The 72,089-nt window shown below is 32.7% G+C and overlaps 1 protein-coding gene across 3 annotated transcripts; it reads left to right on the top strand.

Annotated features, from left to right (window-relative positions):
- The first annotated feature begins 30,382 nt into the window (after window positions 1-30,382).
- LOC123230077 lies at window positions 30,383-53,370 on the top strand. 3 transcript variants are annotated; one of them, XR_006505013.1, is made up of 8 exons: window positions 30,383-30,556; window positions 30,744-30,814; window positions 30,969-31,027; window positions 31,626-31,955; window positions 32,329-32,407; window positions 38,666-38,804; window positions 39,002-39,070; window positions 53,028-53,096. XR_006505013.1 is itself a non-coding variant. In XM_044656186.1 (7 exons), exons 1-7 carry the CDS (start codon window positions 30,448-30,450, stop codon window positions 53,133-53,135), a joined length of 825 nt encoding a protein of 274 aa, XP_044512121.1. In that variant the 5' UTR covers window positions 30,384-30,447; the 3' UTR covers window positions 53,136-53,370. The 3 variants fall into 3 exon arrangements, 2 of the variants coding, with proteins under 2 accessions (XP_044512122.1, XP_044512121.1); XM_044656186.1 differs by lacking the exon at window positions 38,666-38,804 and having other exon boundaries at window positions 30,384-30,556; window positions 53,028-53,370; XM_044656187.1 differs by lacking the exons at window positions 32,329-32,407; window positions 38,666-38,804 and having other exon boundaries at window positions 53,028-53,370.
- The last annotated feature ends 18,719 nt before the right edge of the window (window positions 53,371-72,089 follow it).

The raw sequence follows: 72,089 nt of genomic DNA, 5'->3' as shown, positions 1-72,089 counted from the left end.
GAAAGTCATTACCTAATACATGGCTAGGGTTTATATTTTGTAACACAATATGTGAATTGTGTGACAAGTATATGTATGTTAATATTCGACTCTCACTTAAATAAAAACTTGTGAGAAAGTAATGTGAACACATACACACACACACACACACACACACACACACACACACATATATATATATATATATATATATATATATATAATATTTTACTTCTATTTAAATTTTTGGCCCACTGGAATTATTAATTGGGCTTGGATTTATTCAATTGGATAAATTCAATCCAACTCTATACTTTTTTACATACAACTCTAACCATTCATACATATAGTTAGGCATCCCAAACTTACTTTGTGTCTTTATACATATAGTCGGGCACACTTATAATAGTTTCATCATTTATTGCCTTCGTTTAGACCTTAATAATGATTTTCCTCATACTCAACTTTTGTAAGGGTAAAATAGTCATTACCATAGTTATACATAAGCATCGCTAACTTTATCTAACCATAGTAGTTGGAGAAAGTTAGCAATGCTTATGTATTCGAGGTTATGTGCATAGACTATCAAAAGTTGAACAAAGTGATAGTGAAGAATAAGTATCCATTCTTGACGATTGATGATTTGTTTGGCCAATTTAATGGTACCTTAGTGCTTTCTAAGGTTGATCTAAGATCAGGGTATCATCAGGTTTGGATAACTGAGAGATACATTCCTAATATTGTTTTTACAATGAGATATAGACACTTGAATTTATGGTTATGCCTTTTAGGTTAATTAATGCCTTGATAGTTTTCATAAATCTTATGAACAAGGTGTTCTAAGATTGCCTTGATAGTTTTATAATAGCCATCATTTACAATATTCTAGTATACTTCAGAGCTTGTGAGAAGCATATGAACACCTAAGGATTGTGTTGTAGAGGTTAAAAGATAGACACCTTTATGCCAAATGTTTAAAGTGTGAGTTATAGTTAGATAAAATGACTTTCTTTGTGCACATAGTCTCAATAGATGGTATCCCAATGGACCTAAGTAAGATAGAGGTTATGTTAGAGTGACAAAAGCCTAAGACAGCTAAGAAGGTACAATGTTTCTTTGGGTTGGTAGGCTACTATAAGGGGTTTATTGAGGGTTTTACTAAGTTAGTTGGACCGTTAATAAAGTTTGCCCATAGAGATACTCTTTTTAGGTGGCATGACTCATGTGAGGAGACTTTCCAAGAGCTAAAGAGGAGATTAACATCTATTCCTATATTGACATTACTAATAAAGGGTAATGAGTATGATATTTATGCATATACATCTCATCGGGGTTTTGGACCAGTTTTGATGCAGAGAGATAAGGTGATAACAGATGTCTCTCATAAGTTAAAAAAGTATAAGACACAATACCTTACACACAACCTTAAGTTAGCAATGACTATATTTACTTTGAAGATTTAACGACATTATCTATATAGGGTCAAGAGTAATATCTGCATAGATCACAAGAGCCTCAAGTATTTTTTTTACCTATAAGGAGCTTAATATAAGGCTTTGAGTAGAATGGTCAAGACTATGATTGTGAGATCAGATTCCACCCAACTAAGAACAATATAGTAGTATATGTCTTGAGTAAATTAGTAGCCTTGAGTAGATGCCTTGAGTAGAATGACAACCTTAAGATTAGTTACAATAGAAATTGGTGAGAGAGTAGATTAAGGTGATTACAAGGCAGTTAGTAAGCTTATGGATTTAGTTAACCCTTTTAGATAAGATTGGTATAGCCTAGATAATTGATGATTGATGTATTTAGATGAGACAAAAAGTTGCTAAGGGTATTAAAGAAGAATTTAATGTATCAAAGAATAACTTAAGATTCAGAAGTCAGGTTTGTGTTCCTCAAGATGAGAGTTAAAAGAGCACGATCCTCACAAAGGCATATAATTACCTTTACACTGTCCACCTTGAAAGTGTAAAGATGTATCAAGATTTGAGAGAACATTTTGATGCTCAGGTATGAATAAAGATACAGTAGACTCTATGGCTAAGTGATTGGTGTGTCAGCAAGTTGAGGCTAAACATCATAGACCATTAGGTTTAATACAACCTCTCAATATTACCAAGAGGAAATGGGAACCTATCTCGATAGACTTTGTGATTAGTTCGCTGAAGGTCAAAAAAGGATATAATGCATTATAAGTGATAATTGACCAAGTCAACAAACCTCATTACAATTAAAGACACCATGAGTATGTAACACCTATAGGTACATCTCAAGATAAAATAGTCTTTTTACATGAGTTAGCATGAATTGAAAGTCAAAATATGGGTTCTAGGTAACACAAAATTGTGTATAGAAAGACCGTACCCATGTGTCATGCCATGTCAATTAGATAAGATTGATTTCATGTAAATTTCAAATTTAAATGACACACGACCATGTGCCTTATACACACCCATGTATGTGTGTGCTAAACGTATTTTTAGTTTATAAAAGACACATCACTACATTTTGGGAAGATTATTAAAGAATCCCTAAACACACAAAATCTCTTAAATTGGAGTGAATGAGAGAGTTTGACCATCTGAATTTTGTTTAGCTGCTCCGATGACATTCCTCAACATTTCAATCGTTGGCAATTCTAAAAAGAAGAGGGTCTGCTTATGCAATTGCTTTTCTATAGAGTGAAGGTAAGTAGGATCTATATTTTTCACTATGATTAATATTGGGGTCATTTAAGGCTTTACAAATTCTTTCAGTTATGATAATTAAACATAAAATTATGCTTGGTATGATGGTTTTGATGAGATTAGTGAATTGTTATGTTTCTACTATGATTGTACGATGAGTGGTCAACTAGGGCACAGGTACTTTTTGTTTATAGCCTTAGCATAACTATGTATAAGGGAGGGCATAATTAACAATAGTTTAGAAAAGAAAGTAAAATAATATCTAAAAGAGGTATACACCCATGTTAGGGAGGGCACACACTTGTGTGTTTGGAAAGATTAACACACAAAGAGATACCGTAGAGGGATAACCGTCTATGTGGATTAAAAGAGACATACCCCTGTGTGTCCATACACATACACCCATGTGTATAGAGTATAATAAATAAAAGAGAAAGAGAATTATATTAAGAACTTATAGGTCATTTTAAGAGATAATTCAAAGATCTCGAGTATGCATTGGTACCCATGTGCCTAAGAGTCAACTTATAATATGGCACTAGATTTATTATTGGGTGGAAGTGAGAGTGACCTAAGTTAAGTAAAGGCTCGAGATGCATGTTAGGGTAGGTGCCCTAAAGCCAATTGATTAACATTTGTAACTGTAATTTTACATTTCATTAATTAATAAAGGATCTAATTGTTATTCAATTCATATGTGTCATTTTATATGATTGTGTAAATAACATGCCCTTAGAATGGTAGAACTATGATGAGGGGATCAAATAACTAATCATGGGAAATTTATGCACACGTTAAATGTCCATTTTAAAAATGTCCATAATCCTAAACTTACAATAACAAGGGCATGTATAATGATGATGGGATTATCATAATGTTAACAACCCCACCAAAAGGTGGCAACAATTTTCATGTGTTGAAGTTGTTCATAGATAGTTTGGTACAACACTTGGGTATACATTGTAGACATGTTCATCGGATTAATCCCACCAAAAGATATCCATATGGATGGTTACTTTAGTTTCTATGGAACAAATCCTTTAAACACTATGGCTACATGTGATCCTATGACTTGAGGTCATAGGATCATCTCATGTAAGGATCGATATGGTTTGACTCTATCTAACATATCGCAATAATTGCGGTATTATAAAGGTAGTAAACGAACATATCCTTGAGATACATGGAAGCTATATTTAATCAATAAAAGATTCATCACTTTTGAGCATAAGAGAAGATATCTCATTTGAGAATACTAAATGACATTTATGACTATTTAAATTTGTGGTCATAGTAGGATAAGGTTATAATGTAATTCACGTAAGTCATTGATGTGTATCAGTTCAACTAAGGAACTATAGAGATAGACACATTTCTATGTCTCAGCCTCGAGAGATATTGGTTGATAAAGTGATTGAATTGCATTCAACTATAATGTTGTAAAAGCTTAAAAGATGTTCACTAACATTCTATTGTCTTGGTGGCCATGACACTTTGTTAGAAGACAATTTTGGTCTGTATCTGAATTTGACCTGAATTTAAATACTACTAGTTCAATAGAGAGCTTATGGGTTACATGTATATAAAGGTTGATATGAACCTAGAGGTGAGATTTTTTTGATGACATGCTACATTGTTTTCATATAATATAAAATAAGTGTCTATTGTAGAAGGAAGATTGTATGTATTCTAGATATGATGGATGATAAATCATAACCATATGCATTCTTGATTGGCTTTATGGAGAGCTAGAATCTATGAATAATTTGAAGATGTTGCAATCAAAGTCTCTATTTGATAGAGTGGTATGATATTGTTGTGTCATTATAAGTGGAAACATATTTCGTTTATGAACAAGCCTTATAGAGGTCAGAAAGACAAGGAGCATTTACATATCCAACCAATCTATGATTTTTAAGGGATTTAACAAAATATAATAATCTCAACTCTCTAGTTCCACATAGGTAACAGAGTATATGTTTGATTCTATTCCAATGGCAATAGGCTGGTGTAGAGCTAAATAAGGTAATAAATTGATGACGAAGGATATATTTGGTTTAGTGCATTGGGCCACATATAATAAAGTTTCAATGACGTTAAAATAAGGTACTTTAGGACCAAGTAATTTTTAATCTTCTTCTTTAAGACAAAATGGGTATTTTTTTTGGATCAAGAGATTGAACATTCATTGGGGTGCTCAAAGGATAAGCCTTATCCATATTAAAGCGTTTTAACAATTTTTCAATATACGCTGATTGATAGATAAGTATTTCATTTGAATTATACTCGATCTGCAGGTTGAGACAATATTTTGTTTTCCTTAAATCCTTCATCTTAAATTATTTTTTTAAATATTTAGCACTTTTTAAGAGCTCTTTAGAAGTCCCAATTAAATTCATGTCATCAACATAAATTGTTACAATGAAAAATCTCGATTATTGATAGTTTAATTAAGTACATGTCTCTTGAATTGACTTTTTTTGCTTCAGGCAATTTAAATCCTTCAAGAAGTATCATATAAATTTCGGTATTCAAGTTTCCATACAAATAAGTAGTAACTACGTCTATTAAACACATATCTAATCCTTCTAAGACTGTTAAGCTAATCAAATATTTGAATGTGATTATATACATAACAGGTGCATATGTTTCATCAAAATCTATGTCTAGCCTTTGGGAAAAACCTTGGGCTACAAATCTTACTTTATATCTAAAAATTTTATTTTTCTTATTTCTTTTTCCCACAAATACCTACTTAAATCCAACAATTGGATGTCTTTAAGTGTTAAAAATATAGGCCCAAATACTTAATGTTTTGCTAGAGAAGCTAATTATACTCGAAGCGCTTCTTCCCATTTGAGTTAATCATGTCTTTTTCTACACTCAGCCATAATATATGTTTCAAAATCATTATCATTCATAATTTCAATAGTTACTACAAATAAGAATACCTCATCAATGTTAAATGTTTCATGGTTCCATATCTCTCGTGTATAAACATAATTTAAAGATATTTTAGTATTCTAATTCAAGAGACACCTTTTTAAGGGCTCATGTCTCTTCAGGGACCATAACCTTTTCTGGAGAAATATCAATGAGTGTAGACTCTTTAATTGTTTTGGGATCATCGTGATTGATATTTGTTTGATTCTCTACCTTTCCTTTTTAAGGAATTGTATCCTTCGATCTAACAAGCCTACCACGTTTCTAACATGTAGTAAATTGATCATTTACAACTTTAATTGATTGTTCAACAGTCACATTAATTCTTGTAGATACGTTGGCAATTAATATGTGTGATCTCATCACTTTTTTTGTATCCACAAATACATCAGACATTTGGTTAGCAATAACTTGTAAACATATTATCCTTTACACTTCAATTTTACTTTGGGATATGTGAGGATCTAGATAAGATATGGTAGGTACATATCAAGTAAGTTCATGCCTAACTTTAGGAGGCATTTTCTTTCCCCCTAGAGGTAGGAATGTTGTCTCATCAAAGTGACAATCTGCAAATCATTTAATAAAAAGATCACCTGTTAATGGTTCCAAATATATAATAATGAATGGTGAATTATATCCAACATAAATTACTAAACTACACTGGGGACCCATTTTGTGTATTAAGGAGATGTAATAAGAATATACACTACACAAGCAAATATTCTCAAATGAGATATATTAGATTGGTGCCTAAGAACCAATTGTAAGAGAGAATATTAATGATAAGACGAAGGTTGTAAGCGAATTAATGTTGTAACATGTAATATAACATGTTCCCACATAGAAATTGGTAATTGAGTTCTTAGTAATAAAGTTCATGCAATTACCTAGAGTTGTTTAATAAAAGACTTAGCTAATATATTTTGAGTATGGACATGTGGGATTAGATGTTCAACATCAATCCCTATAGCAATAATAATCAAATGTCTTGGATCTAAATTAACTAGTTTTATCTAACCAGATAGACTTGATCAGATAATTTAAGAAATATGCCTTTAATTTGATAAATTTTGTTAACAGTTTAGTAAAACATTTCAAGTACGCAATAAATAAACATGAGACCATCAAACAGATACATCAATTAAAACCATAAAATAACGAAATGACCCATTTGGTGGATGAATGGGTCCATATATGTCCCTTTAAATCTTTTGTAAGGATAACAGAGATTCAACTCCAACTATTTGTCTTGTGAATAGGCGACATAGAATTTCACTGGATAATAAAACCTTATGATTATTTAATGTATATCTATGTGAATTTTCAACAACTCCACACATCATGGTAGATCTTGGGTGACCTAGATGGTTATGCCAAAACATAAATACTTTTGGATAGAAAAAACTTTTGGTTCGATACTGTATACGTTTTAATTGCCTTTATGATTATATAATACAATCTAAATAATAAAATAGGGCAATTTTCTTAGTACATGTCTTCTTTCGGAGGCATGATCAATTGTGCATAGATATTCTACACCATTTTCATTTATGGTTTCAATATGATAACCATTATTTCTTATATCTTTAAAACTAAGTAGATTTCATTTGGATTTACTTGAATATAATACATCATTGATACTTAATTTGGTCCATTTTTTCAGCAAAATCATGACTCTTCTAAAGCCTTCAATCAGATTTATTGATCCAGATATAATGTTTACTTTAGCCTCAATTGGTGATAAAGTTAAGTAGATTTTCTTTTCCTTCAATATTGTTTGCATTGTTGCACTATCCACTAGACACATATTTCCATCACTACCTTTTGAAGTTAACATTTCAATTTTGGAGTTTATATCCTTTCGTTTTAAAATTTACATTAGTTATTACAAAATTTGAAAGGAAGAAATACATAGTACTAATTACACAACATAATATACACAATTTCTTAATCTTGAAGAAATTCTGAAATATCAAAGTTTTGTAGATCAGTAGGATTTGGATTATCAAAACAATTTTATTCAATCTTCTTATCTGTATTTTTTATAGATACTTGGTATAAATCCACCAGATGTCTAGGCATACAACAAGTATGTGACTAATGTTCTTTAGAACCACATCTATAACATTAATAGCATTAATTTTCATGACTTTCTGGTTTACTCTATATCATATTTTGATTCATCTATGGTTTATTTATGGTGGAAAGATTTTCTATTATGACCATCTTTGGATCGAAACTTATTTTGTCCAAGATTTCGTCTGTGCCCACGATAACTACTACTGGTAATTGCATTCACTTTAGGGAACAACACAATGCCAACGAGGTGACTCTGATGGTTTTTCAATAACACTTCATTGTTTTGCTCACCTACCAATAAATAGGATATTAATTCCAAATATTTTCTAAAATTTCTTTTCCTATATTGCTACTGTAAGAACATATTTGAGGAATGAAATATGGTGAAAGTTTTCTCTAACATGTTTTCTTTGGTTATTTTTTCCCCACATAATCTTATCCGGGAGACTATTCTAAAGATTGTAGAGTTATATTCACTAATAATTTAAAATCTTGTTAGCGTAAATGAGTCCATTCATATTGTGTCATTGGTAGTGTCATTGAATTTTGATGATCAAATCTTTCTTTTAGTTTTCTCCATAATTCTAGTGGATCTATAATATTTACATATTATGCTCGTAATCTTTTGTGGATATGGTGACAAAAGAAAATAGTAGCCTTAGATTTATCCTACTGGGATGCATTATTTTCTTTTATTATTTCTCTAAGCTCATAGATTTTAAATAGAGAACCGTGCCCAAGGCCTATTCAATGTAATTTCCTCCATCCAATCGAAGGGCAATATATTGAAATTTTATGAGGTTTGCCATTTTCACCAACTACAAGTTGATAACAGTAATGAAAATTAGTGATATGATAAAGAAAAATTATGTTAGAACTTCATGTTCACATTTGTCTCATATTTATAAAACTTTTGGTTTTGTAATTAATATTCATAATATTAAAGTATGTTAAACTTAAATAATATTTCAGACTTTAATTTAATTCTTTTCATAACTTATGCAAACTTTAGGGTGCAAATGAAATATTTGGAATTTGATGAAACTTGGACTTCAGGTCTATATATATTCTCATGATTTTATAAACTACAAGTTACAAATCGGATATAATTACTATAATATAAATAAATACTCTAATGATATTTAGGACTTTAAGTTCACATTCATGATTTTACAAACTTCAGGTTACAAATATGATATAATTATAAATGAAAAATTAAATAAAAGAATAACAGAAATTAAAATGTCTATAAGTTGTATTTTGCAAACAGGCCAATATCATTATTGGGATATCCATATTTGTCATATACAAATAAAATAATAACATAATTGAAAGATTACTAATATTATGATTTACCTGAACAAATGGTACTGATATCGTGTTATAAATATAACTGGAATAATTTATAACTACAAATGACAAGATGAAAGATTTATGTAGTTGAGATTGTTTGATAATATAAGAAAAGATATAAAAGCTACAAATTAAGAGAAAGAGTGAGCTTTCTTATTAATAAGGGAAGGGGGTTCTATCCAAATGTGAGAGATGAGGGGGGCTATTTATATAAAAATTTTCACTAACTCCTCTAAGATATTTACACAATTAACTTAATCCCATAGAGAGCATTAAATGCTCTTTTTCATTTTTCCCTCCTTACCAAGATTTTCTTCATTTGTTTGAGGATATATTAATATGCTTTATCGATAAAAAAATGCCACAATAAATTACAAATATGACTTTTATCAATGAACTTGTATCATTATGGGGATTGGCTCTAAGACACTAACCTTAACAATTATTTATATATGCTAATTGATTTTGGTGTCACTCATAACTTTATTGCATGTGCTATTATTGAAAAGCTAGGATTAGAGCCTACATCCATTGACAATATATGCATTGAAATGCTTCATAAGGATAAAATTCTTAGTAATCAGATGTTATTAGATGAAACAGTGTCTCTGGAGGGTAAAGATATGAAAACTGACTTAATTATGTTTAAAATGCTCTATTTTGATGTAATTTTGGGTAAGAACATTTTGAGTCGGTATAGAGCCAAAATTGACTACAGGAAGAAGAAAATCTAGTTCCATCTAGATGACCACATGAAGGCCAACTTGTTCTCCTTCAAAGAGTTTGCAATCAAGCATCACACTTGACACCTCATATCATTCAACCCTTGCATGAGTGACATATAACTCTCGAAGGTGTGCAAATATAAATTATATATAAATTTCCTTATGTTATTTCTAAAGCTCAGGTGACATGGAAGTCAACATAAGGTAATAAACTTCAACAAAGTCATTCAGATAGTTATTAAAAACATCTTTTCCTCATGGGTGGCATTGGGACCAGGTTTAAGTGGAAATGACCCTTTAAGGATATACAACCTCTTATCCTAAAGTAAAATAATCTGAAGATTTTTGTACCAGTTAGTGAAGTTGCCTTTATTGAGCCTATTTTCCTTTTTGAGAATTGATTGATACTTGGATTTGATATAATGATTATGCGATCTACAATTTACAGATAAAAGAATCACTAATTTTATTTAATTATTAATATTCATTTTAATTGAGAATTTAATAATTAAAATGTGCCCATTATTTTCCTCAAGCCAATAACTCTCACTATTTAACTCCTAGTGAACTGAGGTGTTATCGCATTAATTCTCCCTTTCACTTTAATGAACAAGTTCGAATTAATCGAATAGGTAAATTTCAAATTAATCACCAAAAGCCTATGATCTCAAACTAGGTGTTACCTTAACAAATCATGTGACCTCAAATGTGACTTTTGGTATTAGTAAGGTAGATACTACATATCTCATTGCATCAACAAATGCATTCCCTACTCTTGCCTTTGACATATTTCACCTTTGTTTTGGCAAACAAGCAAAATACATTAATATATCCAAACCTAACATGATCATCACCTAATTTTCCACCAGGTAGAAGTGTATCCTTCCCTATGGCGAACAAGATTTCAACAAATAGGGGCTTACTTAGGACATCATATTGAAAAACACTAATTAAAGCTTAGACTTCATATTTAGCTTGAGGGTTTTATTATTTAGTCTGATCAGATTTGAAGCTGCAGATTTGGTGATATTTGTAAAATAAAACATACACATACATTCTACATTGTAAAATAAAAATGTGTTAGCACACAATCATAACTAATGTCAAATCCCTCGAGCTAAGAGGAGATTAATTGGTCAACCTAGGTAAATCTTCATCTTTAAGTCTTTGCACTTGTCCTTTTGTCTTCAGTCTTTAATTATTACATGGTTTTTTTTCCTAGTTATAGAATTCTAAGAAAAAAAAAATAATATAATATAAAAGAAAAAAAGGGATAAAGACAGGGCACACAGGCTATTCAAAAAATAATAATTTATCTTCATTTTTCACCTTAGTTTTAAAAACTCACAATTTCTCCTTTAACTCACTTTACAAAAGTTAACTTAATTTTAGTAGATCCATGCAATAGATCTATGCATCGATCAACACACAGATATGTTGGCCAATGTCACACAAACTTGGTTCATGTTTGTGTGATGTTAATAAATGCATTTGTGCATTTATCGAAGCACAGATTCGTCACACAAATTTGTGTGATTCACATAGATTCGTGTAATATTCAATGATTTTTATCAGATTTTGGTGGTTTTCACATAAAAAAACTATTGAAGAGGGAGAAGACTTATTGTTGGGGGGGTTGATGATGTATCAAAGAGAATAATAGAGAATTGTAGAGAAAATAAAAACAATATAATCTATAAAAAAAGAAAGGGAATAAAAACAGGGCACACAGGTTATTTAAAAAAGAATTATTTATCTTCATTTTTCACCTTAGTTTTAAAAACTAAAAATTTTTCCTTTAACTCACTTTACAAAAGTTAACTTAATTTTAAAAAGTAGATCCATGCAACAAATCTATGCATCGATCAACACACAAATGTGTTGGCCAATGTCATATAAACTTGGTTCATGTTTGTGTGACGTCAATCAATGTATTTGTGCATTTGTCAAAGCACAAATTTGTCACATAAATCTGTGTGATCTATACATATCCATGTAATATTATCGACTTTTATCATATTTTGGTGGTTTTTACATCAGAAAACTATCGAGAAGGGAGAAGACTTATCGCTAGTGGGGTTGATGATGCATCGAGAGAATTATAGAGAAGAATGGTCATTGAAAAAAGAAAACGAAATTTTTTAGGTATAAGTGCAATGTTTTAAAATTTGAGGGGGCAATTGTTATGATCCTAGGAAAACTAAATAATAGGGTTAAAAGTTAACTTTTTTAAAGTGAGTTAGGAGGGAAATTCTAAGTTTTTAAAATTAAGGTAAGAAATGGAGATAAATTATTCTTTTTTTAAATAAAAGTTTTAAAATGATGATTTTATCTCAAACAGTAACTACACAAATTAACTAATGGGTGGATTTTTGGGATTTTTTAAGTTAATGGGTGGATTTTTGGGATTTTTTAAGTTAATGGGTGGGAATTTGAGAAATAGTATACTTCGGGTGGAAATAAGTTCTTTGACCAAATTTGAAAACTCTAATTGAAGTTGTATACTGGGTCGATAGGTCTAGATCAAATACAAGAATTTGACACTTTGCCATGTGACTGTATACTTACAGTGTCCCTTCGAGCAGGTACCCTACTATGGATTTGAGAAAATAGTATCTTTTTGTTTCATTACACCAGTTGTATCTTAACTGAGCTCTACTTCAAGTAGGTACCCTACTATGGGTCTGATGTCCTACTACGAATGACGTAGTGACTATATACTTATAGTGTCTCCTCATAACAATCCTATAATGTCTAGCATGCATGCATCTTAAGCTTTTACTTTACTTAGCTTACTCTCACTTTCATCTTACGGTATATTTTGAGCCCTATTATGATTGAACTCTAAGGCACTTGAGGTACTATTACATACCCAAGCTCTTTGTACTATTACTGAGGATAACCTTTAAATTCTTAACCTAGTTCCATTTCTCTTTTCTTTATGTTGCTCTATATATATGAGTATGTGTCTGTGGACACACAAGGGTGTGTCTTTTTATTTTGAAGCACACAACTACTCCTCAAGGCATTTCCTCGTGTGTTAATTTCCTACATACATAGGCATCTGCCCTAGCTAACATGGGCATGTGCCTCTTCAATTATATATTTTAATTTCCTATTATGATCTCTCCTTGACTGCACTACTTTTTAGAGGTATTACAGTCATTTCGCCTAACACACGGTCATACTAATGAGACACACGGGAAGTCTACATGTCCTAATTGACTGTTAACTAATCAATGATGTCCTATGATCATCAAAACATTGTGAAATTCTGACTTGAATTATGGAGATCGCACATACGATGTGGGTCCTACACCACTTGACCATATAAATTACACCAAATGCCATAATTATTATCCCTATTTTACTTCCAGTCACAAAAAAACTATTGATTTCATCCCTTGACATGTGAATTATGACCATACTAACAATACCACTCACTTATGTTGAACACATACAATCTCCCATCAAGTAATTGCATAAAAAATGGCAACAATAACTAAAAAAATGAGTATATATATATAATTGTAGAGTTCTCGGCCATATCCTATACATTACAGTTAGTATCAATCTTAAACCATATATCACAATTATAAAACTCACTTTACAAGGGAAACCGTATGGATCCAACAAATATAATGGAAACAAGCATAGAGAGGTATTCCCACTTACCTCAATTATAGTAAAAAACAGCACACATAGGTCTTCTTCTTTCTTCTTTGCTTATTACCATATCACCATAAACACATTGTCACAATCACTATATAGAAGTCCGACTATCAAACTCAAATCCTTAGCTGTTTGACCTTTTATCTAGGATCTAAACCAATCTCTCCTCATAACTCAAATCTTATGATAGTTGAATCTCTTCGATCCTTAACATATGTGAAGATCACTAATATCCTTGCATAATGACGAAACATAAAATACATTATGAATTCGATCCATACTCATCGATAATGTAAGCGTATAAGCCATCTTACCAACCTTCTCCATTATCTCATATGGACCGATATATTTAAGAGCCAACTTACCCTTTCTCCCGAACCTTATCATATACTTAAATAAGGTTACTCTAATGAAAACCTTTTCACCCACACTGAACTCTAAATCTCAACATCTCTGATCGACATAGCTTTTCTATTAATCCTAGGCTTATTTCATTCTAAGTCTGATCAACTAAACCTCCTCAATCATCTTCTGAGTTAGCTCTGGTCCAAATGACTGTACTAAGGCATATCTCTCACCTAATCATCCTAGTGTCAAGGAGAACAACACCTCCTATCGTAAAGTGCCTCACAGGAAGCTATCTAAATTGTCGCCTAATAACTATTATTGTAGGTGAAGCGTAACATCTCAACCCAACTCACCCTATGGCCGAAACAAAAAGTTCTCAACATGTCATCTAACACTTGGTTAGTCTTCTCAGTCTAACTATCTGTCTATAAGTGTTAAGTTGTATTGAAAGCCAAATTAATGCCCAATGATTTGTGTAAACTCTTCTAAAAGGCTGACACAAACCTAGTGTCTTTGTTTGATACTATCATCTTGGGCATAACATATAGTCTAATAATCTCTTGTAAATATAATTTTTCCAGCTAATTTGTAAGGGTCTTTAATAGGTAAGAAATGCATCATCTTAGCCAACCTGTCCGGTATTACCCAAAACGCATTAACTTTACTCTGAACTTTCAAGAGTTCTACAATGAATTCCATGGAAATATGTTTAAACTTCAATTCGGGTACCCTGAAAAGCTGAAGCAATCCTTATGGCTTTTAGTGTTCAACCTTACTCTGCTAATAGGTGAGACATTTGGCCACGTGCTCACCTATATCTTTTTTCATGTTGGACCACCAGAAACTCTTTTTAAAATCTTAATACATCTTTATTGCCCTAGGATAGGCTGTGTAAAGAGAACTATAAGCCTCCAAAAAAATTCTCTACCTTAACTCATTCAATGGAAGAATATGCACTCTGTCTCTGAACTTGAGGACATTATCTATCTCTTGAAATTCTGACTCGCATCCATTGTGAATTCTCTAAATTCTCTAGCTATACTAATCATCTTGAAGCTGAGCTATCTAAATCTTCTCTAGTAATATGGATTTGATCTCTCATTTGGCTAAAGCCCCACTTACTAATTCAATCTACTGTCGATCCAGATCTAATTGAATCTCCTTTTGAACCATCAACTATGACAAGAACACTTTTCTACTAAAGGTATCTATGACTACATTGGCTTTGCTTGGATGATACTTGACATCACGACATAATCCTTTACTAGTTTTGAGTCATCTCCTTTGTCTCATGTTAAGCTTTTTCCAAGTGAAGAAATTTCTAAGGCTTTTGTGATCAATGTAAACAAATATCATATATAGTGAAAGAGAAGAAATCAAAAGGAGAAAGATGGAAAAATTACCTATTCTTTTGCCTCTTATGAAAAATTGGATGATGGAAAAAAGCTTTTCAATTGAAGAACACTTAAAAATTTGCACTTTTAAGATTTCTTTGAACCTTGGCCAAGAGAGACACAAGAGAGAGATGAGAGAGCTTTTATTTTATTTAGTGAGAGAAAGGATTTTTCAAAAAGAACTAGGTTAGTTCAAATGAACTAAAATCCACCTTTTTATACTGGTAGGCCAAAATGTAATTTGTTAATTCTCTTTCTATCTAGCAAATTCTCAATTTGTGGACTTGTCATGCATGTATATCAATTATATACTTTAGGCATCCTAGTTTCATCTCACTAACATTATAACCTTTAAAATGTTATCTTTGCCCCCCCATATAACATTTATATGAAAATTATTATCCTTTGGAAAGTTCTAGCTAATCCAGGATAATCAATCCTCACTCTTGAGAACCTGGTTTATTAGTGTGAACTTTTAGGTTTACCATGACATAGTCGTGAGTCTTTTATCGAATGATCCAAAAGGCATTCAAAAACTTAACGACTATCGTAAATATCTAGCAATATGTCATAGCCCCTAAACCATGATAAAGAAATACTTCATCAAACCTAAAATCTCTAATCATACATTTCATATAGATAATATACTTCCATTGCCAAATTCAGATTGATTCTAGACTTATGTATCATCGAAGCCTTAATTTCCATTCTATACAAATCATGGATTTAAATATTAATAACTCATCATTACAAACATCCTTCGCATGACTTACATTATACTCCAGCTAAAGATTTGATTTTTAATATTTATAAATATTAGCTTCGAAACTTAGATCTAGATTGAATCAACAGATATTCAAAACCTAACATTTTTTGAGTCAATGGATCTTATCTTGAGCATCATTCTTCTTCATATACAAATAACACATAGCCAATATTGTTTGTTTGATGAGATCTGATTAACCTCGTATATATATACTATATGAATCACATGTATCCATATTGAATTTGACCATAATGTCTCAAGTCAAAGGATTACTTCGTACATTAGTATGATCTTACAATAAGAGATTGACTATGATTTAGTGACCATGTAACTTATCACTATTAGTCATGTTTGAAAAATGGTTCTTTAACTGTTAATCTATACTAATACCATAATGACATAACCATCATTGTTACCCGTACTAATGTTATCTAATGACAATCAGTGGAGATATTTGATATGTCTATTATGTGATATAATTGCCCAAGATATGTCATGTTCATAGAGAACAATTCAATGACTTGGTTTGTATATTAAGTGAGTCATCTAGATAATTTACATACATACTTTATATAATTGCAAATAAAAGATACAATTTATGCGTATAAAAAGACTATTTCTTTTATTAATAATTCACATAAATGTACATACAAGATTAAAATGCCCTTGGAACTGACATAAATGTTCTTAGGGCATACACTAATAAAACTCTCACTAGTACTATAGCCATTCGTTATTGTATCGCATACCCATCTTCTCAAGATGATGGTCCAACTATTTCAATGTTATCACCTTAGTTAGTGGATCAACAACATTTTTGGCTGACATTGTCTTCTGTATTATCATCTCTTCAATTATAATGAATTCTCTCAAAATATAATACTTCCACTTAATATGTGTGGACTTTTGATACTCCCGTGGTTCATTTGCTTGTGCAATAGCACTAGTATTATCACAGAACATAGTTATCAGATAAGCCATGTTTGAAACCATACCAAGTTCAGATATGAACTTATGTATCAATATAGCCTCTTTTACTACTTCTTAAGCGATATTATATCCAACTTTTATAATGGAGTCAATTGTGGTTGACTATTTGAAACTCTTCCAACTAACTGTACCTCTATTATAAATAAAAATGAATGTTGATGTAGACTTTTTATCATCAATATCTGACTGGAAATTAGAGTTCAAATAACATGAATGTTTACCTCTAAACCCCATAACACAAAATAAAATCCTTAGTCCTTCTTAAGTACTTAAGGATTGATTTCACGATTGACTAATGTTTTTCCCTTAGATTGGCTTAATATCTACTCGTAACATTTACAACAAATGCTATATCAGATCTCGTACATAACATTATGTACATAAGCCTCCCACTGCTGAAGCATAAAACACATTACACATTTATTGTCACTCTTCATTTTCAAAAGTCCTCTTTTCGAGTCGTTCATGTTGAACCTTTTCAACAGTTTTTCTATGTACAATTTTTGAGATAATCTAATTATCATTTTTTTATATCTCTATAGACAGATTTCAAGGACATAGGTCGCTTCTCTTAAGTCTTTCATTAAAAAAGTTTTGGATAACTAATTTTAATCTCATTTATCATCCCAATGTCATTACCCATTAATAATATGTCATCTATAAATAATATAAAAAATGTTATGGTATGATCTTTAACCCATTTGTAAACACAGGATTCATCCGAATCCTTTACACGTGATTTGATTGTTTCATCAAATCGGATGTTCCAACTTTTGAAAGCATGCTTTAATCCATAAATGGATCAATGTAACTTGTATGCCTTATGTCTTATTAGAGGCAGATACAAAATGTTGTTCCTTTTATATGTTTTTCTTCAATGAATCAATTAAGGAAGAGGATCTTGACATCAATTCACTAGATTTCCTAATCATGGTATATTATGATAGTTATCATTATTCGGATGGATTTAATCATAGCCATGAGTAAAAAAGTTTTCTCATAATCCAAGCTTTGTTTCTAAGTATAACCCTTTATTACTAGCCATGTCTGATAAGTCTCCATCTATCCAACCTTGCCAATCTTTTTCTTAGAAACCCACTTACAACCAATAGGAACAATTCCTTCTGATAGATCAACAAGTATCTAGACTTGATTAGCATGCATGGATTTTATTTCATAATTCATTGCTTCTAGTCATCTACCTAATTCTATATCTAGTACAATTTCTTTATAGCTTCTAAGATCATCACCATGCTCTATTTCTTCAATTAAGCAAGATTCAAAATCCTGCTCGTGAAGAAAACTGTATTTATTTAAAGATCTAGATACCTTTGAAGATCTTAGTGTTGGAATCATAATATCAAATATTGAGGTTGGCTGAGTAGATGATCCAACTTTAGTGATATTGGTTTGAGGCTCTTTAGACTCTTTATTAAGCTCAATATTTCTTCTTGAACCACCTTCTTCCAAGCACTCTTTCTCGAAAAAATATGCATTTCTACTGACCGTTATTCTTTAATCAGTTAGGAAGTAAAAATAATATCCTAAACTATTTTTAGGATATTCTATGAGCCAACCCTTCCCTTATCTAACATTCAGCTTATTTGATTTAATTACTTTGACATAAGTTAGACATCCTCAAATTTTTATATAATTAAGACTTAGGCATTTAGAATATGATAACTTGTATGGTATTTTCCAGACTAATTTTGACGGTACCGAATTCAAGATATGTATAACGGTCTGAAAGGCGTATCCCTATAATGACACTAGTAAGTTAGTGAAACTTACCATTGATCGTACCATATCAAATAGAGTACGATTTCTCCTTTCAAATACACCATTATGTTAAGGTGTGTATAGAGAATCATTTAGGAAATAATTCCATTGTTTTTCATAAATTCCTGAAATTTTGTACTAAAGTATTCTCCTCTATGATCTGATCATAGAATTTTAACACTTTTTCCAGTTTGTTTCTCTACTTCACTTTTTAATTCTATAAACTTTTTAAAGGATTTTGATTTGTATTTCATCAAATACAGATACCTATATCGAGAATAATCATCAATAAACGTAATGAAAAAGTGAAAACCTCTCCTAGCCATTTGATTAAATGGTTTATATATATTTGTATGTATTAACTCTAATAGTTCTTCGGCACGTTCCCCTTTACTCTTAAAGGGAGATTTAGTTATCTTGCCTTGGAGATAAGATTCATGTTGGATAAGGTTTAAAACCCAATAAACTTAAAAGTCCACTCTTTTTGAGTTGAATTAATCTTTTTTTTTAATAAAAAATGACCTAATTTATAATGTCATAGAACCTCGGCGTTTGTATCATTTTGAGTTCTTTTATTAGTAATAGAATTTATATGATAATCATTCAATTTCAATAAATACATACCATTTCTATTTATAGTTTTTCCCATTGCAATATTTTCACAAAATATCAAATATTCATTTCCATTAAATTGGACATTGTAACCAAGCTTATATAATGCGAAAACAAAAATGATATTTCTAATGGCTTTTGCAAAGTACAAAATATTATAAAGCCTTAAAATGTGCCCTGATGGTAGTCTAACTTGGCAAGTTCCTATAGCTTTGGTTGCAACCTTTGCTCCATTTACCATTTTCAAAATAATCTCACCTTGTGACAAAATAGAACTATTCTGCAATGTTTGCATAGAGACACATACATGAGATGTAGTTGTTGAATTTATGATCTAGGAATGATTATCTGAATCAAAACATAATTTGAATTCAATGACTTGATAGTGGATCATACTTGTTTTGTTCTTTTTAAAGTTTTCCAAGTATAAAGGACAATTCATCTTCCAATGTCCATCTAACTAACAATGGAAACACTTTCATTTTTTTTTTTTTTTTGCCTTTTCCTTCTTGGTGGCACCTTTTTTAAAATTCCTCTTCTTGGGTCCAATATTTGGACCTTTCTTTTATTACTTTTTAGGCCTCTTATTGGCCCTCATAATAGAAGCCAAATAGACATCCATATGTCTAAAATCTTTCTTCTCTCGCTTGTAGAACTCTTGGAGCTTATTAAGCAACTTTAAAAGTGTCTACTTTATTTGATTCAAATTGTAATTAGTTATATACAGTTTATAACTTGGTAGGAAGGACTGTAAAATCAAATTCACTTTAATGCGGTTCAGTAGAACCACATCCCAAATATACAATTACCCATTGCACTAATTATCTTTATGACATGTTCATCTAAAGGCATGTTTTCACTCAATCTTATGTTAAAGAGTGAAACATATAGCTCATACTCAAATACTATTGAGTTCTCATTTACAACTCTTGCAAATTGACGAGGATGTCATAAGCATTTGAAACATTTTTGTGCTTAGTCTAGAGCTCTTTATTCGAGCTTTTCTATTATCCTCGACCCATGCTTAGAACGTTTTATATTCTTCGTTAGAAACATCTAAAGCTATGTTAATAAGAAGCAGAGCTTCCAAGTCTAGCTAATTTTTTTTTGAAATCTAGAATGATTCTAAGATTTCTCAACCAATTTATAAAATTTGATCCAGTCAAAACGTTGTTGCTTATTATTCTTAAAAGTATGTTGTTGGCTATTTTTGAAAATATCACAATTTAAACCCTTTTTAATTGCATAATCTCATTAGCTTCCAATATTTTATTCGAATCCTACACTCTCTTTAGATAGGATCTAGAGATTCTATTAGATCAAATTTCTATTGGAGAATTGAATTCTTATTAAACATAATTAACCTCACATAATATAAATCCTAGTTAATTAAATTTAATAAGTATGAAACTCTTTCCATCTATACCCCTATATAAGACTCGAATCATTTTTACGCCCTTTACTTCGAATACCTCACATAATAGAAATCTCAATACCCTAGGTGAGTGAAATCCAAAGCATCATGCTTTCTCGAAATGATATTTTCATCATATCCTCATATAATAGAAATTTCAGTCATAATGAAAATACCCATCCAAGAATAAGATAAATTTAATTCGATGACAAGATAAACTCTTGATACACCTCTTATTGAACATGAACTAGTCTTCATTCTCAAGGTTGAACCAGACTTTCTTATGTAGTAGTTAATCTCAACTCTATTCCTCCCTAGGAAATCTATCCCCAAAATTATGTTGAAATCTGACATCTCAAACACTACCAGGTATACTAGAAGTTGTTTGTCCTATATATCAATAACTTGTCCCATTATTATTCATCACTAATTATTGACCCACCATCTGGTAACTTTATCTTAAACCTCTAGGCTACCCTGATTAGTTGTACTTTTAATCTCTGTACTAAACTCTTGGTTACAAAACAATGTGTAGCATTACAATCAATCAAAATGTAAATAGGAATACCAAGGAAAGAAATCTAACTAGAAACTGCTATCAAGTTAGCCTCAACTAGCCTTTGGGTGATATGTACACTCTGGCAGTGGGTCTCCCCTACTGGCTATTCAACTCAATCTAGAACCCCAAGATAAGATTTGGCCATATGCCCTTACTGACAACACTTGTAACAGATAGTCTACCCTATCAAACACTCCATTTTTTATTACCTGTCACATCTCTAACAGGTTGGAATCTCATGACCTCTTTGTTTCTTAATGTTTTTCCAACCTTTTTTATTGCCTTTACGTTGGAATGGTCTTTTCCCTTTCTTCTATAAAGGAAGACCTCTTTAAATCAGAGTAGTACAATTACTTGATTGTTATCCTAGTGTTTATGATGGGAGTGGTACTAATGATAATGTTGTTTGCGTGAAGGTCTGGCTATACATCATCTTCACAAAAACCTCTACCTTTAATGCCCTAGTCAAGGCCTCGTTGTAAGTCTGGGGAAACTAAATACTTGTCATGGCATCCCAAGCTATAGTGGGATCTAGACCATACACAAATTTCTTCATTTGTCTAACCTTTATGTTAGCTATCTTAAGGACATCCCTCGTTAAATGATTAAATTTGGTGGAGTATTCCTTTATCGTATTTGTACTCTATGTTAAGGTGACAAACTCATGAGCTCTAATGCAAGTCACGTCTACCTTTTGATACTAGGCCTCAAATCTTATCATGAATTATGTTTAGGACATCTCAGAAGTCTTTGTCGTCTCTCTGACCAGGTTCTACCATGTTCTTGCATTTGACTTGAAGAAATATGTGGCATATCTAACTCTCTCCTAGTCGGTCATATCAAACAAGATCATGCTATTCTCCACTAATTTTAGCCATTCCTCAATTGCGATCAAATCCTTAGCACTATCAAATTTCTTAGGGTGGTGCATACTAGGTTGGCTAAAGATGGGACAAAACTAACTCTTGGTTGGTGCTACTGTTGGTACTAAAGTCACCTCTATTGATCTTTATACTTGCGTTGATAATACCTGTGTTGACTCACTACCTTAAATTGGAGCACCTTCCTACTCTTTGAACATCTTTCTAAATGTGTCTTTAACATCCTGGGTACTCAGGCCAGTTTAGGGAACTGGAGGTACTACCCCCTCACTTTAACTTCTCTGTGGATTTTCTGTTTATGTGTTTCTGGTGTTGGCTCTGATTCTCCTTATCTTTCCAAAAAAATCTACAACTACAAGTCTCCATAAAAATTGAACTTATAATGATCAGCTAAAAATGCAATCGGCAAGGTGTGAAGGGCTTACATTCCTATTTAATTTGACTACACAAATACTTTAAAACACCTTTAGGGTACCAAAATCATGCTTTGATACTAACTTGTAACATTCCGCTCTAGAATTACTACCTTCTAGAGGAAAGTATCATTAAATTGACTATTTAGCATACTTGACTTTTTAAAACATTTAAAACTTCGTAAATAAACTATTATAAGAACTTAAATAAACATAATTTATTAATAATCAAAATGATGAAAAATACCCTTACCACAAAAATAATTGAAAGCATTCAAAAGATGTCTAGTCTCATAATCATTAAAAAAAAATCATACTATGTATCGTCAAATACAATCATAAAAATCTCAATGAACTAAAATTTATAAAACTGAAATGATGGGAATGTCTTTGCAACTCTACACTCTCTGATCGTCACTTATCCTGTACCTATCATAATCACTTATACCTATACACAAGAAAGTAGGAAAATGAGTGATCAAAATACTCAACAAATAAGAGACTATACTGATAACTTCTACTGAAATCCTTAACATGCCATTAAACTCAACTCATAGCAACTTTGTCATCTAGAGTTTACATTAAACTCCTTATAGATGATGACAAGTCTTATGTACTGTCTTTGTATTCATACTGTACTCTAGGGACTATTTAGGTTGTATGTCATAACTCTCAGGTCAAGCTGTCTCTTTTAGTCACTAAGTAACCACTCCTTTAGTTCCTATCTGGTCTAACTTAACAAACTCAGTGGAAGCATCTAAATTTGAAAACTGTAGCTAAAGTTGTATACTATATTGATCGGTTTGGATCAGATATAGGGATTTGACACTTTTGTCATGTGAGCTATCTTTCTGTTTCATTACACCAACTGTATCATAATCAGGTTTTTCTATAAGTGTAGTGACTGTATATTCACTATGCCCCCTCATAACGATTTTATGATGTCTAACATACATGCATCTTGTGCTTTTACTTAACTTAGCTCACACTCACTTCCACCCTACGGTATATCTCGTGCCTTACTATGACTGAAGTCTTAGGCATTTAGGATACTACTGCATACTAGACCTCTTTGTACTGTTACTTGGGATGACCTTTAAATTCTCAACCTAATTCCCTTTTTCTTTTCTCCATTATGCTCTATACGCAATAGTGTATGTCTATATACACATAAGATGTGTCTCTTTATTCCTAAGCACATGACTAATCCCTATGGCATTTCGTCGTGTATTAATTTCCTACACACATGAGCATATGCCCTTTCAACTATCTATTTTAATTTCTTTTTCTGATCTTTTTTTGATCATACTACTTTTCAAGGGTGTTTTAGTTATTTCACCCAACACACGGTTATGTTAATATGACACAAGGGAAGTCCACGTGTTCTAGTTGACTACTAACTAGCGAATGATATCCTATGGTCATCAAAACGTTGTGAAAATTTGACCTGAATTATGGGGATCGCACATATAGATATGTGTCCCATACCACATAGTCGTGTGGTAAACCTAGAATTCATATTAACTACTCTTATTTTGGTCCCCACTTCGATTCCAATCATGCAAACATTATTAATTTCATCCCTTGACATGTGAATTATGACCATACTAATAATACCACTCGCTTATTCTAAACAAATACAATCTCTCATAAAAAAATGCATAAATAATGGCAACAACAATAAAAAAAAAATGATTATACATATACATATAATTGTAAAGCTCTCAACCATGTCTTTTACACCATGATTAGTATCAATTTTAAGCCATAATTCACAGTTATAAAACACATTTTGCAAGGGAAACCACAAGGATCCAACAAATATAATTGAAGCAGGCGTAAAAAGACATTCCCATTTGCCTCAATTATAGCAAAAGATAGCACATGCAGACCTTTTTATCTCTTCTTTACTTGCCACCACGTCACCAAAAACGTGTTGTCAAAGTCACTACACAAAATTCTGACCATTAAACTTACCCTTTTTTACCTTTTGGGGAAAAATTATGAGTTTAAGGATTATTGAATAACGACCCAAACATGCAGTGATATGCCATATATAAACTAAAAATGTATTTCCCACACACGGATATATGTTTGAATACGATCATATGTAACTTAATTTTGAATTCATGTGGAATCAATCTTATCCAACTAACATGGCATGACACAAAGGCATGGGCTCTCTATACATGATCATGTGTCATCCAAAACTCACATTTTAACCTTTAAAACACCCTAATGCATTTGTAAAGACTATTTCACCCTCGAGACATACCTATAGGTGTTATATAAGCTTGGGCTTCATCATGGACAATAAGCTTGCCATTGACTTGGTGCTAAAATCCCTCCTTAAATCATGAGCTAATTTCATTATGAATTTTAACCTAATAAAAGAAAGGAGAAAACCTTTAAAGGAGTTGTTATATATGCTCAAGTAGGATGAATAAAAAGTACAAAATGTAGCTTTGACTAATTTGCTTGTGGGTGAAGCCTAAACATAAAAAATCAAGGCCAAGGACAAAGGTAAGGCTAAAGCTAAGCCCAAGCCCAAGCCCAAGCTCAAAGTGAGCAAGCAACCTGATACTGCTACTTAACCTATAGGTGGTATGAGGAAGGAAAAGGTTGTCTACTTTTATTATGGTAAGACAGGTCACTAGAGGAGATATTGTTAGGCCTTTCTAGAGAACAAGAAGAAGAAAACAGTTAAAGCTTCTACTTTAGGTATGCTTGCCATTGAGATAAAGTATTCTCTTTGTTCATCCTGCGTTGTAGACACAGGATGTGGCTTTTATATTTGTTCTAATATGCAAGGACTACAACAGAGTAAATTGCTCGCCAAAGAAGAGGTTAACCTACGTGTTGGAAATGAAGCACACATTACTACATTAGTCGTTAGGATTTATTATCTTAGGTTGCCCTCTAGTTTAGTTTTAGAATTAAGAAATTATTATTATATTCTTTCAACTTCTAGAAACTTAGTTTTTGTATCTGTTTTGGACAAAAAGGGATATTTATTTTTGATTGCTAATGGTATGATTAACTATCAGCTTAAATAATATTCTCTATAAAACAACTGAATTGCATAACAGTTTATATATTCTAAAACTAGATATTGAAATTCTTAATGTGCAAAATAATAAATTATTAAAATCGAATGATCTGAATACCACATATCAGTGGCATTGTAGGTTAGGCCATATAGGATCGAAATGTATATCAAGACTAACTATGAGGAATAAGACAACTAACAAAACAACATCTTTCAAGAGCTTCTTTACAAGTTTTGTAGATTTTGAACCAAGTAATATGCCACAACTTGGTTTCCATTTATTGTCTCTCTAAGATCAAAGTACTATTCTAGCTATCCAAACCATAATTTCCAAGGGAATAAAAGGTGTCAGTAAGGGTGGATTCAAGTTGAGGTGGCTTAAGTTCATTTGCTAGCTCGACTTGAACAAGCTTAAAACAAGCTTGGTTTAGGCAAGCTTGAGCCTAAGGGTTTTATATTATTGAGCTTGAGTTTATGGATGTTTGGTTTTCTAAGCTCAACCAGAAAAAATTCAATTTGAATAAGCTAGAATGATATTGTTTTTACCAATACATATAAAAAAGACATCATTCTAATTGATTTAGGCTTATCTACATTTCCAAGCTAAACTTAGCTTGACCTTGACTCGATATTATAGCCAAACTTGAGCTTAACTCTCCTTAGGTCGAGCTAAGCATAAATTAATTTAAAAAGAGTTTGTCAAGCTTAAGCATAGGTTCAAGCTTAACTTTATCAAGTAGATCCAAACTCAAGTTGGCTTAAGTTTGATCTCAATTTAGCTTGAATCCACCTTTAGATATAAGTCCAAGTAAATAAGACACTTTCTAGATGTGCAATCTCTTTAAAGGGTAACCTTTTAGAGATGGTGTTTTTTTTTTTTTTGGTAATGTTTTGTAGATTAGTGTTTGGATGGCCAAATTTAAATTGATTGATGTTGAATTTTAACAAGATTCGTGTTGTTTGGTGGTGGGGTTTGGCCAAATTTGTGCTGTTTCATAGTGGATTTGGGTTAAACATCCATGGGTTGTTTGGTGGCCTTGTTAGTGATCTATGGTAATTGATAACACAATTATTGAGCAAGACTACAATGTCGCTTGGTTGTGATATGTTGTTAATAACCTGGTAGTCATGCTTAGGGAGTCGTCGATGGGTGAAAATTTTGTTTGGGTCAAAATCTAAAAGGTCAAACTTACCCAAAAAAATAAAAGGCCAAACAATTATAGGTATTTTGAAATGAATTGAGAAAAGCTTGTTTGGGAAGAGTGAGATTGAATTGAGATGACGAAGAAGAAAAAGTGTTGAGAGGAAGAAAAAAATTTTGCTTTTGTGATGAAGAAGCACAACATTAGGAGGAATATTTTTTTTCTAGCAGAGGTTGAAAAAAAAAAGTTTAGGAGGAATCAAAACCAAAATGGTAAGTTCTGGTTAAGAATCTGTCCTAGCTGGTTCCAATTTTATTTACTAAATCTTAGAAATTAATTGATTTTGATTTCGGTTTTGAGTTTGATTCCTCTTATATACACTAATACTTAAACGCACTTACTCCTATTATTACTTTTTGAAATTTAAATTGAATATATTCTTTTAATAGCTTTAAAAATAAATATATAATTGTATAATACTGAATTGAAATAGGTGAATCTAAAAATTGGTTGTCATAAAAAAAGAATCAAAATATTGGAACAAGCAATAAAAAAAATTAAAAAAATTACAAGTACAAGTATATATAAAGATGTTAATAATGCATATTCGTATATTTATAATTTAAAAAATTTTAGTTGTATTAATGATTTTGAGTGTTTTTGGAAATTAAAAAAAGTTTAAGGGTGTTTGAAAATTTTAAAATCTTAATATGTGTCTTAATAGTTTTTAAAATGATAGTTAAACTATAAAAAACTAAACATAACACAACAAATTAGAAGTTTACATAACTTGATTTTTATATTTATCTTACAATTTTCTTTATATGTTTATTGTATCGCCCAAAAGACTGATTTTCATATAAAGTTTAGTTTATTGACAAACTCATATCTGTTAATTTTTGAAAATTTAAATATCTACTTGTCAACTGCTACTATTAAAAGAATCTATTAGATATAAGGATATACAATGTTATTTAACAAGTAATATTAAAATAAAATAAAATAAAATTTTATCCCTTTTCTTATTTTAATTTTGAAAATATATAAATTTTCTCAACTTAGTTGTGAAAACTTATTTTTCTCCTATTAAAGTTTTATTTTTTTACTCATTACAGTCGCCTCCTTATCTTTAAAAAAATTACAGTTACACCTTGACAATTGTATTCTCTCTTATCAGCCACCGTTCTTCTCGATGACCATTCATTTGTACGATTCAATCTAATGCTGTAATCTCTATCTTGCTGACACTTTTTCTCTTTTCAGTGATGATTTTGATTCGTTTATATTCGTTTTTCAGGCAAAAAATGAGCGAGAGATCAACCGTTCTCACTCATTTTTGCAAACTAAAAAGTTCTCTTCACAACAAAGGGAGTGGGTTGCAAGAACTCACGTTAAGTATGGAGTCTTGTAGGCGATCGTGATCGGCCTAAGCACTCATCGTGATTAGTAAGAGATTCAGACTCAATATCTTGTGATTTCATGGGTGAGCCATTTTCAAAGGCTTCTTCAAGTACTTTAAGCCTATTCTCCTTCAGTTATGAAAAATTGATGGATTCCTCTTATATCAACTATGGAATCAGACCCATCTTTTCTACTGCTGCTCTTCTTATACAAGATTACGGCATAATGAGATACAGGTTTCTACAGTAAAAGATGCATAAGAACCAATGTTTTTAAAATCAGATTGATGATCGAATCGGTTGTCTCACTGATTTATGGTTCGAGCGATTCAACCAATTTAACCAGAGAATAATAAAAAAATAAAAAATAATCAAATTATTTAAAAATAATTAAAATTTAAAAAAAATTAAAAATCAAACTCAATCAAATTAGATTTTTGACTGATTCATTTGATCAAATCTGATTTTTTATTATATTTGATCGAATCAATAGTAAAACTGATTTTTTATATTAATCAGACCGAATTTAAAGTCAATTTCCGATTCAACCGGTTGAACTGACTGGTCTAGTCCGGTTTTCAAAAGGATGGCTTCAAGAATCAAACTGTACTCAAAACCGAATAAGGAAAATCAAGCAGAGTTCAACAAAAACCATTTTTTTTTCACCTTTTAGCCAATCGAGAACCCAAGAAACAAAAATTTTTGGAGCTTGAACCCATATCAGGAACTCATATACAAAAATTCCATTTAGAGAAAAAACCAATTAAGAAATGTTGACATAGGCGAGTCAATGGATCAAATTCAACAAATTTCGGGTGAAAACCCATTGAAACTAAATGCTCCAGAAAGCAGGAAAGTCAAACCCCACAAAGGAAAAAAGAATGAGAGTCAAGTCTCAAAACATATATCACAAAACCCAGATCCCAAAATTTACAAAAGAAACACTCACAGCCAACATAAGAACGCTCTGAAAATAAATGTAAAAAAAAATTAATAAGGTTTGATAGAAAATAAAAGAAACACTGTTCTTTTTTCATTTTGGCTCTTGATTGTTCACTGCATCAAAACTCATTTAGTTTTAAGAAGAGTAAAACTAATAGAGGGAAATTATATGTTTTTAAAACCAAATTGAGGAAAATTAAATAAAATTTTATTTTTTAAAAATATTATTAGTTAAATGATATTTATATCCTTATAATTAATTATTTTTTTAAAGTAATAATTTATACATGAATATTTTGATTTTTTAAAATTAGTAGGTATGACTTTATTAGTTGACTAAACCTTGGGTAGGAATGAGTCTTTTGGTCTATTTTTTTATGTATTTTATTTTTTATTATATATTTATTTCATGTCCTCAATAATTATAATTTAATTATTATTTATTATAAATGATATATCCAAATTGTAATTGAAACTACATGAAATTATATTTTTTAGTTTGATTCGGTTTGAAACTTAAAATAGTTTGATTAAAATTTTTCAAACTATTTTTTTAATTTAGTTTGAAAAAGTTCATAAAACGACGAAACCAAATTGTACATACTCTTAGTTGTGATTATTGAGTCTTTGACTCCCACCTAGCCTCCATTTTTCAATTTGATCAATTTCGACAAGTTTAACCTCGAAATCATTTTGTAAAGATTTCCATTTTTTAATATAAATTAGGGATATAAAAAATTATTTAATAAAATTTTGGCAACAAAGTGTCATCTGGCTTTATGGTTTTTTTTTTTAAAATCATTTTAATAATTTTATAAAAAATTTAATAAATTTAACATACGGATGGAAAATGATCCTTTTTAAATTTAAAGGGTGGGACTATGTCTTTTAATTAAACTTTGGATGGAACATAGTCATTCCACCTATATATTTAAAAAAAAAAGTTTATGATATGCTTTAGATTAAAAATTATCAAAATCATAATTCAAATTAAAACATTTTTTTAAAATTTATCAATCTAAATTAAATTATTTTATAAATCAAATCAATTTACAATTTTTAAATAATTTAATTTAGTTTTAATTTAAACTAAATTATAAACACCTTCAACCATAACCGAGGGCAATTCAAAATAATTTTGTTGAAGACAGGACATGACCAGGCCCAAAGGAATGGAATCACAGGAGCCTAATTTACGAAAGCCCAACAGAATGCAAATAAAATTTATTCTAAAATTACTCCATTTTTTCCCTCCATCCAATAACATAACCAAAATCTAGCTTCTGATTTGTGAAGATAATCTAAACAAACATGCTACAACTTCAATACTGGCATTTGAATGCCAAAATTTTCTCCTTTCTAACTCCAAACCGTAACATCCCGCTCTTTCCCCAAAATCTCTCACATTCATCTTCTTCAGGTTTTTTTAATGCATATATTTTGTTTTCTCAATTGTGATTTTAATGATACTTATCTCATAGTTTCTGGGTACAAGTGCCTTTTCTTTTTTGACTTTATAACTTCAGTTCAATATCGTCTTAATTTAAGTTGGCTTTAATGTTGACGTGGGTTTGCTTTGGTTTTCTATTTTTTTATTATTTTTGAAGTGAAAATTAGGAGCACAAGACATTTGGTGAACAAATCTGTGTCAGAGAAGTCTTCGAGTTCTTTTGACATGGTAATTCTGATTTATAATTTTAAAATATTTATATATGCACACTGATGTTAATTTTTTATGTTCTGTTTGTATATTTTGGTGCAATAATTAGTGGATAACTTTTAGTCAACTGGCTAATCAGTTTTTTTTTTTTTTTTAAACTTAATACTTTCAGAGTGCAATTTGTTTTCGGTGCAGTTTTAACAGATCAGTGGTGACAAGAAGGAAAAGCAGGTGTGGTCTATTTTCTACTGGTCTATTAAACATCCATTTCAAAGAAATTATGCTAATAAAGCTCTGTGAGGTGGCATCAATTATAGCTAAACTTGGGGAGTGAAAAATATTGTTGCAAAACTTGGAGATGATTCAAATTAAGATCTTTATATCTGTTTTAATTAGTAATAAACTGTATGGGGAGTGTGAAACTGTTCCGTTAATTTTTATTGGGTCCTAGTTTTTAGCCGAAAGTATCTTACCGGTTTTGTCCTGCTGAGATATTTCATATTGAATTGTTTTAAAATCCAAATGAGCAGATAGCTGGTCAGGTTGTTAGAAAATTGTTTCGAATGTATTAGCTTTGTTTATTCAAAACATTCTCGTGACTTAGTTTAGGTGCTTCCATTATGATATGTGATATTTACTACTTGAGAAACTTTTTGCAACTTTTGAATGATTAAAATCCATCTTTTTTTTTTTTTTTTAAATTATCACTGATTAGGAAGTTGAAACTAAAATGTCCAAGATGATATTTCCATATGAAAGTAGTCTGCTACATGATGAAGTAAGTTCAACAAAAATTATGCTTATAATTCTATTATTTAATTATTTCTAGGTACTATGATCTGGCATTAGGGCTTCTGATGTTTGTAGTTGGAGTTAATTCCAGTGAGAGAGATCTTCTTGAAGCCTTCAAGAGACCAGCAACTATTTCTGACTCGTCTGAATCTCAGACTCCAAGAACCATAAAAAATGTTGTAATTCTTGATAATGTAAAGGCTGTTGTTGGTCTAGTTGGAGCTGGTTTGGTCTTCATGGTGGTGGGAGTGGGACCTGCTTCAACTGCTGAATTGCCGTTGTTGGCCTCATCTTTGCAATTGAGTGAACCAGCCAATGCCTTGTCCTTGCCCACCTGGGTTGTACACATCTCCAGTGTTGTTGAATGGTTAGGGTTTTCTTCTCTCACAACTGTCACTATTTTAATAATTGTGTGTTGTTTTATTCATATTAATGCTAAGTTTGATGTGCGAAAAAATGATAGAAAGTAGGTATTTCCTATACATTTGTATGTGTGTTTAACCTAATCGTTGCTTGGAAAATGAAATGCTAACCACAATTCAGCTATATAGATTCATTATTATAATTTTGTTTACTTGTACTATTTTATGAATTTCTCTTTGTATAAATAATTAACATATTCACGATTTCAAGTTCAATATATTTTGGGGTTTGACTTTTAAGTTCTTCAACTATTTTAACCCAAACTAGACAAAAATAAATAAAGAAAGCGAATTGATTCTAAATTTTCTGTTCAAAAGGATTACTGCTATGGCTTTAGTATGGCAATATGGAGAGAAATTTGGTTATAAAGCTTGGAAGGGTCTTTCGTGGGGAATGGTGAGTTTCGCTTCTCCATCTCTGCTAGTTTCATTACATTCCTTATGAGCAATCTAAATTTTGGATACATTATTAATCAAGTATGAGTGGTAAGCATGTTTTAATCAAGTTGTGTTTATTCAAAATTTTATAGACCTATGAAATATTTTATTTCAATTATTTCGCTAAATTATAAGCATTTGTAATAAACTATGATTTGTTTAGTTTTCTCTTAATATGATTTTAAGGGATAGGTTTATGTTAGGATTGGAACACTTGTCCTCAATCTAAGGGTAAGTCTCTACTATGAATACGCTCTTTAGGTTTCAAAAAGGGGAACAAGAAAAAATATTAGGTTTTATAATTGGGCAGCTATCCTTAGCTAATTTTGGGAGGTTTCTGAGGCCTTAAATGACTGAAAAATAGGAGGTCTCGGACTCTTCGAATTGTCTAGAATGGGAGGTTTTAAACTCTTCGAATTGTTCGGTTTATCTTTGTAATATTTTGATTAATAAAATAGTTTTAGTTTATTATGTTTTTGTGTTTTAATTTTCTGTTTTAGTTGAATAAGAGCTGAGTTCTTAACAAAATAGTATCAGAGCATTTGATTTAATGGGGAATACAGATGATGACCAAAAAAGTGAAGAGTCGTCGAAAAATGTTTATGGAGGAAGTTGACTTGAAGATGAATCATCACCAAGAGAAATGAGTCAGTGGGTACATGTTGAAGAAGTGCTAAACAATAAAAAGAAGAAGAAAGTGAAAACACAAGAAGAAGAAGGAGAAAAAAAGGGAACACGGGCAAAAGTGTGAAGAAAGAAAAAAAATTACAGAAGATAGAAGAGAGAAAATGTAGAGAAGAAAGGAAAGAGAAAAAAAGATTAAAGAAAAGAGAAGGGACAACTATAAACAGTGAGGAAAAAAAAAAGTAAATGCAAAACAATGCGCTGGAAACAACTGTGGACAGATGGCAGAATTGTAAAGTAGGGGACATGTGGCAAAATTATAAAAAAAAAAAAAAGCAAGGGAATGAGTGGGGCACAATTGGCTAAAAAGGAAAAAACATTTAAAAATATATATGATAAAAAAAAATTACCCACTTTGAGGACATTGTGGTTTTGAAGGGAAGAGAAATATTAGGATTGAGACACTTGTCTTCAATCTAACGGTAAGTCTCCGTTACAAATATGTTTTTAAGGTTTCAAAAGAGGGGAGGAAGAAAAAATATTAGGTTTTATAATTGGACAACCATCCTTGGCTGATTTAGGGAGGTCTTTGGCGTCTCGAATGGTCAGAAAATAAGAGATCCCAGATTCTTCAAACTGTCTGGAATGGGAGGTTCTAAATTCTTCAAATTATTTGGTTTATATTTGTAATTTTTTGATTGATGAAATAGTTTTAGTTTATTATATTTTTGTGTTTTAATTTTTTGTTTTAGTTGAATAAGAATTGGGCTTCTAACGGTTTACTATTTATAATTAAGTCAATAAATTGTGAAATGTAGTGACCTGTGCAAATTTGGCTTATTACACACACCATGTAACACAACTCTAAGTAGACTTGCCCTGGTCATAAGGATAGTGAAACTTCTTCCAACCTCAATGAGAAAATGGACTAAAGCAACTAATAGACAAAACATAATAGGATGATTTTGACTACTTAAAATCTTATTTCCCCTTCGTATTGTGGTCTTCTTGGAAGTATTTGGATTGTTGATGCAGGACAAATGTTGAATTGGGCTGTGATCTTGTTTACAAAACTAAGAGTGTTAATATCATTCGATAAGACACAAGGATATACAAGAATTCAATGCATTAATCGCAAAACAATTCTTAAAAAAAAAAAAACTCAGATATGAATTTTGTTGATGATGGATTGAATTTAATTACAATTACAAAGATTCAAACCCCTTTATATAGGCCTCTAATTCATGTAGTTAAAATAGAAAACTAATTCCTAAAACATACAAGGATATCTATTAAAGGAAACTAATTCCTTAATACATGGAAACTATTAAAGGAAACTAACCCTACTAGGAATAGAAAACTCTAATTTCCCTAGGTCAAAAACTCTAGGAAACTTATCCTTAAGGGAAACTAACTTTAATTTTTTTTTTTAGTTAGGGAAACTTACTTTAATCAAGACTTGAACTCTGTAACACAACTTCCAAACATCTTTCCAACCTCATTAGAACTTTGAAATACATTAGGACGCTTTGATAAACTAGAAAACTAACTCAATTAGGACTTTGACTTTAGTTAAACTTATAAACATGTTCCTAAATAAAATTGTTAGGTACCTGCTGTCGTTTATCGCTCAGGTAACTCGAACGGGCTTCGACGCGGGTGTTCAAATGCTACTGCAATCAGACTTTATCGGAAATAAGACAATGTAACAGTTATGGCTGTAAAGATTTGATAATAACAGTAGGTAACTAATTGCTTCAAATGTATTCTGGATGATAAACAAAATAACAGCCTCAATATCCCAGTGTTCTGCTTGCTTACAACGAGTGCAAATAACAAGATATAAAATCAGAAAATACAATTACTAAAGAAACTATGCACTGAACTGAAGGAACTCCAGCTCAGGCCCCTGTTCCAGCATTCGAGAGGCTGGTCTCTCCTCTTCCTTTCCTCCTTCTGGATTTTTTTCCTCCCTTTTTTCCACACCTGCTCCCTTTTTCAACTCTTTCCACAGCCATTTCATTCTCTCCTGCTCTGCCACGTTTCATATTCTTAGTGGTTGGATTTGCAATAAGGTGACAGCCTTCCAATTTTGCCTTTGGGTCACAGCTTTTTTTATTTTCTCTTTTCCTGTGGAAAATATATATATGAGTTCTAACATTTCTCCGCCCATCGAGAGACACCTTGTCCTCAAGGTGTGATTGGGGAAAAGGATATTGAAGGTTGTCGCATGATTCCCAAGTCCATTTGCAATCCGGCAACCCTTTCCACTTATTAAGCACTTCAAGATCACTATGGGAGGAATACTTGTATTCTGATTCACCTTCAAGCTGCTCCTCTAGCAAGTCTTCCTTCAAGCCTTTCATATCGCCACATTTTTTCAGATCACGAACAAGGCTACGAATATCACAGCGCGCAGAAAAGTTTGCAACAATCCATCGTTTCATCTTTGTCGGCTCCACTAATTTCTTATTATTGAAATTCCACCAACCATTTCGAAGAAAGAAATCCTCACCATTTCCTATTTTTAACCTTGGGGCGGGCGGAACACGGCCTTCCACTTCAGCAAAATTTTTCGGATCATTGTGAAAGAATGATTGTCGTATAGGAAGGCAACCATGTTTAGCTGCATGCTGTCGTAGTATTATATCCAGAATCCTCAAAGCTTCTTGGGAGTTCTCAGACTCTTGACCACGTAATGCATTAGCAATAGATTGCATTGGGATTTTTGCAGCAAAGCTGATCTCCACTTTGTAAGTTTTGGAGCGATAAGGGCGACGTACTCTCTTTCGATCATTCGCACTAGGGCTCTCGCACCCATCAGGACTTCCATTTCCATTGTTTCTGCTGGATGAAATTTCCTCAAGCATAACAGTAAACTCTAGCTTATTGCGGGGAAGGGGACCAACAGTAAATAAACTCTTCTCCCCATTGTATGCAAAGTCCTCTCCAGCTAACTCATTATCATAGGTCTCTTGCACTCTGTCAATTACTCGTCTTCCATTACCCTTGCCATCAACAGGACGACCATCCTCATATGAGAGGGAAACACTATAATGGAAGAAGAGACCATTAACATTGGTAACATTAACTCTGAAGTGATTTGTAAGCACAACACTCTTTTGCCCTTTAGATCCAAGGCCACGCTTCGATATTGGAAGCCTCACCACCTTTTTCTTAAATGGTTCAGGTTCCACCTTTGTTGGAGTGAAATCTGGTGGAATTATTGGTGGAGGTAGTGGCAATGCATCATCTGTCCCATTTCCTTTATGGGCTCCATTTCCTTCGTGAGCCCCATTCCCTTCATGAGGTAGCCCCTTAATTTTCTTCTTCTTTGATTTGGCCTTTTTCTCTTCGTCAACTTCTTCAACGACGCTTACCTCTATTTCCTTTACCTTTTCAGGCTCGGGAGACTCAGAGTTTGTGAACACTTCATTTGCAGTCTCAACTTTGACAAATTTTCCATCACTATAGCTATCAGAATAATTTTCGCTGGTCCTATGAATTTCAATTTTAACAATGTTCACTCTATTTTCTTTGAGAAAAGATAAAAAGCTATCACACCTGTCATCTGTCGGTCGGTAATGCCCATTATCTGTATCAGTTTGGATACGAATGTCAAGATCAACAGCTTCTTTCAAAAGCTCAGGCTCAGTAATAGAAAGAAACCGCAGCTTGTCCACAGCATCACTTGCATTGCTAATAAGCTCACGCAGGAACACTTCTTTGTTACTGTACAAGCTATTAACAATAAGGTCCATGAGTCGACTAACCTCCGCTTGATATTCGTATTTCTCAGGTGGAGGTGAGGATGATGTGTCGGATGCTGTTGCAGTTGACTCATACCAGCTGCCCAAAAACAAACCATTCTTTTTCCAATTTAATTCAGTCGAATAACAGACAGTACCCGATTGCCTAGCTGTTAACACTGAATACCATCTGAGTTTGGTATCACTCTCTAATATCGAGTCCCCGGATTGACTGTTGCCGCTAATAGGTGCGACAGTTGCACTTCGAAGGTAGCGCGCACTTCCGTGGCACAGAATAGTTGAAGCCGAACGCTTGGTGAGCTTGTGCATGATCGCAAAGTTTCGAAAGAGTGTTTGTGAAATGAGTGATTCCATGAGTTGCAAGCGAGTCAAACTGGTGAAATACTTATACAAAAGCAGTTCCAGTAGGGTTGTTGATTGAGGTTTTTGTAAAATAAGATTTTGGGCTAGAATCTGTTTTTTTAAATATGAAATAGGTGTTGGCCTTGTTGATGAGTGATTGGAAAAGGGGTGGGTAAATGTTAAAGGGTTATTTGGGCCTGGGTCATATATTTTGGTTGGGTTAGTGGAAGAGTTAATGAAAAATTGGGTTGGGTGTTGAGTCAATACTTGGTTTATGCTGGCTGGGTCTGATTTTTGGATCGGGTCGGGTCTTTAGATTGGGTAGCAAATGGGTAGGGTTATTTCCTTCCATTTTTTCCCTTGTCTCTTTCCACCATCCGTTTTCCTGCAACTCCCCATCTCTTCCTATAATAAACTGCGGCGCCTCCACTTCTGCGTATTTCTCACCGAATTTTGTTGATTCTTCAACAGATTTTCCTATTTGGGCACCAGACATAATCGATCTACTCTTTTTATCGTCAGAATTTTCAATCTTTATTTCTGCTTCCCTTTTTTTGGTTTCTCTATCAAACACAATTAGAATGCCTTCATCATCTGGATCATCCTCTTCCACCACCAGAACAGCCCATGACTTGCGTTTACAGTCATGGTTCGGCTCCTCTTTGCCATCACAACGAGGACAAACTCTGTTAGCCCTCAGTTCTCGAATTTCCCACTGGGTTAGTCGCCGGACAATCCACCAACGTCCACCGTCTTTGATAAAGTCGATTTTTTCCATCCTCAGAATCGTCACTCTGATACCAATTGTTAGGTACCTGCTGTCGTTTATCGCTCAGGTAACTCGAACGGGCTTCGACGCGGGTGTTCAAATGCTACTGCAATCAGACTTTATCGGAAATAAGACAATGTAACAGTTATGGCTGTAAAGATTTGATAATAACAGTAGGTAACTAATTGCTTCAAATGTATTCTGGATGATAAACAAAATAACAGCCTCAATATCCCAGTGTTCTGCTTGCTTACAACGAGTGCAAATAACAAGATATAAAATCAGAAAATACAATTACTAAAGAAACTATGCACTGAACTGAAGGAACTCCAGCTCAGGCCCCTGTTCCAGCATTCGAGAGGCTGGTCTCTCCTCTTCCTTTCCTCCTTCTGGATTTTTTTCCTCCCTTTTTTCCACACCTGCTCCCTTTTTCAACTCTTTCCACAGCCATTTCATTCTCTCCTGCTCTGCCACGTTTCATATTCTTAGTGGTTGGATTTGCAATAAGGTGACAGCCTTCCAATTTTGCCTTTGGGTCACAGCTTTTTTTATTTTCTCTTTTCCTGTGGAAAATATATATATGAGTTCTAACAAAAATCAACCTCTAATCTTTACAATGATTAGAATAACTACTTTTAGAAAAAAACTAATCTACCTCGTTTATAGTTCTAACAAAACATGCTAATTGGCATCACCTTATGTCTTTTTTCAGTCATTTATGTTTCGTTGTGTACTCTTCGTGTTTTGGTTCCTCTTCATGCGCTTGTTTTGCTTCCCTCTGGGATTTGAAGGCCTTGGTCCCTCATCAAATGGCTATTGATTCTAGTTTCCTTCTTCCTTTAATAACGATGGTACTGTCTTTGAATATTTCATATTTTTTGAGCATTAGCCTTTTAGATTGGCTTTAGGTTTTGATTTATTTACACAATAAGTATTGACCCATTTAGATTACAACTTTCTATAGAGCATACTTTTTTTTCTTTTAATCAATAATCTAAATGATATGATTTCTTCATAAGCCCTTTTCTTCCTCTCTATTATTGTTTAGGTACCCCTACTTGGTGGAGCATTTTGTGCATGCACATGGCATTTCTTTTATAATTCCGAGTCTCTTGAGGTAAGCTCTATTTTTTTTTAAAGTTTTTTATTTACCATACATTTTTTTGGGTAATGGGATGAATTTATTGACAAGCAAAAAACTATTGTTAATTGGTTTTAATCAAATGGTTCTTTTTCTTTAATGCTTTGAATTGTATTATACTATTAGATGTTACTAGGTTAAGTTGGACATGTATTGTATACTACTAGTCAAGTATTTGTATTTATCTTCCTGATTTTAGCTCCCACGGAATTACAATGCCTATCATTGTTATGATGTTTCATTTTTCGCACATTTCCAAGTGATTTCATTAAGTAATTAAAGAGTAAGAGGTGGGATCACTATACTTTTGCCATATTTAGTATGTTAACAACTCTATATTTAGATGTGCATTGTTTTTTGATGAATGAAATGCTTGATCAAAATTATGGAAAACTTGTAAGGATTAGGAGAACAATATTGATGTGGTCCATAGATTACCAATAATGTGTGATCCAATAATGGAGGACTATGGCAAGAGTATTGTAGGGTGACAAACATTGAAAACGTTGAAAACACAAGCCAAAGGCAAAAGCGATGATGTGACAACCAAGTATGGCATGGAAAACGATGTGGCAACCATCCAACATGCATGCTTGGTGGCATGTCTAATTGACAAAATATCATGAGGCTTGATTAGGCGGAAATTCTTGTGGAGAGAGCAAGAGAATTCATTCAGAGTCTAGTTTTCTAGTTATTTAAAAGTTTTATTTGCTTTAAGAATCTTAGTTAATGTAAGAGTCTTAATTTTATTTATTCTGGGAATCTTGAAATTTAGAAAAACAAAATCTGATATTTTTCATTTATATGTGTTGATATATATACATGTACAAGACTCCTAAAGTAGGAATCTAATAATATAGGATGTAAACTGATATTAACCTTAAGAGAATTACATTTAAAAAATTAGCTATTGAGATGAGAGAGTCTAAAGCTATATAAACCTCACACTAGTTACCCATATTTTCTAATGTGGAATCCAAATCCTATATTTTGCACTTAGGATCCGAACATACCACCATGGTTTGCAAAGGTGAGGAACTTAGCCCCTAATTCATCTAAAATAGAAAATAAAAGCACGAAATGCACAATAAAATAAAACTATTTTATTAATAAAAAGATTACAAGGATAAACCAAACAATTTGAGGAGTTCAGAGCCTTTCATTTTAGATAATTCATGTAGTCCGGGATCTCCCATTTTTCGGTCATTTGAGGCACTGGAGACCTCCATGTATCAGCCAAGGTTTGTTGCTCAAATTACAAAACCTTAGAATATTTTTTTCCTCCCTCTCTTTTGAAACTTAAAGACCCTATTTATAATCAAAACCACCATTGGATTGAAGACAAGTGTCCCAACCCTAACATTGCTTTTCCCTTCAAAACCATCTTGTCCTTAAGCTGGTTATTTTTTTATATAATTTTTATTTTTAAAATTGGATATATATATTTTTAAACTACTTTTTTTTTCTTGGCTGATTCTATCTCTATTCACTGTTTTTTACTTTCTTAACTATTTTGTGTTGCCTCTTGCCACTGCTTTCTCTTTTTTTTTCTAGCCACTATTTTTTTAAACTTCTTTTTTTAAGCCGGCTGTCCCCTTTTTTACCACTTTTCCACTTTCTTCCCATTAACCGACACAATTTTCTATTTCTTTCTTTTTGTAACTTTTCAATTATGCACAGTTTTCTGTAGTTATTTGTTATAGTTGTCGCATGCAACTTTCTCTTTTAAAATTTTTTCTTTCTTCTTTTCTTTTTGTCATTTCTCTTATTCTTCTGCAAATTTTCTTCTTCACTGTTTTTGCTACTTCCTTTTCTTCTCCTTTTGTTTTTCCTTTCTTTTCCTTTTAGCCATTTATCGGTGTCGACTCTGATGACTTTTTAGATCTTCGGTCATTATTGTTGTGCCGATTTGTTTTCCTATTGTCAATTTGCCTTTCACCATTATCATCTCCTATTGATCTCGTTTCGACAGAACCTTTTAGCGATAATCCATCTTTAACCGGTGACTTTTTGAATTCCTCATCCATCTCTGATCATTTCTCTCATAAAAAACCCAGATCGAACTGCTTTGATATCATTTTGTTAGGAACTCAGCCCCTAATTCATCTAAAACAAAAAGTAAAAACACAAATGCACAATAAAATAAAACTATTTCATTAGTCAAAAGGTTACAAGGATAAGTCAAATAATTTGAGGAATTTGGGATCTCTCATTCTAGACTATTCGAGGAGTCCGAGACCTCTTACTTCCCCACCATTTAAGGTGCTGGAGACCTCCATATATCAGCTAAGGTTAGCTTCCCAAATTGCAAAACCCTAGAATATTTTTTACCTCCATCTTTTTTGAAACCTAAAGACCCTATTTATAAAGAAAACTATCATTGGATTGAGGATAAGTGTCTTAATACTACATAAACTAGGCTCTAATAGTGCAACTCTAAATTATAGTAATGAACAACTAATTATTAATAATATATAAATAATTATATTCCTAAAATATATTATTAACAATGTTATTAAGACTTTCTCTCAAGTTGGAGCATAGATGTCCATCATGTGAAACTTGTTATTCGGTTGGGTGAAGTCATCCTTCTTAAGGGTTTTGGTGAACAAATCAGCAATATGGTCCTTTGAAGGTGTAAATGGAGTACAAATCTTCTTACTAGTGACAACATTCCTCATAAAGTGACAATCAAATTCAATATGCTTTGTTTGTTCATGGAAGACAAGATTATTGGCAATGTGAATTGTTGTTTGATTATCACAATGCATAGGAATAGGAGCCATATATATAATACCAAAGTCTTCTAAAAGTGTTTTCAACCAATTAGTTCACATGTGGTTTGAGCCATGGCATGATATTCAGCTTCAACACTAGATCTAGACAGAATTGTCAGCTTTTTACTCCAAGTTACTAGATTACTTTCCACAAAAGTAGAATAATTTGATGTAAATTTTTGTTCACCTTGTCACCAGCATAATTAGCATATGAAAAACCAACTAAATCAAGATGTTTATTCTTTTCAAAGCATAACTCTTTTCCTGGTGACTTTTTAACATATCTTAGAATATGACAAGCAGCTTCCTAATGACACTTCTTAGGTTTTTCCATAAATTGACTAACCAGCCCTACAACATGTACAATGTTTGGTCTGATCATTATAAGATAAATAAGCTTGCCAACAAGTCTTTTGAACTGAGTACTAGTTCAAAGTCTTCATCATCTTTTCATAAATCTAGATTAGGTTCCATAGGGACATTTATTGCTTTTGCCCCTAGTAGATCTGTTTCTTATGGAAGATCCGTGGCATACTTTCTTTGAGAGAGTACCACACCTCGTTTACTATGAGCAACTTCAATACTGAGAAAGTACCTTAAATTTTCAAGGTTTTTGGTAACAATTGTTGTTATAAGTATCGCTTGGTTTCCTCAATGCCAATCATATCACTACTTGATAATAGTATATCATTTACATATACAATCAACACTACAATACCAAATGAGCTATGTTGCATAAAGACTGAATGATTATCTTGACTTCGTTTAAATCTTGCAGCAAATACTACCTAAGTGAATTGGTCAAACCAAGCTCTCAGACTCTGTTTCAAACCATAAATGACTTTTTTCAGTTTACATACAAGATGAGTCTACCCCTGAGCGACAAATCCAAGCGGTTGCTCCATATAAACCTCTTCAGTTAGATCCCCATAAAGAAACACATTCTTGACATCTAGTTGACATGGGAGAATCTTTATTGACTACTACAGATGCAAGCATACCAATAGAGTTAAGCCAAGCAACAAGATAGAATGTTTCAAAGAAGTCAATACCCAGGGTCTTGAGTATATCCTTTAGCAACCAACAGTGATTTATACCTTTCAATAGAACCATTAGGGTGATCCTTCACAATAAAAACCCATTTGCTCGCAACTGGATGAATTACCTCAGGTAATGGTACCAAGTCCCATGTATTTCGAGTAAGAAGTGTTGACATCTCCTCCTTCATTGCCTTCAGCTAATCAAGACTTTGCATAGCTTCATGATAATTCCTAGGAATAGATATAGATGACAGAGACAAAGCAAACGAACGAATAGAAGGACCAAAGTGATCAAGGAGACAACATTTGCAATGGGATGCTGAGTACAAGAACGTTTACCTTTGTGAAGAGCAATGGGCAATTCAAAAGAATCACTGGCTAAATACAATGGAGTAGGAGATGGCTTTAGAGTGCTAGGAGTTTGCAAAGGTTATTGCCGATTGAAAACTTTCAAGGGTTTGGAAGGTGGAATGGATGTAGACACTAGTGTAGGAAGAGGAATAGGATGGTTATCATTGGCAACTTTAAAAACATGACTTAGACTCTAAAAAGGTCACGTCCGCTGAAACAAACCACTTTTAAGTCATAGGATCATAAAGAAATTTAGGAGAGGAAGAGGAATACGTCTCTCTTATATTTTTTTAAAAATAAACAAAAAAGAAACCCTTATATAAATAGGGTTATTCAACCAAATTAAATCTCAGATTTTTAGCACTAAATACGGAAATTGATAGATTTACTACTAAGGAAAAATAAAAACAAATCATTCTCAATCTCTTAGCTGTAATATTCTAGAAAATCAGGAATCAAATCTAAATAACAAAATAAATCAAATTACAATGAAAAGGGAATAAGTCAACGCTTACCCTTAAGCCGGTGAATAGATATTGATCATTTCCAGCTTGTCAACTAATGCTTCGAAATCTAATTTGTGTAGTCCTTTGGTCAAGATATTTGCCACTTGTTGTTTCGTTGGAATATAGGTCATACAAACTTCTCCAAAGTAAATTTTTTCCTTGATAAAATGTTTATCAACCTTAACATGTTTTGTTCTATCATGATGCACCGGATTGTGAGCTATATTAATTGCAACCTTATTATTGCAGTAAACCTTCAATGGTTTCTCCTAGTTCACGTCAATTTCATTTAACGCCATTTTAAGCCAAATCAGCTAACAAACTCCTTGAGCAAAGGCTCTGAATTCTGCCTTTGCGCTACTACGAGCGACAACGGATTGTTTTTTCACTTCTCCATGTCACTAAATTACCCCAGACTTTAGTGTAGTAGGCTGAAGTAGATCAACAATCATTAATTGACCTAGCCCAATCTACATCTGTGAACACTTCTACTCCTCTTTCAACATTTTTTTCTAAAAAAGACTCTTACCTGGACAGGTCTTCAAATATGTTAGAATTTAATTAATTGCATTTAGATGTGACTGTTAAGGAGAATGCATAAACTGATTGACAACATTGATTGCAAATGCAAGATCAGGTTTGGTGTAAGAGAGATAGATTAGTCGTCCAAATAAACGCTGATAACTCCCCTTGTCCACTGGTGTCCCATTTTCTTCTTTTCCAAACTTCAAAGTAGGATTTATATTAGATGATGCAGGTCTACAACCGAGCATTCCTGTTTCTTTTAACAAATCAATTGTATATTCTCTTTGAGAAACAAATATACCATCTTTGCTCCTAGCCACCTCTATTCCAAGAAAATATTTAAGTTGTCCGAGATCCTTGATTTCAAATTCCTTACCAAGAACTTCCCTGAGTTTCTCCATTTCACCAAAGTCATCACCTGTCAAAATAATGTCATCTACATATACAATTAAGATAGTTCTTTTACCCGATGGTGAGATTTTGATAAATAAAGTATGATTAGCTTGGCCTTGAACATATGCATGCTTCTTTAGAAATTTTGAGAATCTATCAAACCACACACAGGGAGATTGCTTAAGTCCATATGGAGATTTCTTCAATCTGCACACTTTATGATTAGCATCTTGTTCAAAACCTAGCGGTGGGTTCATGTAGACTTCTTCCTCAATATCTCCATTAAGAAATGCGTTCTTAGCATCTAGTTGATGAAGTGGCCAGTCAAGGTTTGCTGCAATTGATAAGATAATTTGAATAGTGTTCAACTTAGTCATCGGAGCAAAGGTTTTGGTATAGTCTATTCCGAAAGTTTGGGTAAATCCCTTGGCCACCAAACGAGCTTTGTACTGATCAATTTGCATCCTAGAGTCTTCTTCCCCTTTGGCAAATCAACATTTTCCCAAGTTCCATTAAGTTTCAATGCCCTCATTTCTTCAAGGACAACAACCCTCTTTTTTGGATTGCCAAGTGCTTCTTGAATGCTACTAGGAACTTTTTCAGCTTCTAACTTTTCAGTCATGAACAGAAAGGCTCCAGAGAGATGATTAAATGTCATATAATTGGCTAAAGGATGTTGGGTATAACTTTGAACTCTTTTCCTTATGCTATAGGTAAGTCCAACCCACTAGTCTCTAGGTTAGGATTGGATAGAATCTACTCCTTGGGATCAAGTTCGGATGTATTTTCTACCAAATCATCATTCTTAGTTATAAGTTCAAGATCTTGACCTGGGTTAGATGATTGACCATGCTCTTGAGAAGTGACTTCATGTACTATTTGGGGTTTTTGTCGTTGTGAATAAACTCATAGCTTTGTGGGATTTATTAGATCAAGTGATGATTTTCCTATTTCCAAATTACCTTGAGAGTCTGGCATAACATTAGGAATAGTATCAGTGGGAAAGTTTTCTGTAGAAGGAAGGCTAGTTGCAACAAGTAATGAGGTGAATGAGGATGAAGGATCTCAAAGGCTATTTTCTTGTACAATCGCCCCCTGAATAATAAGCTTTGGAAAGTATGGAATATGTTCAAAAAATGTTACATCAAGGGAAATGAAAGTCTTTTTGAGTGTAGGATTGAAACATTTGTAAGAATAGCCTATGAAGACACACTTAATAACTTTACAATCAGTTTTGGTATGGGCTGGTTCAGTATTATGGACAAAAACAGTGCACTCAATATTCGAGGAGATAGAGAATTTAGCAAATGACTATGCGGAAATATTGACATGAGATTTATGGGTGTTTGGAAACCTAAGACATGACTAGGAAGACGATTTATAAGATGTGCACTAGTAAGAATAGCTTCCCCCCAGAAAGTTTTTGGAAGATTGTGCATAAAAAGAAGAGCAAGGGCTATTCCTAATAAATGACGATTTTTTCTTTCAGCGATCTCATTTTGTTGAGGGGTGTGCACACAAGAACTTTGGTGGACAATGTTTTTTCTTTAAAAAAATTTTCGAGAATAGAGGAAAAATATTCTCGACCATTATCAATGCGCAGAACTTGAATTTGACTACGGAACTATGTTTCAACCATTTTATAAAATTGGGGAATTATGAATTGAATATCAGACTTTTCTTTCATTAAAAACACCCAATAGACATGGGTATGATCATTAATAAATATTACAAACCATTGAGCCCTAGCTATATTCTTTTCTCTTGATGGACCCCAAATATCATTGTGAATCATTGAAAAAGGTTTTGAACTTTTATATGGTTGTTCGAGATAACTAGAATGAGTATGTTTGGCAATTTGACGTTTTTCACAAGGAATTGATCGAATATTTTTATTACGAAATAAAGAGGGAAACAAAATTTTGAGATAAGGCAGACTAGGATGACCAAGATGATTGTGCCATAACATGATTTTATTGAGAGCAAGAAAATCTTCACTCTTCAAATATAGAACTTTTTTATTCTTCTGAGTATTGTCCAACAAATAGTACAAGCCTTCACTTTCTTTAGCGTTGCTAATCATCTTTGCTGAGTGTAAATCCTAAAACTCAAAACACATGGGAGAGAACCTAGCCGCACAGTTTAAATCCTTTGTTAACTTATTAATTGACACTAAATCACCAGTGAGTTTTGGGACATGTAAAATAGAATTTAGTGTCAAATTCTGAAGTTTAATAATTCCTTTTCTAGCAACCCAAGATAAGGATCCATCAATAATTCTTATTTTAAAACTCCCAAAGCAAGGACTATAAGTATTAAACAATTCATGACAACTAGTCATGAGATCGAACACATTAGAATCAATAATCCATGTATAACCCCTTTTTGAACAATTGAACACTGAGGTGTGGTGGTAGTAGAGCTGAGTTGGGCATTTGCAATGAGAAGCTATAGCTGTTCTAACTGCTCTTTGTTGAAGGCAGACCCCTTAGGTCTGGCTTGAGTAATAAAGGGAAAATTTAAAACTATGTGAAATATTATAATGTGGTTTGTGGTTTTGTTTGATTGAACATTATATTCTAATACATGCCTTTTCTGGAAATTAACCAAAACACTGCAGCAACAAAGTTAAGCTCCTTCTATGATCACAAAACTGTGTAACAATCGGGCTAACCTGCAAAAATTTGCTCACACAACACAATAGAAAACTAACAAGAACTAACCAACAATTAAACTTTGATAATCTAGGTTTATATATGGATCAAGCAAGTTAACAACCTAGACAATTGCATTTCTATAAACTTACTTACATGAGGAATAAAACTCAATAGGAAAACAACATAAATCCAACCATTCGAGGTTCTGGTGGCCTCGTCATTGTTAACTATCAAAAACTCTCCTTTTCTTCTTGAATCTTTGTTCTCTTTATACAATGTCTCTTTCAATTATGTTTTTTTTCTCACTTAATCCTTTATTGCCATATGCCATTCTTAAATTTCCCATATTTCTTGTCAAAAATGGTTAGAGTCCTTATCATTGCATTGTTGTCACGTGAAGTTGTCACTTTCTTCTCGAACCTCTTTTGATATTCGCTGACAATTCCCCATATTCGGATTGCCATGAGTTGCTCAATAAGGCTCCCAGTTGCATTGATCAAAATTAAAGCAACATAGCCGATTTAAGTTCATCCCAATTGGAAATGGAAGCTCTAGATTCCACCGATTGAAACCATGTCAATGTTGCGCCTTCCAGACAAACGTTTGAATTAGGTTTACAGAGAAATATCTCTTTATTTAGAATACAAAACCAAGAGAACCATTACCATTGAAAATCAAAAGCTCTAACTTCTTGGTCTGAAATTCATTTCGACTTGCTTGGCTTCCATTGCCACTTGTCTCTAAAAACTAGTGTCTGTTCTGGGGCGAGCATCGAATTTTGGATGGAAACTTCTCATGTTGGTTTCAATCCTTCCAGTTCCATACCTTTGCTACTTCTCTTTTTCATTATGTGTTCCCTTATATCATCCATGAATGTTTTGATTAACTCAATGAAATCCTTTATTTTAGCCCATTAAGACCTTCAATGCAATGGAAGAAGCATGTAAGCAAGAGGGATATTTGCCTCAAGATGACGTGGCACCATTAGGCATGTCTAAGAAGGAAACAACATGTGGAGAATTTGAGGAAATGGATGTAATTGGGCACAAACCAGCCACTATATATTCAGGATAATAAGGCAATTGAAAAAAGGGAAGAATCAAGAAAATAGTAAAAAGGGAGGCCATGGCTTTAGGGAATGATCTGACATCTCTAGTCACCAAAATTTCATTTCTATTCATGTTCTGCTTTGTTGCTTGATCACCTTGAGGCCACTGTTGTAGAGGTTGGTTTCCAATTAATAATATTGATTTCCTATCCTATTTCTAGATGGAATTGCTTGTTTGTGTGTGATGTTACTAGATTGTAGTATTTGGATTTACAGGTTTTAAACATTGGTATCAAATAAGTACAAGTGTGGGACAAATCAATTTCATGTTGGATGAGAATGGGAGTTGATTGTGGTTTCAACGATTGAAAAAATTGGAAGCTTGATGTATGTCAAAGAAAGGAATTTGTCTCCATTATGAAGACAAACTCAAATCCAATCATGATCATAAATTCAAATGGTTGGTGATGTTACTGGTGGACGAGGATAAATTAGACGACGATATCATTTTGATTGGGAGCAATGAGAAGCGAGGAGAGAAGTCGATCTAGTGGAGAAGAGTGGAACTGATTTTGTTGAGATGAGAGTTTCTAGTGAAAAGCAATAGATTCCAATGACTAGAAGGTGAAATCAATAGATTCTGACAATTCTGACCACGAATTGATAAATTCCAAAGAAATTACAAAGTCCATGGTGGTCCAAAAGGGTGATTCGATAGATTCTAGGGTAATTTAGTTGTTTTCGGGGAAGCCTTATTACCAGAAATTGTTCATTTGCTTGACTATCATGAGCTTTTGTCATTAGAGATCTAAGTCTTATAACCCAACCTGACTCACCACTTCAAAATACATCATCAACCCAGATACTTATAATCCAAGCCCAAGCCCAATTTATCATACCAACTCTAATCAATATCAACCAAGCCCGATTGCATTTTAATCAAAACCACGCCTAATCATTAGTCCTGTCCCTAAACCTAATTGTTTCACCCCAACCCATGACATGCCCTTTTGTGATAACCTAAGCCCAAACATTAATTCCCAACCCATATCTTTTAATAACAATATAAACCCAAACCCAAATACAAACTCTCACCCAGATCCAACATCTAATTCTCCATTCAACCTACAAAACTTCCATTCAATCCCATACTTCGTTACCCACTTATCATTTAAATGCCACAAACTCACCGAGTCAAACTACTTTTAGTTTCTCAACTGCCCTCAAATCTCACATGTCATATTTATTAAAGACCAACTAATAGATGGCCATGATTCCTTTGCCATTTATCACTACCAAGAACTGAATGACATAGATATAGGGCCATTTTCTGCTCGAGTTTTGACATGCTTTCCACCATTGCCATTGTCAATGTTATGAAGATTTGGCCATTTTTTTCAAGCTTGATTTGTGGCATTTGCACATCTTTATTATGGATGGGGGTAAGGACATTTATGATACACTATGGCGTACGTCTCTTCCTAATGGAAATTTTGAAGTTGGATTTCATATAGCTACTAATGTAACAAATTTTGTTCCTTCTAACACTCTATTTGGTGATGAGGACTCGAAAAGAGCTGCATTTCTGTACCTTGTTGAGCATTGAATTGACAGGTACCCAAACCTCTAATAGTGGGTATATGTTCACTTTGAGTTTCAGAGAGATTTGTTGTTACCACTAGGATGTGCTTATCATCACATTCAAAGGCTATGTTTAATGAAAAAGCTTTGAGTGGCTACGATTAATGATTAATGGACTTTAATGGCCATGCAAATAATGCCATAATGTTATTAAAAAATTCGTAGAGGTATGGATTTGTTCCTCAAATAATTACGCATAATATTCTTATAAATGGGATTCTAAGGTAGATTGATTGAAAGAAGCATGGAAGATTTTGAAAGAGCTTAAGGAATTAATTCATTTTCCAAATATCATAACATACACTATAGTTAAGAAACACTGCTTTAGATCAAAGAATTTAGAACAAGGATTTGAGTTATTGTTAGAGAAGAGTAAAGTATTTACATTCCATGAATTTGGTTACTTTCCAATGATTGTTGAAGGTCATCTATCTATATTTTATGGTTGGAAAATTTTATGTGCTCATTATTACCCCCACAGGTGCAAGAATCATGAGACCTGCAGTTTGTTTGTTAGGCCTTAAATAAACAATGTTGGTTTACTTAGAAAGAATTCAATATTTGCGTTTTGTGATATAGAAAAAGTTATGTGCTTTTTGCAATATTTTCTTAAACGCTTGCGGGTGAGCCAATTATTCCTCACTTATAAAAAATCCTAGCAACAAAATATAGTTCTTTAGTTACGACACTCAATATATTAGATCTCTAAGTTGATGTTGCTAGGGAGGTGGAGCTTTTAGTCACAAAAAATAGGAAATTTTCTTATGTCATGTGCCCATCTATTCATAGCATGGGAAAAAGGATTGCATCTTGTGATAAAGTCCTAAAAGAAATTGAAGGAGTCCTAAATGTCATTGAGGGCTATCGACAAGTTGATAAAGTCAAGCCAAATGAATTGACAATCATTAGCATATGGTATGCATGTACTGAGTTAGGAAGTCTAAAGTTGGGAAGTTTGATTCATGGCTTTACTCATACAGTGGGTTCAAACTTGGAGTTCTCCTAGGAATTGCTTTTATAGACATGTATAAGGTGAAACCCCATTTGAATTACAAAATGCAATTAATGTTCATTTTCCTCACTTCCAACTTAGGGACAAGGTGGCTCTTGTTGGGTGGGATAATGGGATAATGTTAAGACTTTGGGTGCAAGAGAAGGAGCATATAAGCAAGAGCAGGGGATATTTGCCTCAAGATGAGGTGGCAACATTTAACATGACTCAAGGCAAACACAGGTGGAGAATCTAAGGAAAGGGATGAAATTGGGCACCAACCAGCCATTATATTAATAGGACACGGAAGACATTGATAAAAAGAGAAGAATCAGGAAAAATAGTAAAGAGGGAGGCTATGACCTTTGGGGAGGTTCTGGCACCTCCTGTTGCTAGCATTTCATTTTTGTTTGTGTTCTGTTTGGTTGCCTAATCACTGTCCAGCATGCCACCTTGAGGCTGCCACCCTGGAGGCTAGTTTTCCAATTAATAATATTGATTTCTCATCATATTTTCAGACAGAATTGCTTGTCTGTGTGTGTGATATCACTGGAGTGTAGTAGTTGGATTTGTAGGTCTCTAACACAGCCACATCTTTCTCTAACTTTTTCACCCTTGTCTCCATCCTTGTGTTTACCATATCCCAATTTACCAATATCTCTGATACCACTTTGATACGCACCTCTTTTGGAAATCGACCATAACACTGCAACAGCTGGGCTAATCTGCAGAAATTTACTCACACAACACAGCAGGAAACCAACAAGCAACCAACTGAGAATTATACTCTGATAACATGGGTTTCTTTACGGACTAAGCAGTATAACAGCCTAGACAATTCACTGCTACAACCAGATTTACAAAAGGAATAAAACTCAACAGGAAAACAGCATAAATTGAGCTATTTGAGGTGCTGGTGGCCTCCCCTTTGTTAGCTGTCAAAAACTCTCTGTGTTTTCTTTTTCAATCTTCATTCTCTTTATACAATATTTCTCTCAATTCTGTTTTTATTCCTTCAATCCTCTGTTGCCACGCGTTGTCCTCAAATTTCCCATATTTCTTTCCGAAAACAGTTGGATCCCCCATCATTGCATTGCAGTAACGTGAAGCTGTCACCCTCTTCCCTTTTTTCTTCCTTACATAAACTTTGATAGGTATATCATATTCACAAGTACTTGGCAGCTGTAATGACCTTTGCTTGTGCTGGGTATGGAATTACACTTGCATATTGGTGTTTGTGTTGATTTTAGGGTTCAGTCAATGTCGTTTTTGGATTTCATTAGAAGTGTGTCAGTTCTTCAGCTATTGATGTCTTGTATTAAACTGGGGTTGGTTATTTTTAGTGTATGAAACCCAGTTTTGGACAAATCAGATCTCCTCAAGTTGGAAGCGATTCTGAGGCTTGGTTAACCTTGGAATATCACATTTTCTTCTTTTGGTGCATAAAAGTATTATTTTCTTGACAAATCAAAATGATACAACAACATGAATCAAATCATATTTTCAATGGATTCATAAAGCTTGGACAAAGATGAATCTCTTCTAGGCTGAATAAATTTTAAGTCAATATGGTTTCAGATTTTTACACAATATCACGGGAAGAGGGGTTTGGATCAGTTTTATGTTAAACAAACTACTTCATTTTCAGGTATTGTTTGACTGACAAAACAAGATTATTAGTATAATTACTCCCTTGTGATTCTGTTTTTGAGCATCTAATCATATATATACACAAACTTATTCAGCAATCATTATATACTGGCATTACATTTGAGTATGGGCATTTCTCAATCCACTATATTCAGATTAAAGTGATTATTTGTGCTATGCGTAGTTCTATTTCTATAGTTTTACATATGAATATCTAAGGACCTTAGTTATTTCCATTGAAGATTACACTGTTTTGTTGAACATTGCATTTCTGTGCCCTTGTGCTCGATTAAAAGAGAGTGATTCTTCTAAGATAAAATATCCCAAATGACGTGTTAAATTTATGATGTTTAGGTATTGGTGGCCCTTCAAGCTGCTCTTACAGTGATAGGTAATGTTACTATGTGCTATGCTGCATTTCGCATCTACAAATCATCCCAGGACCGCTCTCAAAATCTCTAAAACTCTTATATCAGGACGTAATCATGTGCTTCTTAGAACATATATTTCTTGTTATCAGACCATTCATGTAATGTTGGTGAACCAGATTACCAGCAGATTTTTCCGCATAGATTATATTTGTTTAGCTTTTCCAGGAAAAAAGAAGTGGGATGGTCAAAATGTCCTTGATTGATGATAGCTGATTTTTATGGCTCAAATCTCAAAATTGGATGATAATAAATGCATCTTTTATTTATACATGTTTACTGAAATGGATGATTAATAAGTGTATGCTAATAAAAATTGCTGATCAGAAAATTATTTTCCAGCTTTAACAGTGTTAATTCATTTTCATATCATCTGATTTTCAGTAGCTGTGATTAATACTGAAATACTAAATATATAAGATGATAAATTATAATTTGAAATTAATCTTTCAGTACCAAGGGAAACCATTGAAGTGTAACTGTGCAACTGAAAAAGAAAAAATACAAAATAATGGGTAAAACTTGTCTAGAAACAGCCATACGGTTTCCTACATACACTGGTGGTGGTGAATATAAAAACATACCGAAAAAACAAAAGTTGTCAACACATTCACTGGTGGTAAAACTTTCTTTTAGGTCAAGGCATATGTGGTATTTAAACTTTTTTTCTAGCCAAGACATATGTAACTAAGTCTTAACTTTCTTCCATATGTTCTAATTTTAAACAATGTTCTGCATTAATATTGCTATTTTATAATATCAATGATCAAAAGTTTAATTGACTTCAAATATTAGCAAAATTGGTGGAGTATTAAAACTTCTAAAGTGAAGACTTCAATTTGAGTCTCTGTCATGTTTGTAAAACCTTGATTTATCTAATGTAATGATTGTGGGTCTGGTCATTGTGTCCTAAGTTTATCCGTTCAATAAATATGGATGGGGTTCATGATTATCACAAAAAAATTGAACTAATTGTAAACTTTAACAAATTTATAAACTGTTCATTGTATCTCAGATTTATCTATCCAAAAAGTACAGATAGGGTCCTCGGTTATAAAAAAAGAAAGTCGAACTAATTGTAATCTTTAACATACTCATAAACCATCTAATCAACATCTATATAAAGTTTAAATTAACATAAATGAAAATTTCTTATTATTGATTGTGATTCTAGTTATGATTTACGAAAACAAACCAAGCCATGAGGAGGTTATAGGGAACAACCTAAACTCATCTTGACTAGATAGCACACTCTATACAAGCTCATACCAACATACACGATGAAAAATTGTGTAGAAAAAACAATTGCTAGTATCAAACTAGAATATTTACTATTAATATAGAATGGGGAAGAATCACAACTAGAAAACATATTGTTTGAAATTTTATGGGTTCCTTTTTTTGTGGTAAGTAATTTTTTATGGTTTCCAAATTTATATGCATCTATACTATTCTAAGCTCTACATGTTCCATAACTAAAAATTGTAGCATATGACATTTAATATAACAGTTGATGCAATTTCTCATCACTAATTAATATATACAATTTCGAGTATTATATAAGAAAGGCTAAAGTAGTGACGACTACAATCTAACAATACTCTAATGTGTACTACTATATGATAATTACATGAAACCTAGAGATAAAGAAATAGGACACAAGATATTTAAAGTGGTTTGATTAGATAATTGGAATGTCTAGGTCCGAGATGTGATTATTGATAGTTGCATATTATAACAAAATTGCTATAATAGTTGAAACAAACTCTCTTATATTTGCTTTTTCCTCTTCTCTACCTCGTGTTTTTGTCTCTTGCATTTATAAGACATCTAAAAAGAAAAATACATTCGAACTAGCAAGATTTGGATTTCAAATCCTTCTTAGATAATTCCACTCGTTTTTAGAGAGAGAATGTTCTCTAACTTCTCTTTAAATTAATTGTAGTCCCTTTCCACTCAGTCTCATCCCATTACTAGCCCTGTATTATGACCTCTCTTGGGCTATTATCATCTACGATAACCTCTCACCTTCCCTCCCCTCCTCAATCTTTCCCCATCATCTAACCTTGCTAGTTTTGTTGTCCTTTTGGTTTTCCTTTTTGCATCCCTTGCTTTCTCTTCCTTGTAGTTTGTCTTTTAGGTCGTCTCTCTGAGTTCCTCTTTGTGCTTATGGAATTATTGGTGTCATTTATGCTCAGTTTAGTATTCATGTTTAGAGGGTTTTAACAGTCTATTATGTCTTTCTATCGTGCTCATTTCCTTGAAGGTGTTGTTTTGAGTTATTGTAGGTTGTTTGTGAGTTGGCCCTAATGGTCTGGTGTTGGGTTTTGATGGATTGGTATGTGCAATAACTCACAAACAACTTACAATAACTTACGAGCTCATTATTGTACTTATTGCATTATGTTATATGATTTTGTTTATGCGTGATTTTGTGAGAGAGTTCACAAGCTCGTATGGCTGTTGGTAAGGGCAAAATGGTCATTTATTATAAAGTGTGTAAAAATGGCTAAGTTTGAGAGAAATACATGCCCATGTGTATTTAATGAATTTTAATTTTGGATAAGGAATTGTTTTACAATGGTTTTGAAAATCTACCATTAATAGATAACGACTCACATGCTTGTTTGTATGCAAGCACATGACCGTGGAAGGCATTTTTCTAGCAAAAACAAAACAATACTAGACTTTTTGGCTTATTATTTTATCATATTTTCTAGAGCAAAGAGAGATTGAGCATGATTTTGAAGCAAAAGGAGCTTAAGTAGATTAAAGGATTACCAAAAATTTATCTTTGCCATATGAAGACTTGCTTTGTCGCCAGAAGTGTGGTAAGTACGATGACCCTTAACTTTGGACAATTTTATGGCTTGTTTTGTTGAGAAAGTTTATGTTATGGATTGGCTATTCAGAAATCATGTTGTCACGTAGGGCTGGGTTTGAGTTTAGCTAAAATCAAACAGTTTGAGTTCAACCTCGAGTTGGAGCTTGAGCCTGGGAGTTTAATATTTTTTAACTCAAGCTTGAGCTCAAGTTTTACATGTGTTTAGCTTATCAAGTTTGAGCCTGAAAAATTCAATATAAATCAACTAAAACATTATTGTTTTGACAAATACATATTAAAATGATGTAATTTTAGTACCAAGCTGAGCTTAAAACTTGAGCTCAATTCCTCTTAAATGAGTCAAGCTCGAACACCTTTTTGAGAAGCTCTAGTTTAATTCAATTCGAAGCTAACCCTACTACGTGTAGGGATTTTATAATCTTCAATAGTGGACTAATAAATTAAAAATTTAATTTAATATCAAACTATTCGCAAAACCCCTTTCTAGATCATCTCTATACTAAGATTAGCTCATAAACATGCAGAACAAACATAAGGTGTTAATTAGATATACCTACATGGGCGACTTGTAACACCCCTCCATAGAAGTACTACCCATCGAAAGAGAAATGTTACGAATTAATATCCGGAGCGTCTATATATATATATTTTTCTTTTAAAATAAACGCATCACTAAAAGTGTTTAGAAAGTATTCTAAAAAAACTGAAAATCTGGAAGCAAACAAAAGATGATGGAAAAAAGGGTGGAAGTTGCTTTTTTTGACTTTTCTCTCTTTATATAATCTTTATTTCCTTTTCTTTCTTTTTCTCTTTTTTTTTTTTTTTATTTCTTTATGCATATCTATATATAATCTTTATTTCTTTTCTTTTTTCTTTTATTTTTTTATTCTTTATATATATATATATATATATATATATATATATATATATATATATATATATATATATATATATATATATAAACACACACACATACATGTGAATATATATATATATCTATATTTAAAATTGGAAATATCCTAAAACAGGGTCAAAAGACATAAATACCCCTAAAACGTACCTGAAGGTATTACACGACTCTTTCGTCTTTTATTGATAGAGAAAGGTCATAAAGAAGTTGCTATTAGTACCAAACATAGGCCTACTCATTGATATCCAAATGAAGCAACAACTATAAAGGGCTCATGGCTTGTTAGAACCAAAGGACAACTTTAGGTGAGAGGGAAGGATCTTTCTGTGTTATTGCTAAGGTTGAAAAATATTATAAAAATAACAATATCTATACTATTTAAAGTGAGGAAGTACCAATATATATATACACACATGCAAAAACAAAAAATTATATCTGTCACTTAGGACTTGAACATGTCCCAGGCAACATCTTCATGCATTCGTAGGACAAAACAATGTCCGAGGTATGCATAACTTAGGTGGGAATTGTCCCACCTATGCGCATGAATGTATAACTCACAAGTGTTGTACATTTAGTCAACGTCTCTTAAATGCATATATATTTCACTTAATTCTCATTATTCATAGGATTATATATTTGATAAAATTAAGATGAAATCCCATATCATTGTAATTTGAATTTCAAATTAGATGATGTGGATTTGAGTCAATCCGACTCAATCCCACCATTATTGAATACACCCCGGTAACTCAGGATTATTACACTAATGTCTTAAAATATATTAAAATATATTTCGAGTCCGTAGACCTTTTCAAGTCTTTAGATTCTCAATCCAGAATTTGAACCAAATCCAACTTGGATAATCCTTATACCTCTAGAGTTCATCAACTCTTTTATGTGTGACCTATAGGTTCTCTACTAAGTCAATAGCCATCGGATTAGTGTTAAGCTTTCGACCTAACTTTCTTTTGGATATAGACCAAGACTGGTCTCTAGTAAGACATCATGACCACCTAATTAGTAGAGGTTAGTGTGTTACTTCTTTTAACTTGTTAATGATATGGTTACTCATACAATTCGATTATTTCATCATAAGATATCTCTTCAAGGCTTAGGTATAAATTAAGTGTCTCCCTTAAATTTCCTCGAATTAAATAGATTGACTTTTCTCAATGATTGAATAATATTGAATCGAGTATCAACTCATTTCCACTATGATCACAAATTTAATTGGTCATTGACATTTGTTAGTAAGTCTTAATAGAGATATCAGTTCTCGTGCTCGAGAGTGATGAATCTTTTTTTGATCTATTATAGCTTTCATACAGATCTCGATATAGCCAATCACCACCTTTTTAGTAATCCTCTAACTAAACTACATTAGGCTGGTGTTAAACTATATCAATCATTATACAAAACAGTTTGGTGACCTCAAGTCTATGGATCACATGTACCTCCGTTCACTAAGAAGATATTTTTCACAAACACTAGAGTAACTATCTATATGAGATCCTCTTGGTGGGTCGATCTAATGGACACATCTATAGCATACACCCATGTATTGCACCAAGTCATCAATAAACAACTTTGACATGTGAGAACTACTATCATCTTCCAATGAGGTTATTCAATATTATGATAACTCCATCACTATTATGCGTGCCCTTGGCCATGGTAATATTAGAGTTATGAATGTTTCAAGAATAGCCATCTAATGTACTCATAGGGTTCTCATGTTCAGGTGCCAAGCATGAATACCTTTGTCACATTTTAACTACTCTCGCTATAATTATCTATCTATTATAATTTATAGATAATATAAATACCATTTTATTAATTAAATACAAAAAATTACATTAAATATTAATTACAATGACTGGCTCTAGGGCATTATCCTAACAATCTTTTATTTGCACTATAGCCAATCAGAATATATCTAATGCTATATGAGGTTATATGCCTATCATGTTTCTATTGCAATAGAGGCTTTGTCAATGGGTCAACTAAATTGTTATTAGTACCTACTCTTCCTACCTGCATATCTCCATACTAAATGATTTCTCTAATCAAGTGGTATCTCTTAAATATGTGTTTGGATCAGTGGTGAGACCATGGCTCCTTTGCTTGTGTTATCATTCAGTTGTTGTCGCAACAGAGTTTTATAGGATTTTCTATATATGAAACCACCCACCCTATGTTCTGTGACAAACTTCCTAATCCACATTGCTTCTTTTGTCGTATCTAACAAAGCAATATATTAGGACTTGGTTGAAAACAAGCTACAATGTTTTACTTGGAAACTAGCATCATTATATCATTATACAATAAGCTCAAATTCTCCTTCATAAAGCAAGAACATATCTTTAATCCTTTTGAGGTACTTTAGAATGTTCTTGATAGCCATCTAGTGATGCTCCCCTAGATCCAATTGATATTTACTACAAATGCTTAAAGCATATGAGACATCAATCCTCAAATATAACATGATGTGCATGATTGATCCTATCGTAGAAGTGTAAAGGATCCGTTTCATCTTATCTCTATCTTCTTGTGTGTTAGGACATATTTCACTAGAGATATACGCTATGACTTATTGTAAGGTAACCTCTTTTGGATTCTTCCATGCTAAATCTCTTTAGTACTTTTTCAATGTATGTGCTTTGACTCAGTCCAAACAACCTATGTGACCTATCTTTGTTGATCTTTATTCCAAGGATATAGACTGTTTTTTCTAAGGTTTTCATGGAGAAGCATTAGGATAGCCAAGTTTTTACTAATTGCAAGTTTGGTATATCATTCTTGATAATTAATTTGTCATCAACATATAACATCATAAGTACTATTTTGCTTCCACTAACTTTCTTATACACATATGACTTATCTTCAATTTTGATGAATCTGAATTCTCTCACAATTTTGTCAAAACTAATGTTCCAACTCTTAAAAGCTTGTTTAATTCCATAAATAGATCTTTACAACTTACATATCTTATTCGCTTGTCCATCAAGAATAAAACCATGAGTTATGCCATATACATATTCTCTACTAGGTTTCTATTTAGGAAAACAATTTTGACCTCGATTTGCCAGATTTTATAGCCATGGTATGCAACTATTGCAAGCATATTACAAATAAACTTCAACATCACAACTGGTGAAAACATTTTGTCATAGTCTATACCATACTTTTGCATGAAACCTTTTACAACCAATTATGCCTTATAGATATACATGTTACCTTCCATGTTAGTTTTCTTTTTGAAGACCTATTTACAGCTAACGCGTTAATCTACTAGAGTCTATACTTAGTTTTGGTATGTGGAATCTGTTTTGAATTTCACGGCTTTAAACCATTTAGTAGAGTTGAGATCCGAGATAGCATTTTGGTAAGTCCTAGGTTTGTCATCTTAAATGACCAATACATCGTCATGCTGAGTGAAAAGATAACCAAATCTCTTTGGCTTGCGATGTGCTCAATTAGGTCTATATTGCTCATGTGTATGTTGAGTTGATTATGTAGAAACCTTCTTATGATATTCAACCTCTTAAGGTGGCATACCCTTTTGCCATATATATGTGGTATCTGGTGGTGCCTAAACTTCCTCATGTTCAATCTTCCTCCCATTCATTTTTCTATAAATAAGCTCTTTTAATAAGAAAACTCTAGCCTGAGCAATGAAGACTTTTTACTCATTTGGGTGATAAAAGTAGTATCCCTTGGTTTCCTTAAGATACCACACAAACATAAATCTTTCTGATTTGGAACTTCACTTGTTCAAAGTCAATTTCTTGACAAAAGCCTCACTGCGCTAAGCTTTTAGATATTTTAAATTAGACTTTCATTCAATCCACAACTAATAGAGAGTTTTACCCATAGACTTAGACGGGCCTTGGTTTAGTGTATGCGTAACTGTTTCTAAAGTATATCCCTAGAATGAGATAGGTAAATCAGTAAAGCTTATCATAAATCTAACTGTGTCTATCAAAGTTCTATTCCTCCATTCAAATTCACCATTATGTTGTGGTGTACTATGAAGAGTGAGTTATGATATTATCCCATATTCCTTTAGGTAATCTCCGATCTCAATAGACAAGTATTCACCTCTTTAATCACTTCAAAGGATCTTTATACTATTTCTAGTCTATTTTTCTAATTCACTTTTGAATTCTTTGAATTTTTCAAAGTAGTCAGACTTGTGTTTCATTAGATACACATAACCATATCTATTGAGATCATTAGTAAATGTCACAAAGTAGGAATACCTATTCATGGCATACACTATTAGGGGTCCACATACATTGTTATGAATGATGCCTAATAATTCAGTTGCTCTTTCACTGTGTCTAATAAAGGGTGAATTGATCATCTTGCCTAAAAGACATGATTCACATTTACTATAAGACTTTAGGTCAAATGATCGTAAAACCATACTTTGTAAAGTTTCAAAATACATTTTGATCCTATATGACTAAGCCTGTAATGTTGCAGATATTTGGTGTTCAGATCAAGATGTTTAGTTTTTATAACACCTTATCTCTAGACTATACCCTTAAGAGGTCGTTTAGTTTCAGGAATTTAAATATTACCTTGGTAATCTATCTTTTATTACTTATATTATTTTGTTTGGTTTGTCAGTAATAAAAGATTATGATAATTTTCTATTACCAATACTGACGTGATAAATAATATAGGTGGTAATATGATTACCACCTTTACCTTAGGTATTAAAAGATTACTAATGTAATCTTGATTTTATTATAATTATATTATTATTTATTAATTTTTGAGACAAAAATAAATTTGTTTTTAATTAATATAACAAATAATATAAAAATAATTATATTTAAAGGTATTTAAGTAAAATAATTTACTAGCATTCTTTTATTACCTTTAACCAAACACAATAATTATTTATGTCTACCAAATTTCATCAAACATAGTAATAATTTATATCCAGTAAGTTTTTTAGTAATTTATCTTTAAGGTAATTTCCCTTTTTTGGTAATAAAACATTACTCAAATCAAACGCCCCTTAATAGTAATTTTTGGAGATGGCGTGTCAAGTATGCCAATAAAATCTTCACACATATGTATTATGAGAAAACTAATTGATGAAATACCTTAATAAAATTTATTAAAATAAAGTAATGGTTCAAATAAGTCAAATGTCCAACTAACACCTCTTTAAAAAATATATATATATGCATGGAGCAACACCAAAAATATAATTAAATAAATAAAGAAAACATCTATTATGATGGTGTGCCATCAGTGAATTGATCTGCTAGCCTCCTTGCTTACCCCGCTATAACTTCTACCTTCAATCAACAAGAAATGCATGAGTGACAAGACATATAGTAAACAAATAAATTATTGAGCATTCTTGGAATATCCTTGGACAACCCAACTATCTCTCTTTGTATGTAATTCGGCGTCCCAAACACTTGCCAAATGGACTTTACAAACGCCTCTTATAATCAACAATTTAATACTCATACTGTTCCTAAGTATGACGTTCAAAATGCCTTTTACACCTATCAAAGATCATAATGGATGTCCCAAATGCCTTTTACACTCATAGGTAAATCATTTGGACGTCTTAAACATCTCTTATAACTAGTATATCATTGAATTAGATGTCCCAAAGGCCTCTTTCCCTGACCCTAATCGAAATGGACGCCCCAAATGTCTCTTACATCCCTTGTTGACATATAGAGGGTAAAACAATTATTTCTAGGCCGTCGGTATGACTTAACATATCACTATAGGGATAGTCCTCCTCTAACCCTAATTACATGCGTCCCTTTACTAAACTACCTCATACATGCATGTGTACGTCATTTTCTTCCTCACATTAGGATAACTGTCTCACCCTTCTTGGGATGGATGTCCACCACCATTGCACCTTACAGATTCATGTCATCTTAGGAATGATTTTATGCCCTAAATATCCATAATTTATCTAGGACTCCCTTTAACTTATTTAGTTCACAAAAACCACTATAAAACACCCATAAGCCCAATAATCAATGCAACCAATAACAAACATAAACAATTCATGCATATTTTAGTATTCTATCATCATCATAATCATATTCATATGGATAAATCATACATATTTATTTGAAAATCACTATAATACAACTAATCTAAATTAGATCAAACACAATATCGATAAAACATGGTATTACATAAGAGAGAGAAAAAGAAATTCACCTAAATTTCCTCCGATGTTAATCAAATCTTCACATGATGAGATTCCAATGGTGATCTCTAGCGGCTCCCAACATTTTCAAGTCCTTACTGCTCCTTATGGAAATTAAGTTTAGGGTTAAAATGTGTAACCCTAATTCAAGCACAAGGGAGAGTTTTACAATTGTTTGAAAAACATGTTTGGGATGACTGTCCCTTCAAGTGGAATGGACATCCCCATGATTTACACTAAAAAAATTGAGTGAGCAAGATTTGAAATTGCTAACTTATAGGGATGGGTGTTTGACTTTTCTTTGACTTTGAAAATTCAAATAGTCAAACCTCTTGGAAGACTCGGATCAAACCAAAAGACTAGATTACCTTCAAATGTACTTGAAGTTGCTACATTTCCTCCTCTTTAAAAGAATTTTGTCCTCGAAATTCACTCAAACAATTGTGAGTATTTTTGCCTTGTATCCTCCTCAATCTCATATATAGCTTCTTCAGTTTGATGGTTTTGCCAATACACCTTTACTAAAAGAATCTGTCGACACCTAAGTGTTTTAATTTGTCTATCCATATTCCATATCGAGCACTCCTCATAAGCCAAACTATCCTCAAACTCTATATCTTTGAATTGAATAACTTGGGATAGGTCACCCAAACACTTATGTAGCAATGATACAAGAAGCATATTATGAATATATCTTATGCTTGCTAGTAATACAAGTCTATAAGCTACCTTGTCATCCTCCTTACTACTTTATACATCCCAATATAGTAAGGTGTTAACTTCCTTTTTCATTTAAACCTTATTACATTGTGGTACAAAGCAATCTTTACAAAGATTTGTTTACCCACCTCGAACTCAAGATCACCTCTCCTTTAATCAACATAACTCTTTTGTCGATTCTAGGCTTGTCTTATCTATTCTCGAATAAGCCTGGCCTGGTCAATCTTCTATTAGGTTATCTTAGGTTCCAAAGCCCTTGTCAACTTATCTTTTTCTCCTTTATCATCCTAATATAGTGAAGACCAAAATCTTATCCTATATAATTCCTCATAAGAAGCCATCTGAATAGTTACATAATAGCTTTTATTATATATGAACTCTATCAGACGTAAAACATCTATCTAATTTACCTCATAAACTAAGCAACACATTTTCAGCATGTCTTCGTGATAAGTAGTACTGAAAGATAGGCATGTGCCTAATGCCTTTTATACGCCTTGCTAGAAAGCTGAAGCCAACCAAGTGTCTTTATCTGACATAATCCTCTTAGGTACCCCATGGAGCCTCACCATATCTCTAATATCGATTCGCCCTATCTGGTTAACATATATGTTGTCTTTTACTAAAATAAAGTGTACCGACTTGGTCAACAGATCTACTATGACTTATAAAGCATTATATCCTCTGATCTTCAATAGTCCCACCATAAAATCCATTAAGACCTTTTCCCATTTCTACTCGAGATTAGTTAAGGGTTATAATAATCTGAATAGTTATTGATGCTTACCCTTGACCTACTGACAAATCATATATCTCAATATGAAATCCACTATTGTCTTTTTCATATATCTTTTTAGGTCTTGATACATTTTTTACACTCTCAGGAGGGTTATGTAAAACGCACTATGGCTTGGGTCAAAATCTAAGTCTTTATATTGTCTTCCTAAGGAACACAGACCTTGTCTCAAAATTTCAAAAGTTCATCCAACATTCTAAAATCTAGCTCCAATCCATTAATAACTTGATATATCATTTATGTACACCACTTATTGATGGTTTGTCTAGCTCGATTTTAATCAAATAGGGTCGACCTGATATCCAACCTAGCCATCAATCTTATAACCACCTTAATCTACTCATGTAAGATGTTCTATTGTAACTTAGAGGGTGCAACCACCTAGGACAATGCTACTTTTTGACTTAGTACATTGGCCATTGCATTAGCTCTACTTGGATAATATATGATGTCCACATCATAATACTTAATCAACTCTAGCCACTAATGTTGTCTCATATTCAATTCTTGTTGAGTAAAGAAATATTTTAAACTTTTATAGTTGATGTGCATATTGGTCTTCACCCAATGCAAATAGTGGTGCCAAATCTTAAGAGCAAAAACCACAATAGCCAATTCCAAATCATGGGATGGATATCTACCTTTATAGTCTTTCAACTAGCGGGAGGCATATGCAATCACCTTGCATCATTACATCAATGCCACCTAAGTCTTTGATGTGGTGCATCTGCATACAAGTCATACTCTTTACCATCAATCACTAAAGTCAAAACTAGGGTTGCAGTTAACCTCTGTTTTAGTGTCTAGAAACTATCCTTACAACCTAGAGACTACTAGAAATATACATCCTAAAGAGTTAACATTGCCAGTGAAATGCTAATTTAGAGAAACCCTCTATGAATTGTTGATAGTAACTGATCAATCCAAGAAAACTCCAAACCTCTTTGGCTAACCTCAGTCTTTGCCATACCATTGCAACTTTGATTTTACTTGGATATACCAATATGTATTCAACTGATACCATATGTCCTAAAAACGTCATCTGATCCAACTAAAATTCACACTTAGAGAACTTGGCGTATAATGTTTATCCCTCAACCTCTGTAATACTAGTTTTAGATACTGTTGATAATCCTCTCAAGTCTAAAGGTATACCAATATGTTATCGATGAACAACACAATAAAACTCTCCAACCATTCTTGGAATACCCTATTCATAAGATCCATGAACACTGCTAGAGTATTAGTCAAGTTAAAAGTTATTACCAAAAACTCATAATGCTCATAACAAGTTCTAAAGGTAGTCTTTGATATATCTCTCTTAGTTATTTGTACTTGATGGTATCTCAACTTTAGATTTTGAGAACACCAAAACACCTTTGAACTAATCAAATAAATTATCAATCCTCGACAGTAGGTATATGTATTATCACCTTGTTTAACTCTCGATAATTAATACACATTGGCATCGATCCATCATTCTTTTTAGCGAAGAGATTAGTACACTTCATGGTGAATAACTTGGTCAGATAAACCCATAATCAATCAGCTTTTGTAACTATTTCTTTGATTCTTGTAACTTTATAGGAGCTATACAATAAGGTGTTTTAGATATTAGAGTAATCCCAAGAATTAGTTTAATATTGAATTCCACCTTTCTCTTTAGTGTTATCCTTGACAAATTATCTAGAAATACACTTAAAAACTTATAGACTACTATAGTGCCTCCCATACTCAAGGCTAACTCTACATTGACTCTATTACCCACATATGCTTCTTTAATATCTTATAGGCTTTGACACTACTAATTATTGTACTAAGTACTTGACCTTTTTCTTTTTACAGTCAATCTTAACTTTATACTTACTAAGAAAGTCCATACCTAAGATCATAATGAAATTGGGCATCTCAAACACAATCAAATCTACTAGCAGCTCTCAACCCCGTAGTAACACCGTTTATCCCAAAAACATAATGTCACTCAATATCTTATCACTATCTGGCATCTCAATACTAATATGATTAACTGTTATGGGCTTTAACCCAAGTCTCTATACCAATCTTGAGCTATGAAACTATGTGCAACACCCGAATAAATCAATGCATAAATTAGTATAGCATGAAAAAACAACTAAGTAATCACTATAGTTGGATTAGCCTTAACTTGTGCTTGAGCCACTATATAGACTTAAACTTGTCCACCATCTCCCTATCACTCAATAGGTGCATGTATAGGTACCAATGTTAGTCAGTTCTGTTAGGACACTCTCTAACGAAATGGCTCAATTGATTACATTTGAAACATACCCTATATCTAGCTTTATATTCTTTTAGATGTTAATGACCATACCTCCTACATACTGGAGCCCCTTTCTCTCTCTTTCCATCTTGTCCAGTATAATCTTTACTTTCAGGGTGTTGTATGGGGTCTCAGAATAAGTGGTAAGGGTATGATCCCCTACCATCACTTTTTCAGCAAAATCAATTCAGAGCCTCTAAACAAACATTTTCATCTTACCCCAGACTATGTCGGTCACATTGAGCACATATATAATGAGAGTGTTAAAGCAGGTTGAGAACTCTTAGACTATCGTATTACTTTATTTCATACTAAAAAACTCCCAATTACGAGACCTCATGTTATCTTTCGATTGGTACTCCTTATTGAAAACTCTTCTAAAGTCAGCCTATGTCATGTTCTTTATAAAGCGAGTTGTACATACAAGTTACATTAAGCCTTAACATCCCCTTTAAGTAGATATGCAATATACTTGACCTTTTCTTAGTTAAGCATAGTGAACATAGTCATGACCTCCTCTATAACATCTAACTATTTGAGAGCCTCAATTAGGTTCATGAAATCTAGTTGTTGATATCTGTTAACTAACCCATAGATTTGGTGTATCTAACCTTCATATATAACATCAATTATCCTAAAGGCTGAATAGGTTATTGGGCAGTTAGATGTTCACCCAAGACTACTAATGCCTTTGTTGCATTTTCCATACTAGCAAAAATCTCACAGTGCTCCCTTAGCACTTTCTACATAATATTTCTAATCTCAGACAGCTCAACCATTCTTAATGTCAAGGCTAGTGTTGGAGCAAGTGCTAGTGCTAGTATTAGGGCCAATGTAAGTGTTAACGTAGGTGCAATAGTCTTAGAGTGACTTTCCTCTGGAATAACATTCAAATGGTTGGACTTCTTTATTTTTCCTTTCTCTTTACAAAGAAACCATCCTAAGGCTCAACATAATAACAACAATCATTAAAGTAGGTATAATACTCATAGTAGTCAAGTTGTCAAAGGGATCAAAATTAAGTAAGACATCATACTTATGTACCTAAACTTTTTAAAACCATTTACACATTTCATGCTTTGATACTAAAAAATGTAACACCTCATCTCCAGACCATACCTTTAAGAGTAATTTTTGGAGATGGTGTGTCATGCATGCCACAAAAATCTTCCTACATATCTATTACGAGAAAACTAATTCATAAAATATCTCAATAAACTTTATTAAAATAAAGTAATGGTTCTAATAAGTCGAATGTCTAACTAACACTTTTTTTTTTTCTAAATAATAATATGCATGGAGCAACCCCAAAAATAGAATTAAATAAATAAAAAAGGCATTCGTTATAATGGTCATGTCGTCGGTGAGTTGATCCACTAGCCTCCCTGCCTACCTCACTATTGAGTTTACATGCAATTAACAAGAAACACATGAGTGACAAGACACCCAGTAAAAACATAAATTATTGAGCATTCTTGGAATATCCTAGACAACCTTGTAATTCAGCGTCCCAAATGCTTGCCAAGTAGACATTTGAGATGTCTCTTATAATCAACAACTCATTACTTATATTGTTCTTTAGTAGAATGTCCCATACGCCTCTTACACCCATAAGTAAACCATTTGGACATCCTAGACGTCTTTTGTAACTAGTATATCATTGAATCAAACATTTAAGACACCTTTTTCCCTAACCCTAATCAAAATGGATGTCGTAAATGTCTCTTAAATCCTTTGCCAATGTACGGAAGGTAAAACCATTATTTCCAAGCCTTCGGTATGACTTACCTTATCACACTGGGGATAATTGTTCTATACTGAGGGATGAGGGATGATCGTTCTTGGATGAGGAATGATGACCATCCTTCTCTAACCCTAATTACATGTGTTCTTTTTCCAACTCCCCGTGTATATACTAAACTACCCCACACACGCATATGTATGCCATCTTCTTTCTCACGCCAAGATGACCATTTTACCTTTCTTATGATGGGCATCCCCCGCCACTATATCTTGTAGATTCATGTCATCTTTGATAATGATTTTACACATAAATATCTAAAATTTATCTAAGACTCCTCTAAATGTATTTAGTTTACCAAAACCACTCCAAAACATCCATAAACCCAGTGATCAATACAACTAGTAATGAACATAAATAATTCATGCATATTCTTAGTATTTTATCATCATTATAATCATATTCATGCATATCAATCATACATATTTATTTGAAGATCACTATAATATAACTAATCTAAAGCAGATCAAACACAATATTGATAGAACATGGCGATACATAACAAAGAAGGATAGAAATTTGCCTACCTTTCCTTTAATGTGGCTCATGTTAGGGCAAATACCCTAAAGCCAATTGATTTGACATTTGAAATTGTAATTTATCTCATTAATTAAAAAATTCTCAATGTGCCAAATAATAAACATTTGAAAATAAATGAACTGAATACCAAATATCAAAGGTATGTTAAGCTAAGCCACATAAAACTAAAACATATATTAAGACTTTTTGAACAAAAGTCTTGCAATTATTTGACTTCTAATCTTATGATGAATGTAAATCATGCCAATTGGGTAAGATGGCCAAAGAACCCTTCATTAGACAAAGTGAAAAGGAGATAAAATTATTAGAGATCGTTCACAGTGATGTGTGTGGGCCATGACAATGCATACTAAATATAGGGAAGCCTACCTTCGTCACATTTACTGATGACCTCAATAGATATGACTATATATTTTTGTTAAAATATAAGTTTGAAGGCTTTGATAAATTCAAAAAGTTTAAATATTAATTGTGACAATTAGCTTTAGGGCACTACCCTAACACTATGATGATTGAGTAAAAAGATTTATTTGCGAACATGTGGGGAAGTAAACATGTTCATGTATCTTTATGCATAAATAGTTTTCCATATGTTTAGATTGAAGAAGCGAGTAGATGCAAGGGAATGCATATGCCTTTGTGGTATGAGACACACGATCATGTATGATGCCTGTGAAAGAATGTTACATGCTCATGTGTGAGGGTTGAGACCACATGCCAGTGTAAGAAGTGTATACAACCATATGTATTTGGGAAATTTGCATAGAGTTATCCATAGATGTAAAATGACTATTTTACCCCTAATGGAGGAGAATATGGGTAATAAGAATATTTTGGCCCTAACAAAGGCAGAATAAGTTAATTGAGTATTTTGGGGGTATCTGACTATATGAAGGATAACATAAACCTCAATCATAGTGATTTTGAGTTGATAATTGAAAATAACGTGTTATCTTATTTTAGCCATCGAATTGTGTGTAGTGTGATAGTAAAAGCATTAGGGCCAATCTAGGTGACATTGGTACCAATTTATTATTATGTACTAGTATAGGGTGCCTTAGTATCTAAGATGCTCGTGCATGCATTGATGCTGGATATCTTAGCATTTAGGATGCTTATGTGATATTAAGAGAGAACTAGGGTTTTACTCCTCTTGTGCTAGGGTATGCTTACCTAAAACTTGACTAGAAAGTGTATTGGGTAGACACATCAAGGATGTCTCATAGTTTCACTAGACATCCAGGATGTCAATGTACATCATTTAACATTAGTCATTTGAGATGACACTACCATCAGAGATTAGGTACTAGGTATCGAAATATTTGGATGGGCATTTAGGATCATGAGGAAACATCTGAAAGCAACACATTTTTTCAAGAATAGAACACTTATATGGTTTATGGATATTATTGATATTATGTGTAAGATGCCAAAAGGTCACCTACTTGTGCAATGCATTTGTATGGTCGACACCATCACTGCCAAGTCACGATTGGCATATTAAGATGCATGGTTGTGCATTTTTGTCAAGACATAATCAAACCAAGTTCTCTTAATCCATTGGGGAAACCCAACCTATTCACAGTTTTTCTTTTTCTTAAGCACCAGGATTATCAGCATAAAATCCTTGCCTCTGGGTTTGAATCAGCCCTAATATGTGTGTGACCTATAAGCTCTTTATCAAGTTGGTAGTGTCCAAATTCAAGGTGAATTTAGACATAAACCAAAATTAGCTTCTATTGACAGTGTCTTTTATATTATTATCTTTCCAGTTCCATTGAATTCTCTTAAAATGTAATATTTTTGCTCAATATGTTTGGACATCTAGTACACCTTTAGTCTTTTTCCTATGCAATTGTACCAATATTGTCATAGAACATGGTTATCAGATAAATCATGTTTGAAACTACAACAAGTTCATATAAGAACTTGCACATCTATACAACCTCTGTTACTACTTATGAAATAGTAATAGATTCAACCTTTGTAATGGAGATAGTTATGGTTTATTATTTGAAACTCTTTTAACTAATTGTGCCCCCATTATATATGAAAATGAACCTTGATGTAAACTTTCTATCATCAGTGTCGAATTGGAAATTAAAGTCTAAGTATTCTTGAATGTTTAACTTTGAATATCATAACTCAAAATAAGATCCTTAGTTCTTAAGTACTTGAGGATTGATTTTACAGTTGGCTAATGTTTTTCCCCTATATTAGCCTAATATCTATTTGTAACACTTAAGGTGAATGTTGTATCAGGTCATGTACAGAGAATTGCATACATAAGTCTACCTATAACTGAAGTATAAAGCACATTACCTATCTATTGTCACTTTTCATTAGCTTTTGGACATATATCTTTAGAAAGTTGAAGACTGTGAGTGAAGGGTAAAAGTCTTCTTTTTGAATTTTTCATGTTGAACTTTTTCAACAATTTTTTTATGTATAGTTTCTAGGATAATCTAATTATCATTTTCATTCTATCTCTATAACTATGAATTCCAAAGACATAGGTCGCATCTCCTAAATCTTTTATCGATAAGGTTTTGAATAACCAGGTTTTAACCTCATTCATCATGTCAATGTCATTATCCATTAGAAACATGTCATCTATGTATAATATGAGAAATGTAATGACATGATCCTTAAACTATTTATAGATACAAGGTTTATCAAGGTTTTTTTTTAAACCAAACGATTTGCTTATTCATCAAATCAAATGTTCCAACTTCTTGAAACTTGCTTTAATCCATAAATGGAACGATGCAACTTGCATACCTTATGTCTTTCAATAGTGAACACAAAAATCTATGGGTTCTTCCATACATATGTTTTACTTAATGAATCTATTGAGGAATATCACTTT

Source organism: Mangifera indica, chromosome 11, assembly GCF_011075055.1.
Source record: "Mangifera indica cultivar Alphonso chromosome 11, CATAS_Mindica_2.1, whole genome shotgun sequence".
Lineage (NCBI taxonomy): Eukaryota > Viridiplantae > Streptophyta > Magnoliopsida > Sapindales > Anacardiaceae > Mangifera > Mangifera indica.
Note: the sequence above shows the minus strand (reverse complement) of the source record. Positions and strands in the feature narration are given on the sequence as shown.

What these genes read in the sequence shown, in the direction of transcription:
- LOC123230077 (XM_044656186.1), top strand. Translation starts at nt 30,448, where the DNA reads ATGCTACAACTTCAATACTGGCATTTGAATGCCAAAATTTTCTCCTTT. An exon ending in ATCTCCAGTGTTGTTGAATG is followed by an intron (nt 31,956 to 32,328) that starts GTTAGGGTTTTC and finishes TCTGTTCAAAAG; the next exon opens with GATTACTGCTATGGCTTTAG. An exon ending in ATAATTCCGAGTCTCTTGAG is followed by an intron (nt 39,071 to 53,027) that starts GTAAGCTCTATT and finishes TATGATGTTTAG; the next exon opens with GTATTGGTGGCCCTTCAAGC.